We start from the raw sequence: 72,089 nt of genomic DNA on the forward strand, positions 1-72,089 counted from the left end.
ATTCACAGCGTCCGCCACATGCTGCCACTCTAACACCTTTTTGGAATGCCCACATATCCACCACACAATATATTTTTCTTGCTTCAATCTCCCCTACAAGAACTTCCATTTCACACTGGGTGATTTTTTTTTTTTTTGCATTTCTGTCAGGATTTGACGTCATTGTCGTCATGCAGTCAGTATGGATAAATATTAATTAGGAGCGCTTCACTGACTATTTATAGGCAACTATGGGCATTAAAAGAGTGGGACAAGACACTCGCTCACGTGCGCCAAATTTAGAGTTGATTGTGATTTATAGATGGAAACCGGCATGGGATGTGCGTGCGCACTGTGTTACAAATCAGAATATTTTTGTGTGCAAGCACTTTCTGTGTTTCGTCCATATGCCATCTTTTGACTTAAATCCGCCGCACAGTTTTATAAATGAGGCCCCTGGCCTCCACAATCACCTGACCTCAACCCAATTGAGATGGTTTGGGATGAATTGGACCGCAGAGTGAAGGAAAAGGAGCTAACAAGTGCTCAGCATATGTGGGAACTCCTTCAAGACTATTGTAAAAGCATTCCAGGTGAAGCTAGTTGAGAGAATGCCAAGAGTGTGCAAAGCTGTCATCAGGGCAAAGGGTGGATAGTTTGAAGAATCTCAAATACAAAATATATTTTGATTTGTTTATCACTTTTTTGGTTATTAGATGATTCCATATGTGTTATTTCATAGTTGTTATGTCTTCACTATTATTCTACAATGTAGAAAATATTACAGATAAAGAAAACCCTTCAATGAGTAGACCTGATCATTTGAACATGTATTCACATGACTTGCTTCATGAAATGTGCCAAAAACAGTAACTCCATGTGTCCAAAGACTAAGTATAGTATGATACTGAAATGTCTGTAGTTCAGAAGCGACAATGAATTTAATCAAATACATATATTTGGCATATAGACTTTTATCTCCCTCACCAACTTCAAACATCTGCTATCTGAGCAGCTAACCGATCGCTGCAGCTGTACATAGTCTAGCGGCAAATAGCCCACCCATTGTTACCTACCTCATCCCCATACTGTTTTTATTTATTTACTTTTCTGCTCTTTTGCACACCAATATCTCTACCTGTACATGACCATCTGATCATTTATCACTCCAGTGTTAATCTGAATTTTTTTATTATTTGCCTACCTCATGCCTTTTGCACACAATGTATATAGACTCCACTTTTTTTTCCTATTGTGTTATTGACTTGTTAATTGTTTACTCCATGTGTAACTCTGTGTTGTCTGCTCACACTGCTATGCTTTATCTTTGCCAGGTTGCAAATGAGAACTTGTTCTCAACTAGCCTACCTGGTTAAATAAAGGTGAATAATATATATATATATATATATATATATATATATATATATATATATATATATATATATATATATATATATATATATATATATAAGGGCTCAGAATTTTTTCATTGATGGACATAAAATATTGTAAAACCCCCAGGAAATCAGCTACAAGTGATTTTGATGTAAGAAATCTGTTTCCAAGGATTCCCACTCATAATAGAGAGACACGTGATCGTATACAAATGTGAGCACGATTTGAAATGATTATGTTTTAGTTAAACATTATATCTCTTTGGGCTTCTGAGGGTAAATATGCAATCTACACATTATTTGCAATTATGTTCCGGCCCCCCGACCATCTGCTCAAGAACAAATCGGCCCACGGCTGAATCTAGTTGATGATCGCTGTTTTAGAAGATGTACAAAGCTCTAGCCTTAATCATCACAAGATATGAGGAACATTCACAAGCCCTAGTCAAGTCCAAAAGCTGGGTGATAGTGACATACATGGATGCCGTGAGATGGAGCAGACAAGTTTGAAACAGCCATGTATGAAACAGCACTTTGGCAGGTTGATGAACATGTCACTAGCTTATTCACATACTAAAGAATGATCAAAGAATGGTCAAGTATCAAGTAAAAATGTGATCACATTGTTTATGGATGCATGCCAGTTTTTCTGTAAATTAAATGACTTTGTTTGTCAGACTAAATATAGTTGCTGAGCCTGGAGATACTGCTACTGAATGCTAAGTTTGACCAATTAAGGAATTTCTATAGATACAGCTTCATAAGCCATCTAAACCATGGAACTATTCTTTATTCTGATTTATTGGTCTTTGATTCTCCCAAAGACAAATACATTCTCAATAAAGGCTATGAAAGACTTGGTCCAGTTAACTTTAGAGGGTAATTCTGTTTTCATGATAATGTGTTCTTCCACATCAAAGACTAATGCAGTTTCCAAATGCTCAACACAATCCTCAGTTTTCAGAAAACAATGCCTTGAAGAAAAGATGCATAACATCTCAGTTTCTTAGTCACAAAGGCCTTCATACGTTGGCCCTAAGATGCAAACCAGCTTTCAAAATATTAGGCTGCGAAGTTTGGTAATAGGCTGCAAAATATTTCAAAGGCCTGCAAAATATTTAGCTCTGCAAAAATTTGGGGAGAGCATAATATTTCAGCCTGTGAAATATTTTGGCCAGCGATATAATTTGGACTGAAAAGTTTGGTAAAAAGCTGCAAAATATTTTAAAGGCCATGAAAAGACCTGGAAAAAAAATATTCATCCTCCAAACTTTTTTTTTCAAAGAACAGCTAAGTATTTTTAAGGCCTGCTAAATATTTCAAAGACCGTCAAAATATTTCAAAGGCCATCTAAATATTTCAGGCTGTAAAGTTCATTAAAGCGCTGAGAAATATTTTTGCCTTAGCAATGTTATCTAAGTCCGTAGACGTGATAACAAGTTAGCTACGACGTCAGCAGCGCTAACTACGGTAGTCAAATCGCATACCTCTGATCTGTACAGTCACCATACAAATACCATTTGGTAAAAAAAGAACATTGAGAGTGACATTAAAACCAACCTTTATTATGAGTAGCCTATTCTGTCATGGTCTCACTACTATACTAATGGCTTTGCATTATTCAAGTTCCATCAAATTTATGTGTTGTTTAATTTGACACCACTTGGTGGCACCTTCACCTAAGAATCTGCATCCCCATTGAAGCATCTCTGCATGCCAAGAGGAAAGTTGACAAACGGACAAAAGCCAAGAACCTCTTTCCAAAAATGTTCTGGTTAATGACATTTCTCTACATTTTGAGATGTTTTACGTCATACTTAGGTATTTTAATAATCAACATAGACACGAATTCATTTATAATGCACTGTCTCAAATGCAGAGAAGAGTAAACCAGCAGGAATTATTGCCCATGTCAATAAGCAAGGTATCTATGACTTTGAAGTGGAAAACTGTCAGGTTTGTCAGAGCTCTCTGTGAAATTATGCTGTGAATGGGATTCAGCTGCAAATGTCATGCATAACTATGGTCATGGTCTAATTTGCAGATACAGTGTAAAAGCCGGGCCTAATTATGATGTCAAAATATCTAGCTAGGCTAATAACAAATATCAATTTATATTTTCTTCTCTGGATACTGGAGTGAATCAATTATTTGCCCCAACCACACTTGGCACACTGCATTATGTCTTGAGAAAGTCCAGCTGTGGCATGGGGATTTTCCGACCTGTTCCCCCAGGTTGTCCCACGCAACATCTGCTTGGAAAGGTTACTATAGCTACAGACGATGCGCGAGTCTTGTCAGCTTTTTTGAAAGTTCCTCCCCCGCAGGCAGTTCAGTGAAATTCCTTCACTGTTACATTGTAAACAGAAGAAATACAGCTTTATCAAATTGTGACAAAGATACACTTTTGATGTTGTCTACGACTATCTTTACTGCCTTCACATGGTAACGTATTACTTTACTTTATCTTACTTTTTTAGGCTACTTTAGCTAGTAGGACTGTACAACTGTCTACAGTGGCGGGTAAGTTAACGTTAACTTGAGAAATATTTGACGGATCATCACCCTGACTTGATATTAACTTTATGTCGGTAACTCTCATTGCGGCGGTGCCAGCGGTTTTACCTTACACATATAAAGATGTTTTTCTTAGGGAGGAGGAACATTTTCTATTTTAGTAACGAAAGTCACTTACGTCGCTAAAAATATGACGTGATCAGGAAGTGTCGGGTACATTTTGTTTCAGGTGTTGTGAACTGAATGTTTCACATGCCTTGGCTTGATGATCTGTTAAAATAAGTCGTGTAAATAATTGAAGATGAAGGTATCTGTCTGTCTCATAGGGTGTGTTAGGCATTGTGCTGATTGATTTTCTACACGAATGATCAATTGGTCGTACTTAAGTCCACTAAAAAAGTATGTCTACATCTTTAGAAAATGCAGATCAGAACCTCATTTTTCATCCAGTCATTCGTTTTATAATATAATAATATAATAATATATGCCATTTAGCAGACGCTTTTATCCAAAGCGACTTACAGTCATGTGTACATACATTCTACGTATATAGTCTGCAACACTGCTTTGCCATTGCATTACAATATTGCAGTGCAGACCTGTTACACAATTTCACTACACTACTTTAGCATTGTATCATTTTTCCACTATCCACAATGTTAAATTGAGAGCAGCATTGGGAAGTGGCCTCAACTCGGAAGTGAGTTTCAATTGCCAGTTGTCTGACTTGGTGTACTTGAAAAACCTCTGACCAAGGAAGATACAGTACAGAATGTCACCTTTTATTTGAAGGTATTTTTTGCCATTTAGAAATGAAAGCACTTTATGTATCTAGTCCCCCCATTTGAAGGTGTCATAAGTATATGGACAAGATCACTTATAATGTATTAACCCCTTCACGTTTCTGTACTGTTTACTATCATATCAAAAATCTAATCTAATTTTATTGGTCATATACACATATTTAGCAGATGTTATTGCGGGTGTAGTGAAATGCTTGTGTTACTACTGCACTGTTGAAGTTAGGATCTAACAATTCTCAACAATACACAAATCTAAAAGTAAAATAATGGAATTAAGAAATATATAAATATTCGGAAGAACAATGTCAGTGTGGCATTGACTAAAATACAGTTGAATAGAATACAGTATATACATATGAGAGGAGTAAAGCAGTATGTAATCATTATTAAAGTGACTAGTGTTCCAGCAGCCTCTAAGGTGCATGGTTGAGTAACCGGGTGGTAGCTGGCTAGTGATGGCTAAACAGGTTAACAGTCTAATGGCCTTGAGATAGAAGCTGTTGTTCAGTCTCTCAGTCCCAGCTTTGATGCACCTTTACTGACTTTGCCATCTGGCTGACAGCAGGGTGAACATGCCGTTGCTCGGGTGGTTGATGTCCTTGATGATCTTTTTGGCCTTCCTGTGAAATCAGGTGCTGTAAGTGTCCTGGCGGGCAGGCAGTGTGCCCCTGGTGATGCGTTGGACAGACCACACCACCCTCTGGAGAGCCCTGAGGTTGCAGGCAGTGCAGTTGCCGAATCAGTCGGTGATACAGTCCGACCGAATGCTTTCAATTGTGCATCTGTAAAAGTTTGTGAGGGTCCAAGCCAAGTTTCTTCAGCCTCCTGAAGAGGCGCTGTTGAAGAGGCGTCTGTGTGGGTGGACCTTTTCAGATTGTCAGTGATGTGTGCACCAAGGAAATTGAAGCTTTCCACCTTCTCCACTGCAGTCCCATAGTCCTTCCGGTAAATTTCCAGAATTTTCCATGGGAATTTTTTCCGTTGTTGCTTAAAACTTCTTAGGGATAGGGGGCAGTATTTTCATGTCTGGATGTAATGTAATGTAATGTAAATGCAAAGTAAACTGCCTGCTACTCAGGCCCAGAAGCTAGGATATGCATATAATTGGTAGATTTAGATAGAAAACACTCTAAAGTTTCTAAAACTGTTAAAATGATGTTTGAGTATAACATAACTGATATGACAGGCGAAACCCCAAGGGAACCCCCCAAAAAAACAAATTCAGCTTACCACTATTTTCAATGGCTAGAACTTTAATCATAAATCCAAGTCTTCCCAGATTGCAGTTCCTATGGCTTCCACTAGATGTCACCAGTCTTTAGAAAGAGTTTCAGGCTGTTTTTTGGAAAAATGACCCAGAAATTGTAGTTTTTCTACATGGCTCCAGGAAAGCGCATTCTTTCTTATCTCCGTTAATGAACATACTAATCTCCCGGTCTTAAATTTGATAGTTTATTTGCATTTTAGGATACCTAAGGTTTGATAATAAACATTTTTGGACTTGTTTGGAAAAGTTTATTAGTAACGTTTGGGATTCATTTTGTATGCATTTTGATGAAGGGAAAATAGATGGATTATTGACTGAAGTGCGCTAGCTAAACTAAGTTTTTATGGATATAAAGAAGGACATTATCGAACAAAATGACCATTTGTGATGTAACTGGGACCTTTTGGAGTGCAAACAGAAGAAGATCATCAAAGGTAAGTCATTTTTTATATCAATATTTCTGACCTTCGTGTCGCACCTCACTGGTTGAAATAGGTTTGTCATGCATTTGTATGCGGGGCACTGTCCTCAGATAATCGCCTGGTTTGCTTTCGCCTTTTTGAAATCTGACACGGGGGCTGGATTAACAAGAAGATAAGCTTTATTTTGATTTATAACACTTGTATGTTTTATGAATTTTTATTATGAGTATTTCTGTTTTTGAATTTGGCGTGCTGCAATTTCACTGGATGTTGTCAAGTCAATCCTGCGGGAAGGGATCTCTAAGAAGTTAAATTCATCAAAAAACTTAGCTTATAACAGTATACCTTTTTTTGTGGGATACACATAAGGTCTCTAGGTCTTGTGGCATATTTTGGTTAAACTATCCCCAAATCAATGGAATTGCAACCCTCTGCATGCACAGAGCATTCTTCCATCACATGTACAGCTGAATCTCAAGATCTTGCACAGTAATGGGATGCTCTTGAGCCCACACTACTACACTGTCTGAGCCAAGGACTACATGCTTTCTGGTAAATTTTGATTACAATACTGGGTGGGGTGAATATATTTTATATGACATATATGATTATTTTGTTAACTAGTAAATAAACTCAGAAAAAAGATAAGTCCCCTTTTCAGGACCCTGTCTTTCAAAGATAATTCGTAAAAATCTAAATAACGTCACAGATATTCATTGTAAAGGGTTTAAACATTGTTTCCAATGCTTGTTCAATGAACCATAAACAATTAATGAGCATGCACCTGTGGAACGGTCGTTAAGACACTAACAGCTTAGGCAATTAAGGTCACAGTTATGAAAACTTAGGACACTAAAGAGCCCTTTCTACTGACTCTGAAAGACACTAAAAGAAAGATGCCCAGGCGGCCTGCTCATCTGCGTGAACGTGCTGTAAGGAGGCATGAGAACTGCAGATGTGGCCAGGGCAATAAATTGCAATGTCCATACTGTGAGAGGCCTAAGACAGCACTACAGGGAGACAGGACGGACAGCTGATCGTCCTCGCAGTGGCAGATCACGTGTAACAACCCCTGCACAGGATCGGTAGATCCGAAGGTACAGGATGGCAACAACCACTGCCCGACTTACACCAGGAGCACACAATCCCTCCATCAGTGCTCAGACTGTCTGCAATAGGCTGAGAGAGGCTGGACTGAGGGCTTGTAGGCCTATTGTAAGGCAGGTCCTCACCAAACATCACAGGCAACAACATCGCACAAACCCACCATCGCTGGACCAGACAGGACTGGCAAAAAGTGCTCTTTTCTGACGAGTCGAGGTTAGCTCTCACCAGAGGTGATGGTCGGATTCGCATTTATTGTCGAAGGAATGAGCGTTACACCGAGGCCTGTACTCTGGAGCGAGATCGATTTGGAGGTGGGGGTCCGTCATGGTCTGGGCGGTGTGTCACAGCACCATCGGACTGAGCTTGTTGTCATTGCAAGCAATCTCAACGCTGTGCGTTACAGGGAAGACATCCTCCTCCCTCATCTGGTACCCTTCCTGCAGGCTCATCCTGACATGACCCTCCAGCATGATTTCCTGCAAGACAGGAATGTCATTGTTCTGCCATGGCCAACGAAGAGGCCGGATCTCAATCCCATTGAGCACATCTGGGACCTGTTGGATCGGAGGGTTAGAGCTAGAGCCATTCCCCCCAGAAGTGTCCAGGAACTTGCAGGTGCCTTGGTGGTAGAGTGGGGTAGCATCTCACAGCAAGAACTGGCAAATCTGGTGCAGTCCATGAGGGGGAGGTGCACTGCAGTACTTATTTTTGATTTTGGCTTTGAAAGAGTTTTCTGAATGTTCTTCGCCTAGCATACACCCCTCCAACCAGACATGCTTTACCTACTAATTTGCTGGATGCAGAGTTCAGCAGAGTTCAAGTGAAGGTCAAGCAAATCAGAGAGAAAGCAGACTGTATTGCAATCATCTCTGATGAATGTTCGTGGCCAAGGAATAATTAACTACATCATCTCCACCCCTCAACCAGTATTCTGCAAGAGCAGACACAGGGGATTACACACATTGCTGATGAGCTGAAGGAAGTCATCAATGACCTTGGACCACAGAAGGTATTTGCACTGGTGACAGACAATGCTGCGAACATGAAGACAGCTTTGTCTAAAGTGGAGGAGTCCTACCCTCACATCACACCCATTGGCTGTGCTGCTCATGCATTGAATCTGCTCAAGGACATCATGGCATTGAAAACAATGGATACACTCTACAAGAGAGCCAAGGAAATGGTTAGGTATGTGAAGGGTCATCAAGTTACAGCAGCAATCTACCTCACCAAGCAAAGTGAGAAGAATAAGAGCACCACATTGAATCTGCCCAGCAACACCCGTTTGGGTGGTGTTGTCGTCATGTTTGACAGTCTCCTGGAGGGGAGGTGTCTCTCCAAGAAATGGCCACATCACAGTCTGCCGATATGGACTGCCCCATCAAGAGGATCCTCCTGGATTATGTATTTTGGGAGAGAGTGGTAAGCAGCCTGAAACTCCTGAAACCTATGGCAGTAGCCATTGCATGGATTGAGGAAGACAATGCCATCATGTCTGATGATCAGACTCTGCTTGCAAATGTAAGAGAAGAAATCTGTTCTGCCCTGCCCACTTCACTGTTGCTCCAAGCAGAGGAAAAATACATAAAAAGCCTGAAGACTTCTGCCTGAAGCCCATGGTGGACCCCAAATATACTGGCAAGAGCATCCTGTGTGGTGCAGAGATCAACAAGGCCTATGGTGTTATCACTACCAGGTCTCGCCATCTTGGCCTGGATGAGGGCAAGGTTCTTGGCAGTCTGGCGAAGTACACTTCCAAGCAAGGGCTCTGGGATGGAGATGCAATATGGCAGTCGTGCCAACATATCTCATCAGCCACTTGGTGGAAGGGACTTTGTGGATCTGAGGCTCTTTCCCCTGTTGCCTCCATCCTCCAAATCCCACCAACATCAGCCGCCTCAGAGCGCAACTGGTCCTTTTTTTGGGAACACACACACCAAGGCACGCAACAGGCTGACTAATGCAAGGGTTGAAAAATTGGTGGCCATCCAGGCAAATTTGAGGCTTTTTGAGCCTGACAACAAGCCATCCTCAACAAGGTTGGAAAGTGACAGTGAAGATGAGGCCTCAGAGTCTGATGTTCAAGAGGTGGACATTGAGGAGGTCCAGGGAGAAGACATGAGAGCCTGAGAGGAAGACAACCAAAGCTTCAGTTTCTAGACTTTTTCCAGATGTATGTTGAAAACGTTTTTGGGAGATGCGATTGATCATTGGGGATCATTCAATATTCCCTTTCTTTTGTTGTTCAGTGAAATCATCCTATGTGAAGAGTCAACTCATTTAATTAAAGTTGAATTTAATCATTTGAAATTGTCTACTTATGATAAGGTAAAAGATTTATGTTTCTGTCTCCATATTTATTTATTTTACCTTTATTTAACCAGGTAGGCTAGTTGAGAACAAGTTCTCGTTTGCAACTGCAACCTGGCCAAGATAAAGCATAGCAATTGGACATATACAACAACACAGAATTACACATGGAATAAACAAAACAGTCAATAACACAAATAAAAAAATATATACACATGGTACAAGACAAAGACGTCTGACTGCTACGCCATTTTGGATCATATGATATGGTAAATATATCCAATGCAAAAAACATCTACATTTAAATGGTATTAATATTAATTTTCATATTTCTGTTAATTCCCATATATTCCCACGGAAAGTTTCCACCTCTGAATATTCCCCAAAATGTGCAACCCTAATTGCGATTATCACGATTCTAATTGTTTTGTGATTCGTTACTGTGATTTTATTCCGATTCAATGTTCCAAACATATTACTCAACATATGTCTGCAGCAGAGGGACAGAGCCATGAGAATTTGTTTTCATCGGTCATGGATATAAGTGTTGAAATCAATTGACTCCCTTTTTAAAAAGAAGATGAACAATCTATGAAGGAAAAATACTTGAGTTTTGGTGGCAGTACAGCCAACTAGAGAAAAAAAAATATTGTGATTTTGTCAAAATTATACGATACGATATATCATCAAAAATAATATCCCGATATGTAACTGTATCGATTTTTTTGTTTGTTGCCCTCATCACTAATTATTAGGCTACATGTCATTATATTCTAATAAGATCTAGGTTATGTTATCTAGAGAAAATGAACAACATTAAAATGCAATGTATAGAAAGACAATAGTCTGACATGCTCCTTCATTCAGAGAGAGTTATTTAAAGGGATCTATTTTACCTTTGCTTCTTTCCTGTCTATCCCTCTCAGACTATGCTTCATCTACTAATTAAAGAGGCGGTTGCTAAGAGTAACAAGCAGTGACATCGCTGCTGAGAGCCTGTGATGTGCTGCAGCCTGAACCTGCATCTCTACTCTGGGTCTCTTCTCTTAACCCCCATCTAGACCTGAGTGCACCTGACCCATGTGAAGGAGTAGGGGGAGAGAGAGAGAAAGCGGAGTCACACCACATACCACATGCCATGGCAGCTTTCACCAGTACCCCGAAAGTGAATTCCGGGAGTGCTCCTCACCACGGGTTCAGGGTGGAGAGCCCAGCGGAGTGTGACTGGAAGGACTGTGACACTGGAGGCAGCGAGAGGTCTAGAGGACACCGCACCATGCTGGAGAAGACCCATGACTTCTTCCAGACCTGTGACATTGAGGACAAGGGCTTCATCACCCGCCGGGACATGCAGGTAAGATCACCTATATGGGATCACCGAGTCTGACAATCATCTCATGGGAATTTATTGAAATATTTAGGCTACACCAGACGTGCATTATGTATGTTCCAATCCCTACTGTGTAGTTCCCTAGTCATGTGTCAATGTTACTTTTATGTCATTATGTCAAGAGTACCAAATATTTTAAAGCTCCAACTTTTGATACTGATTTTTACGATGCAATAAGTTATGACCGTTTTGTTTTGAACTGTGATTCATGCTGAATATTGTTTTGCCGCGCTGAAGGTTCAAAATAATTCTGAGTGGTAGTCGGTTGGAGTTGTGATGGAGTTCTCTAGATGTATTCTAGCCAACACACCTGGTCCCGTATCTCACTATTGTTATCATTCAGGTTTTTGTAAGGGCTTCTGAATGACTGCTGTTAACAATAGAATACACTAAACAATGAGGAAATTATAGCAATCTAACAACTGCAACAAATCCTCCATAGACGTTTATGTTAGATTTGGAGACAAATATCTGGTAAGTTCATTAGGCTGCACATGGAAGACAGAGACTGTGTGTGCTCCTTAAAATTAGCTAGAACACTTCCATATCTCTGTTGTATGCTCATTAGAGATGTTTCTGAGGCCATTCATTCTAATTTAGGAGTGTATGTGAAAAGAGTGCCAGGAACCCACAACACCTACTGGCAGCAAAGAGCCAAGCGGATCCACGCTTTGTCATACATCTCCTTCAGCTGCATTATTGTGCAGATCCTGAAGCCTTTCACATTCATCCATGGCAGTATTATTTTAATGGAGCACTTGTGAGCCCACGCCGTGACAAGGGTCTCTCAATAGAATGGATGGGTCTCTTTGATCATTGCTTACGGAAATATATTGAAAATGACCTTATACCCACTCCTCATGTTCATTAGGAGTGGAAGAATTACATTTATTTTAGTACTGGAAATGCATAACTCAACATATGCAGGAGTGCACAGTACATTGCTTCTCCCACTGTGTAAATTAGTCTAATTAACATACAAGTAGGTAGTCAGTGTTAGCAACTGAAATGCAGATCTGCTGGTCTATAGCTACAGTGCATTCGGAAAGTATTCAGACCCCTTGACTTTTTCCACATTTTTGTTACGTTACAGCATTATTCTAAAATGTATTAAATAAATAAAAATCACATCAATCTATACACACAAAACCCCAAGATGACAAAGCGAAAACCGTTTTTTAGACATTTTTGCAAATGTATTCAAAATAAAAAACTGAAATACCTTATTTACATAGGTTTTCCGGCCCTTTGCTGTGAGACTCGAAATTGAGCTCAAGTGCATCCTGTTTCCATTGATCATGTTTCTACAACTTGGAATTCAATTGATTGGACATGATTTGGAAAGGCAAACACCTGTCTATATAAGGTCCCACGGTCCCAGTGCATGTCAAGCCAAAACCCAAGCCATGAGGTCAAAGGAATTGTCTGTAGAGCTCCATGACAGGATTGTGTCGAGGAACAGATCTGGGGAGGGTACCAAAACACTGTGATTTGCGTGAAGAGGAGGTGGAGATAAAGGGGCCAAAGGGCGGGCTGCATTCTGAGAATTCGTAGGCGATCTAATAAAACCCCACTTACTTCCATTCTGCTAGCACATGGGCAATCTTTGGAGAAGAAAATAGATGACCTACGCGCAAGATTAAACTACCAACGGGACATTCAAAACAAATATCTTATGCTTCACGGAGTCGTGGCTGAATGACGACACTATCAACATACAGCTGGCTGGTTATACGCTCTACCGGCAGGATAGAACAGCGGTGTCTGGTAAGACAAGGGGCGACGGGCTATGTATTTTTGTAAATAACAGCTGGTGAATGATATCTAAGGAAGTCTCGAGCTATTGCTCATCTGAGGTGAAGTGTATCATGATAAGCTGTAGAGCACACTATCTACTTTGAGTTTTCATCTGTATTTGTCATAGCTGTTTTACATACCACAACAGTCAGAGGCTGGCACTAAGACAGCATTGAATGAGCTGTATTCCACCCATAAGCAAACAAGAAAACGCTCACTCAGAGGCTGCGCTCTTGGTAGCCGGGGACTTTAATGCAGGGAAACTTAAATATGTTTTACCAAATTTCTATCAGCATGGTAAATGTGCAACCTGGACCACCTTTACTCCACACACAGAGACGCATACAAAGCGCTCCATCGCCCTCCATTTGGCAAATCTGACCCTAATTCTATCCTCCTGATTTCTGCTTACAAGCTAAAATTAAAGTGGAAAGCACCAGTGGCTAGATCAGAAAAAAAGTGGTCAGATGAAGCAGATGCTAGGCTACAAGACTGTTTTGCTAGCACAGACTGGAATATGTTATGGGATTCCTCTGATGGCATTGAGGAGTACACCACATCAGTCATTGGATTCGTGCATCGATGACGTTGTCCCCACAGTGACCGTACGTACATTCCCCAACCAGAAGCCATGGATTACAGGGAACATCCGCACTGAGAGTAGAGCTGCTGCTTTCAAGGAGCAGGTCTCTAACCCAGAAGCTTATAAGAAGTCCCGCTATGCCCTCCGACAAACCATCAAACAGGCAAAGCGTCAATACAAAACTAAGATTGAATCGCACAACACCGGCTCTGACTCTCGTTGTATGTGGCAGGGCTTGCAAACCATTAGACTACTAAGGGAAGCACAGCCGAGAGCTGCCCAGTGACACGAGCCTACCAGATGAGCTAAACTACTTCTATGCTTGCTTCGAGGCAGATGGCACTGAAACATGCTTAACAGCACCAGCTCTTCCGGAAGACTGTGTGATCACGCTCTCAGCAGCCGATGTGAGTAAGACCTTTTAAACAGGTCAAGATTCAGAAGGCCGCAGGGCCAGACGGATTACCAGGACGTGTACGGCAAGCATGCGCTAACTGGCAAGTGTCTAAACTGACATTTTCAACCTCTCCCTGTCCAAGTCTGTAATACCATAATTTATTAAGCAGACCAACATAGTCCCTGTGCCCAAGAGGACTAAGGTAACCTGCCTAAATGACTACTGACCCATAACACTCATGTCTGTAGCCATGAAGTGCTTTGAAAGGCTGGTCATGGTTCACATCAACACCATTATACCAGAAACCCTAGACCCAATCTATTGCACTCCACACTGCCCTTTTCCACCTGGAGAAAAGGAACACCTATGTGAGAATGCTATTCATTGACTACAGTTCAGCGTTCAACACCATAGTGTCCTCAAAGCTCATCAATAAGCTAAGGACCCTGGGACTAAACACCTCCCTCTGCAACTGGATCCTGAACTTCCTGACGGGCCACCCCCAGGTGGTAAGGGTAGGTAACAACACATCCACCACTCTGATCCTCAACACAGGGGCTCCTCAGGGGTGCGTGCTCAGCCCCATCCTGTACTCCCTGTTTACTCATGACTGCACGGCCAGGCACGACTCCAACACCATTAACCTCTCTGAGATATGTGGGACGGTAGCGTCCACATCGCCAACAGCCAGTGAAAGTGCAGTGCGCTAAATTCAAAACAACAAAAATCTCATAATTAAAATTCCTCAAGCATACAAGTATTTTACACCATTTTAAAGATAAGATTCTCATTAATCCAACCACAGTGTCTGATTTCAAAAAGGCTTTACAGCGAAAGCACCACAAACGATTATGTTAGGTCACCACCAACTCAAAGAAAATCACAGCAATTTTTCCAGCCAAAGAGAGGAGTCAAAAAGCACAAATAGAGAAAATTAATCATTAATCTTTGATCTTCATCAGGTGACAATCATAGGACTTCATGTTACACAATACATGTATGTTTTCTTCGATAAAATGCATATTTATATAAAAAAATCTAATTTTACATTGGCGCGTTACGTTCAGTAGTTCTAAAACATGCAGTGATTTTGCAGAGAGCGACATCAATTTACAGAAATACTCATCATAAATGGTGATGAAAATACAAGTGTTGTACATGGACTTAGAGATATACTTCTCCTTAATGCAACCGCTGTGTCAGATTTTTAAAAAAAATTACAGAAAAAGCAAACCATGCAATAATCTGCGTACAGCGTTCAGACAACAAAGCAGCCAAAAAGATATCCGCCATATTGTGTAGTCAACATTAGTCAGAAATAGCATTATAAATATTCACTTACCTTTGATCTTCATCAGAATCCACTCCCAAGAATCCCAGTTCCACAATAAATGTTTGATTTGTTTGATAAAGTTAATTTATGTCCAAATAGCCTCTTTTGTTAGGGCGTTTGGTAAACAAATCCAAACAGGTCCTGCCGAACATCGGATGAAAAGTTAAAAAAGTTCCGTTACAGCCCGTAGAAACTTGTCAAACTAAGTATAGAATCATTATTTAGGATTTTTTTTAATCATAAATGTTCAATAATGTTCCAACCGGAGAATTCCTATGTCTGTAGAAAAGCAATGTAATGAGAGTGAACTCTCTCTCGTGACTGTGCGTCAGAGCCTGTGGCACTCTGCCAGACACCTGGCTCAATCCCCTCTCATTCAGCCCCCCTTCACAGTAAAATCCTGAAACAACGTTCTAAAGTATGTTGACATCTAGTGGAAGCCTTAGGAAGTGCAATATGACCCCATTTACACTGTATATTGGAATGGCAAAGAGTTGAAAAACTACAAACCTCAGATTTCCCACTTCCTGGTTGGATTTTTCTCAGGTTTTAGCCTGCCATATGAGTTCTGTTATACTCACAGACACCATTCAAACAGTTTTAGAAACTTCAGAGTGTTTTCTATCCAATACTACTAATACTATGTATATATTAGCATCTGGGACAGAGTAGCAGGCAGTTTACTCTGGGCACCTTATTCATCCATGCTACTCAATACTGCCCCCCTGTCACCAAGAAGTTAAGTTTGCCGATGACACAACAGTGGTAGGCCTGATCACCATCAACGAGGAGACAGCCTATATGGAGGAGGTCAGAGACCTGGCCATATGGTGCCAGGACAACAACCTCTCCCTCAAGGTGATCAAGACAAAAGTGATGATTGTGGACTACAGGAAAAAGAGGACCGAGCATGCCCCCATTCTCATCGACAGGGCTGCATTGGAGCAGGTTGAGAGCTTCAAGTTCCTTGGTGTCCACATCACCAAAAAACTAACTTGGTCCATGCACACCAAGACAGTTGTGAAGAGGGCACGACAAAACCTATTCCCCCTCAGGATACTGAAAATATTTGGCATGGGTCCTCAGATCCTCAAAAGGTTCTAAAGCTGCGCCATCGAGAGCATCCTAACTGGTTGCATAACTGCCTGGTATGGCAACTGCTCGGCCTCCGACCGCAAGGCACTACAGCAGGTAGTGCGTACGGCCCAGTACATCACTGGGGCCAAGCTTCCTGCCATCCAGGACCTTTATACCAGGCGGTGTCTGAGGAAGGCACTCTGACACCATCAGAGGAAGGCACTTGTCAAAGACTCCAGCCACAACAGTCATAGACTGTTCTCTCTGCTACCGCACGGTAAGCGGTACCGAAGCGCCAAGTCTAGGTCCAAGAGGCTTCTAAACAGCTTCTACCCCCAAGCCATAAGACTTCTGAACACCTAATCAAATGGCTACTCAGACTATTTGCATTGCCAACCCCCCCCCCTCCCCCCACCGCTGCTACTCTCTGTTATCATCTATGCATAGTCACTTTAATAACTCTACCTACAGTGCCTTGCGAAAGTATTCGGCCCCCTTGAACTTTGCGACCTTTTGCCACATTTCAGGCTTCAAACATAAAGATATAAAATTTTATTTTTTTGTGAAGAATCAACAACAAGTGGGACACAATCATGAAGTGGAACGACATTTATTGGATATTTCAAACTTTTTTAACAAATCAAAAACTGAATAATTGGGCGTGCAAAATTATTCAGCCCCTTTACTTTCAGTGCAGCAAACTCTCTCCAGAAGTTCAGTGAGGATCTCTGAATGATCCAATGTTGACCTAAATGACTAATGATGATAAATACAATCCACCTGTGTTTAATTAAAAAACTGCATTGTTGGTTAGGGCTCGTAAGTAAGCATTTCATTTTAAGGTCTACACCTGTTGTATTCAGCACATGTGGTTTGATTTGACTATTCAGGTTGGGGGAATGATAAATGGAGCAAAGTACAGACAGATCCTTGATGAAAACCTGTTCCAGAGTGCTCAGGCATGACCCTAAGCACACAGCCAAGACAACGTAGGAGTGGCTTCGGGATAAGTCTCTGAATGTCCTTGAGTGGTCCAGCCAGAGCCTGGACTTGAACCCGATCAAACATCTCTGGAAAGACCTGAAAATAGCTGTGCAGCGACGCTCCCCATCCAATCTGGCAGAGCTTGAGTTGATCTGCAAAGAAGAATGGGAGAAACTTCCAAAACCGGTGTGCCAAGCTTGTAGCGTCATACCCAAGAAGACTCAAGGCTTTCCTAAATGTAAATGTAAATGTCTAAAGGGGACTCAACAACGTACCGAGTAAAGGGTCTGAATGCTTATGTAAATGTGATATTGATGGGATTTTAAAAAAAAATTGCACAAATATCATAAACCTGTTTTTGCTTTGTCATCATGGGGTATTGTGTGTAGATTGACAAGGGACAAAAACTACGTAATAAACTACGTAACAAAATGTGGGAAAAGTCAAGGGGTCTGAATACTTTCCGAATCTACATACAACCAGAGCAGGTGGTACAGGAAAGTCATTTTGATTTAGTCAGGTATTTACTATGCTTGATAAGGCAACCCTTGTTTATCCACAAGGGTTAAGAATCTGGTTAAGTGGCACAAGAACCCTTTTTATATGTTTTATTTACTTTAATAACGTATTCTAGCAATTGACAGCATTGCCATAGATGTGCACATGTAGCATTTTGTGCTGATGCACATACTGTACAGCCTGTACAATGTTTTTCACACCATGACCTAAAGGTTGGCAGTGGTGTGTCTCAGGCTGTGAACTCTGTTTGCTGACATAAGGGATGTGTTCAGTCCAGATAACATAATGTACAAACAGTGGACAGCAGAGTTCCTACTATGAATTTCACAAGTGGTTTGTTTCAGTGTAAACATTGACATGCACAGCTCACAGAGGTGTGGCAGCATTTGGCTTTTCAAGATCATTGTGGTCTTTACTGTTTATTTTCAGGGTTTCAGTAGGTTTTAAGTCTCTTGTTTGCTTGTCTATATTCCAAACAGTTTTTACACTCTGTTTGGCCTTGGTGTGTAAATGGTGGTTTGGGCTATGTATTAACACAGATTAAGGTTTATGTTGTTGACTTTTTTTGCTGTTTTTGTTGACTGGGCATATGTTAATTTCTCAAATGTTTGGGTTCAATCGGAATAAAGATGTCACAGGTTCATTAATATAAACATTTTACAAAACAAATAGAGTAGTTATTCACAATTCCTTCATCATGAACCCATTACATCCATTAGATCAGTTGCGTGAGCGCAAATAATACACTACCCTACTCCTTATGAACATGAAGTCCTTACAAAGACTCGTCCTGTACTTGGATACAAATATCTTCTGATGCTAATCATAGTGTTGAGTGTTTTCCCAGGGGCTTATGCCTGGCTGGCAGCTGTTGTACCATGTACTGTATTGTTCATGTAAATACTCCAGAATCCTTCAGGTCCCCAGTCGTGTCAATGTCACCTGACAGTGTGTCCTACTCCACAGAGGCTCCATGGAGAGTTGCCCCTCGGTGCCGAGGAGCTGGAGAATGTCTTTGACACCCTGGACTCTGACGGCAATGGATACCTCACCCTGGAGGAATTCTCCTTGGGCTTTAGTAGGTTGACTATGTTCCCTTCTCACTTTCTACTGTGCTGTGATTGTTCAGTTTTGATGTCAATCTTAGTGTCTTCTATTTCCACATAATAACATCAACAGTGCTAGTGCACCGTGCAGGCGGAGTATGGTAGCTCAGCGTAGGTGCAGGTAGAGGGAAAGAGTGGAGAGTGAGAGTAAAGGATATTATGAATAATCTCCTGGACTCTTGTTTCTCTAGGTGAGTTCCTGTTTGGCCGGAGGATCTCTGCAACAGAGGGGATGGCCAGCCCCATTGCCAAGGAACCCACTCAGGGCCCTCCAGACTCCCTGTACCAGACCCAGTGGGAGGAACGGTTGGTGGGCAGTGAGGACGAGGAGGAGAAGCACTTCTGCATGCTAATGGAGAGCTTGGGAGCCAGCAACGTCTTTGAGGAGTGAGTGTTTTTGTCTTATGCAATCCACCCCTCAACAATGCCCTCAAATGACCTATTTGTCTATTCCATTAGATTGGTCAGCTGTGCAAAACAAAAAGCACTGTAAGTTGCCACTCCTTAGTAGTGCGAGCCACTACTTGCTGTTTCAATCTACTTGCTTCGATATTTCTCTGGAAATTCTGAGCTTAACAACCAAGCATAGAACATAGATTAAATCCTGAAGTATACTGTCTTCTTCCTCAGAAACATCAGTCATAGGAAAAGTTCATGAAAATTGATTTGGCTTGCTTAACCTTCGACAAATCATTACAGTCGACGACATTCATGTCTATTCCAGACATTGGTGACTGGGTGCTGGTACAATGATTTTGGCTTTTTTAAACTCCAGGCATTGGGAGGGAAAAGATAAAGCCAGGCCTCGTATAACGCATGACTAGACTCACCTTTAGCAAACAAGTACAGCTCAATAAAGTTAAACAGTAGGAGTGGAGGATGTACATTTGATAAGGACTTACTATTGACTGTGTAAACCTGGGTTAGAACCAGAGAGGAATGCTGACAATTTACATCAGATCGGTTTGTGCACCAACCTCTGGTGTCTTCCTGAAGTTGACATGGCGTAGGAGTCTACTGTAAGGAGTCTTCCATGGCGGAGGATGGTTATTTTGTCTTTCCACACATTCACTTGCCTTTTACAATACAATGTTCAATAGCAGTCGTTATCTGAACACTGACGTGAATACCTGGGCACAGACAAAGATGGCTTCAAACCGTCAAAATAGTTGTTTTCTTCTAACCGGAAAGGGGATTTTCAAGGCCAAGATCATCTTGCCCAAATGTACATTTTAAACAAATATGTAAGCATGGTTGCAGGCAGCCCACAGCCACCCACTGCCTGCCTGTCCACAGCCACCCACTGCCTGTCCACAGCCTGCCTGCCTACATTGTCCTAATTGTTCACATTGACCTTGTCTTAAAAGAAAATCTATTCATGGCTCTATTTCTATGTCCATGTCTCCATACAATTCTACTTCAAGTATAATTCAATTTCTTTCCTCCATGAAGAACCTCAGTACAGTTCTTCTACAGAAATCTAACTGCAGTATACAGACTGTATTCCAGGTCTTGTCATTCAGGCTAATCTTTGTTCTGACCCGCTTCCCATCAGCCCTGGTGAGGTGCGTAGTCTTTGGGCCCAGCTGAGGAGGGACGAGCCGCACCTCCTGTCCAACTTTGAGGGGTTCCTGGCCAGAGTAATTTTACAGATCACAGGGGCCAACCAGGAGAGGATGGAGATGGAGAGCGCCCTTAAAAGGTTAGAAGCCTACTACTTCATTCATCAGATATTGGTGCACATGTAGGATTTAGGCCATTAGCAGCCCACTGTTGCCTGGTCCCAGATCTGTTTGGGCTGTCTTGCCAACTCCTATGGTCATTGGCAAGGCAGCACCAACAGACCTGGGACCAGGCTAGCTCTAAATGTTCCTTTACAGAAAACCTCATTGCCTGAGTAATGAGGGGCGAAGTAGCCTACTGCATGTACTTGCTATGTGTGCCAGTTAGACTTTTATGTCATGGTCATCCCCAGGTATGTATCTGGTTTTCCCTGGTTCTTTTTCATTCTATTACTAAAAGCATAACTTTTTCTTTCAGATTTGTAGTCCTTAGTTAAGCCAGCTAAATTCTACACATTGAGTGTTAGTCCTGCCTTGGGAAGGTAGAAGTGTTAAAGTTTTACAGTGTGGGTGAAACAAACATTTACTTCAAGAGACACATTTACTCAACCTTCCAGTTCCAAAGTCATGTTAAGTGTTTGTGAATGTTCTCCCTAAACACCAACTTTCTTCAATTCGGGCAATATGTATGGCAATTTTACACAAGGAATACTACTCCACAATCTCTACCTACAGTACTTGTTTATTTTGTCACTTTTCAACAGAGCACAGCTTTTGTACCACCGTGGTGCATTATCACACAGTTTCACATAGTTGAAAAGCATCCAGTTCGGTGGGCTGTTCCTGACAGAAATGAATGCAAATGTTTCATAAGAGAGAGAAAGTGTGGCTCACACTTTGCAGCTGTTTCAAATGTATTGTCAATGTCTTTCTTGCTGTATTCTGAGCTGTAGACACGCAGGGATGTTTAATTAAAGCTGACCAGAGTAGTCTGGAATGTTTCAGTAATTACAGTTATCCCTATTATCTTCAGATATGAACTGCATGTAATGCTAGACTGATAATAAGTGTTATTTTTTCATGGTACTCCCTTGAAAATATATTTGTTGCTGTGCCTGTTTGGAATGCATCACACTAGGTTACAAATACCTACTGTATGATTGAAATGGCAGACTGGAAGCTCATGTAAGATCTCAAGTACGGAATTTATGTGCTGCCTATGCATGTGATTCTATGCCTATGTATGTGATTCTATGCCTATGTATGTGATTCTATGCCTATGTATGTGATTCTATGCCTATGTATGTGATTCTATGCCTATGTATGTGATTCTATGCCTATGTATGTGATTCTATGCCTATGCATGTGATTCTATGCCTATGTATGTGATTCTATGCCTATGTATGTGATTCTATGCCTATGTATGTGATTCTATGCCTATGTATGTGATTCTATGCCTATGTATGTGATTCTATGCCTATGTATGTGATTCTATGCCTATGTATGTGATTCTATGCCTATGTATGTGATTCTATGCCTATGCATGTGATTCTATGCCTATGCATGTGATTCTGTGCCTATGCATGTGATTCTGTGCCTATGCATGTGATTCTGTGCCTATGCATGTGATTCTGTGCCTATGCATGTGATTCTGTGCCTATGCATGTGATTCACCAAACTAACGGAATATGCTGTATTAGCATTAACAAGATGAAAATATTTCTAAATCCGAACAGGAAATCAGCAACACATGACGATGAGATCCATCGCTTATATGAAGAAATGGAACAGCAAATGAAAAAGGAAAAGGACAGGATCTTACTGCAGGTAAAGAGATCTCCCACTGAATACAACACACACTGAGATCTCTCTCACACACTCTTTCTCTCAAGCTCTGTCTCACACTCTTTCTCATACACTCACTCTCTCTCTCTTTCTTTCTCTCTCTCTCTCTTTCTCTCTCTCTTTCTTTCTCACACACACTCTTTCTATCACACTGACTCTCACTCTGTTTCACACTGACTCTCACTCTCCACTGCAGGACTCTGAGCACTTCTTGTCTAAGAGTCAGGATCTGGAGCATCAGCTGTCCAGTAAGGAAAGGGAGCTGGATCAGATCTTCCAGAAACAAAGGAGGGTGAGTCGGGACACCAATGATGAGAAATTGATCATCACTGGCATCACTGTAAAGGATATAATTCTACTGTACAGAACATATCATTATTATTTATTAAATCACATTTTCCTGAAAGTGTGTTGAACAATGTGAAATATCAACTCTGATTGATCTGGAATGAATTGTGACCAGCCTTATTAGTTGACTTGAAGCTCTAAGAGCTGTCCCTGAGTATCTGCAGCTTACTCTCAAATGGAAATTAAATGATGATAATACGCAACAATAACACTATCAAAAACAGAACTACACGGAAGCTTTTAAAATTAATTAATCAAATAGAAAGGAGTCTTACCAGTGCATCTTAATTTGCTTTATAAAAGGAAACAAGGCCTTAATTTGTACTGTGCCCAGGTCACCTTCACTCAGATCTCCCTGGCACCATCCACATTCGTCTCTGCCAACCAGAAATTGAATGGCAGAACATTGACTGGATTGGGAATGTCCGTTGTAGATATTCTATTTCTACGGTGCCAACACGTCTCTGTAGAGCAGGCATACAGGCGCTATGCTGGCTAGCCTAATCAGTGTCGCTAGATAAAACATCTCTTATGTTGTTGTGTTGGATCCGTTGTGACACTTATATATTTAGAACAGTGATAGTAGTGTTTGAGGCTGCATTCAGACAATAGCCTTATCTGCGTGTCCTCACACAACCCCTGGCTTCAATGGGATGCGTGTCAGACCAGACCAGTATGTGTTTAGAAGATATCATTTGTTTCATCCTTTGATTCATCAATGCTTGGTGTATCATAGCAATCACACATTGATCATACTCTACCAATCATAGACCCCAGACCATGATTGTTACTGCATAGTAGCATCTGGGATATGGTGACCCCAGATCAACTGGCCTTGCCATTCTTCAACACAGATATCAATGAAATGAAAGTGCAGGTTATTGTAGTGCGTCTGCTTTAGGCTGTAGTGTTGTTTTGTGTGTTGTCACCTCTGCTTGTCTCCTCTGTGACCGTGTCCCCTACCCAGTGGGAGTATCAGTGCCGGGAGCTGCACAGCGAGCAACACGTGACCAAGGTGGAGAACGTGGCACTGAAGCAGACCAATGAGGAGCTGGCCCAGGAGCTGGAGCACACCAGTCAGGAGCTGAGCCTGGCCCAGGAGCAGCTGGTCCTCCTGCAGGAGCAGTCCTCACACCTGAACCAGGAGAGGGAGATGTAAGTATCTGGATGGCTGGCTGTGTCTTTGATCCGGTTTGGGTGCTTGTTTCTCCTTGTGAGTCCACTTCTTAGACCAGTGGTTCCCAACTCCGCTCCTTGAGTACCCCAAAAGCCCCATACAACCATACCTGAATCAACTCATTGAGGGCCTGCTAATTTGTTGAATCAGGTGTGCTTGTCCAGGGCTACATTAAAAATGTGTACTGTTTGGGGTACTCAAGGACCGGAGTTGGGAACATCTGTCATAGGCGCTACTTGCGTTCAGTAGCGTCTATAAATCAAATCAAATCAAATCAAATCAAATTTATTTATATAGCCCTTCGTACGTCAGCTGATATCTCAAAGTGCTGTACAGAAACCCAGCCTAAAACCCCAAACAGCAAACAATGCAGGTGTAAAAGCACGGTGGCTAGGAAAAACTCCCTAGAAAGGCCAAAACCTAGGAAGAAACCTAGAGAGGAACCGGGCTATGTGGGGTGGCCAGTCCTCTTCTGGCTGTGCCGGGTTTGACCAAGATGTTCAAATGTTCATAAATGACCAGCATGGTCAAATAATAATAAGGCAGAACAGTTGAAACTGGAGCAGCAGCACAGTCAGGTGGACTGGGGACAGCAAGGAGCCATCATGTCAGGTAGTCCTGGGGCACGGTCCTAGGGCTCAGGTCCTCCGAGAGAGAGAAAGAAAGAGAGAATTAGAGAGAGCATATGTGGGGTGGCCAGTCCTCTTCCGGCTGTGCCGGGTGGAGATTATAACAGAACGTGGCCAAGATGTTCAAATGTTCATAAATGACCAGCATGGTTGAATAATAGTAAGGCAGAACAGTTGAAACTGGAGCAGGAGCATGGCCAGGTGGACTGGGGACAGCAAGGAGTCCTCATGTCAGGTAGTCCTGGGACATGGTCCTAGGGCCCAGGCCAGTTGAAACTGGAGCAGCAGCATGGCCAGGTGGACTGGGGACAGCAAGGAGTCATCATGTCAGGTAGTCCTGGGGCATGGTTCTAGGGCTCAGGTCCTCCGAGAGAGAGAAAGAAAGAGAGAAGGAGAGAATTAGAGAACGCACACTTAGATTTACACAGGACACCGAATAGGACAGGAGAAGTACTCCAGATAAACAAACTGACCCTAGCCCCCCGACACATAAACTACTGCAGCATAAATACTGGAGGCTGAGACAGGAGGGGTCAGGAGACACTGTGGCCCCATCCGAGGACACCCCCGGACAGGGCCAAACAGGAAGGATATAACCCCACCCACTCTGCCAAAGCACAGCCCCCACATAATCACATGATTATGAAGGCATAAATGTATAAAAGCCACTGTACCTAAATTTATGTTGATGTAGTTCTGTCTGTGTGATGTACTTGTCTGTTAATGTTCTGTATTATATCATGTTTTATGTTCTGTTTGGACCCCAGGAAGAGTCGCAGCTGCTAGCTAATGGGGATCCTAATGAAATACTGATATTATAACATGAATATGTGTATTTGTTGTCCAGGGAGAACGCAAGTAAATGTACCGGGTCACAGAGGGATTGCAGAGGGAGCGAGCGAGCCTGCTGAAACAACTTGACCTGCTGAGGTAAAAGTGGAGATGGAACAGACAAACACACGCACACACGCGCACACACACACACGCGCACACACACACACACACACACACACACACACACACACACACACACACACACACACACACACACACACACACACACACACACACACACACACACACACACACACACACACACACACACACACACACACACACACACACACACACACACACACACACACACACACACTAGGAGAGAGGCAGTGGGTTACTGTATATCAGTTCAGAGCCACTACTCTCCAAATCAAGGAGCAATGATCATACTGTACAATACTGAAGGTTATGTTATATTCACTACAAACCAAGGCCATCAATCCAACAGACCGCATTGACCTCAGGCAAACTCCTCAAGCTGCTTTATACTAAATCATGAGGCACGAGGTGTGTGGTACATGGCCAATATACCACAGCTAAGAGCTGTTCTTAACCACGACGCAATGCGGAGTGCCTGGAAACAGCCCTTTGCAGTGGGAAATTAGTCATACAAATGTAATTAGAACAGTAAAACTAAATGTTTTGCCATACCTGTGGTATACAGTCTCGTATACCATGGCTTTCAGCCAATCAGCATTCAGTGCTCCAACCATCCAGTTTCTAAGTGCTTAGAAAGTATGTATTTCTGTTGCAATGAACCCCTTCCTTGTTATATTATCTTCAGGGAAATGAACAAGCACTTACGAGATGAGCGAGACATGTGCTCTTATCAAGTAAGTATACACATGTGCAATGTATTTATTAATCATTCTCTTTTTGTGAAATCCCCTTCTATATATCTACAGTATCTGTCTGTCCCTATCAAGTTTGATAGATACTAACCTAAAAACATGATTCCTTGAAAAGCATGGAATCTAGAAAACATTTTCAATCAAATTGCAGATGAATTTGTTTTTGTTTTGTTGTTTTGCAGAAACTGAGGAATACTGTTAAAAATCCTGCTTGCAACCTGAGACCTGGATCAAATACTCTGAATCACTTTGACACAAAGGCCTTTAGGTATACTATTTGCTTAGAGAGGCTTTTAATACAACTTGAATGGATAGTGCCTGGTGCTGTTATGGAAGCCTTAATTGATACAAACGTTCAATTCACCTACAATACACTCTTGTTCAGTATGAATATGACTAGTTATTAATAGTGAATGATTCATATTTTCTAAGTAGGTGGCATTGCAAAAAGCCAAATAAAGCACATGAAACAGATTTCACGTTGGACAGAAAGCTGCTCAATAGGGCTGCAGTTTAAGTTCTGTGTAGAACGTGTCTGTACAGTATTTACATTGTTCTTAATATATGCAAATGCCTGCAAGTCCATTCACATTCTACGTCCATACCATTGTACTCCAAAAAAAGCATTTGAGCCAATTTCCCCATCAATTTCCATCTCATCCCTGTCTCTCCAGTGAGGATGAGGAGGTAGTGCTCCCCCAATCTAAGAGGAAGAGTCCAGGTGGAGTGAATGGCTACAGCCTGGAGGACGTGGTGGATTCCAGACCCCTCCACAGACCCCTCCAGAGGATCATCTCCATAGAGGAGGACCACCTACCCCAGCTCCTACAGGATAACTACCAGACTCAGCTCTGGGAGTGGCATGAGGAGGCCGAGGAGGAAGAGCACATAGAGCTACAGATGACCTCTATAAATCCTCCCAGTTCTCCTCCAACAATGGAGCAGCAGCAGCCAGTTGACACCAGAGAGACAGAGATGCCTACATCCCCCAGGGGCCAGCCTGTCGGAAAGGAGACTATGGGGAATGTAAGCATGTAGGACCAGGGCTCAGATAGAGACACAACATCAGTGTTGGTATGAAATTATGTGGAGAGACATTGTGGTCTGTCTACTGAATAGACTAGAAGGATTCAGTTGGCTTGGCATAATTATCCTCCATTTGAAGTGAAAGAGATTGTTCAGCATTTTCACATTATGTTCCCTCCAGGGTTGTTTGTAGGTCACCAGGTTTTTGTTTGTTCTCCTGACCCCGTAAAGAGAGGTGTGGGGGAGGAGTGTAGGTGGATGTACAGCACAGTGTGTTCACAAAGCTCTGTTTTTCCAACAGACCAGACCTGAGATAGGAACAAAACAGTCACAGGTGTTGGGTTTCTCACTTTGAGTGAGTTGACCCCGCAGTGAACCTCACAAACAGGATTAGCTACTTGTATTAGTGTTTGTTGAAAGTGTTTCCATGATTTACTGTCGATTTTAGGAAATTACTATGTATTTTGTGCAACTTTGTTTTACTATAACAGAATAATATAATAGGATAATAGTTGTGGAGTTTCTTGGAATTAGGGGGCTAATTATGCAGTGTTCATAATATGTTCAAATATGCTGCTCAATGCTCAAATATTTGTTGCCATGTCGTCGTTTGTAGTGTACTCTCTCCCAGTATATATCGAATTGGATACTTGCCATCTAAATTATCCTGGTAATTACTTGAGGAAAAGTAGACTTGACTACATAGTGAGTTAGTGAGTTGGATGAAACTTATAATATGAAGTCTTAACACACACCTCCCTCTTTCACTCTGTGTTGTGTTTCCAGGAGGAGGGTGCAGCGTTGGCCCCAGACCGCCTGTTTAAGATCGTCCTGGTGGGCAACTCCAGTGTGGGGAAGACCTCTCTCCTCAGGCGGTTCTGTGATGACTGCTTTTACCCAGGCACCTCTGCCACCGTCGGTGAGTGGCCTTTCCAGGCTTACTTTTCTACAGCAGAGCAGGGTTGTGTTCATTAGGCACCAACGGAACAAAACCAACTGAAACAGAACTACCTGGAATTGTTGTAGAAGAATAATTTGATTACATGTTGAAAAATGTTTCGCTACGGTGTGCCCTAATGAACACGACTCAGAGCAGAGCCCAGTCCTGTGGCTGGTTGACCTCACCCTCCCTCTCACACTGGCTTTACTCACTAAGCACTTTAAGATGCTGATTGTTTAACACTGTGGAAAGCTGATTATGTTGTGTTGATCTTGCACTTATAGGCCACAGCCTAATAAGCAGAGAAACCATATTGTGGTGCTGTATATTGACTGACTTGACTCACACTGACCATGACTTGGATTCTTCCGATTGACCTTTCTGTTGTACTGTAGGTTAATGTTGCACACCCAAAACAAGTTTGTACTGTGTGTGACTGAGAGCATACTCAATTATGTCATGACTCACCATACCATTTTTATATTGGTTTAATTCAATGAAGTTTTTTCACTCATACAGTGCTGTGCAATCCCATCGTAAGTCAGTGCACCATTCTGTATACATGAATCAAGCACACTGTAAGTGTATTGGGAATCTTGTAGTTTTAAACCAGTAGAGCTGGGCAGACCAAACAGTGTAAGTTGTAGTTTTAAACCAGTAGAGCTGGGCAGACCAAACAGTGTAAGTTGTAGTTTTAAACCAGCAGAGCTGGGCAGACCAAACAGTGAAAGTTGTAGTTTTAAACCAGTAGAGCTGGGCAGACCAAACAGTGTAAGTTGTAGTTTTAAACCAGTAGAGCTGGGCAGACCAAACAGTGTAAGTTGTAGTTTTAAACCAGTAGAGCTGGGCAGACCAAACAGTGTAAGTTGTAGTTTTAAACCAGTAGAGCTGGGCAGACCAAACAGTGTAAGTTGTTGTTTTAAACCAGTAGAGCTGGGCAGACCAAACAGTGTAAGTTGTAGTTTTAAACCAGTAGAGCTGGGCAGACCAAACAGTGTAAGTTGTAGTTTTAAACCAGTAGAGCTGGGCAGACCAAACAGTGTAAGTTGTAGTTTTAAACCAGTAGAGCTGGGCAGACCAAACAGTGCCACATGAAACAGCTTGTGAAGACACGTGTTCCTCTCCTGTCGTTCTGCAGCCTGGTACAAACAGCTCCACATTTCTTAATATCCTCTCTATTTAGGCCCTGCTTCGAAGCATTTGATTCTCAAAATAGTCATACGATATTTTTGTTGTTGTTGAGAAAGTCAGATGGATTTTGAATTGTGTGGTCCCTTTAGAACAATATACAATATCCGATCAACTCCTGTTGACGCAATCGTGACGCAAGCATTGACAAAAAAACATGTTGTTCCTCCGTTTCTATTTGAGCACTGGGGACTGATGTAGTCGATTTGGAATCATCAATGGATAAGTAACATTTCAGACATTTCCATATAAAGTTCCACATGTTATCCTTTGAAGTTCCTTGTTTTATCCAGATTTAGCCCGGAAATCAATTGTTGCTTCCTTTCATCATTTTTGTATCTTATTACGTGCCAATCATTTCTTGTTTGCTTTTGAAAATGAATATGGATACAAAATTACAGGGACAAAATATTATTGTAAGGCAAAAGATAGTAAATGACTAAGTGACTTAAATCAGATGAATGCTATCTTGTCCGTCCTGCATCATCAACAGGCATAGACTACAGTGTGAAGACGATACGGGTGGACAACAGCCAGGTGGCGCTGCAGATGTGGGATACAGCAGGACAGGAGAGGTGGGAACTCTACTGGGTGGATTTACACATGTTCAACCTTTTGCCTCAGCAGCTTTTATTTTGCTACAAGCAGTTAGGCTGTATGGCGCACTACTGCTACTATGGTTAAATGTCAGTATTTTAATAATGAGACAAAAGTTTTAAAAGGTCAAATGACATGTAATGTTGTGCATGAGGATAAAATACAAATGGGGGAATTCTCGGTCTTACAATTACTCCCTTCTCCACCACTTCAGGAGAGGACTATCAGAATGGTCCTGCAATAGATAGCAGTCATTTTACAGGCTCCTGAACAATTCTACTATTTAGTGTTTTTTTTTGCGCTTGATCGTAACTTTTTTTGTACATAATGTTTCTGCCATCGTTTCCTATGATCGAAAAGGGCTTCTGGACACCAGAACAGCGATCAATAACCTTGATTTGCATGAAGATTTCTACTTCAACAAGTCATAGGCACTGGACATACTGCTCATCCCGGACCAGACCATAATCCCAGAGAAAAGAGAGGCTGGCATGCGGGCACCCTGACAAAACTACATTGGCGAGTACATAAACCGCCTCTACACTCAATAGAGAACAAACTGGACGAGCTCTGTTCAAGACTATCCTATCAACGGGACCTGAAGAACTGTCATATCTTATGTTTCTCAGAGTTGTGGCTGAACAAGGTCATGGATAATATACATTGAGTGTACTAAACATTAGGAACACCCCCTTTTGCCCTCAGAACAGCCTCAATTCGTTGGGGCATGGACTCTACAAGGTGTCGAAAGCGTTCCACATGGATGCTGCCCATGTTGACTCCAATGCTTCACCACAGTTGGCTGGATGTCATTCTTGATACACACAGGAAACTGTAAAGGGTGAAAAACCCAGTAGCGTTGCAATTCTTGACACACTCAAACCGGTGTGCCTGGCACCTACTACCATACCCAGTTCAAAGGCACTTAAATGTTTTGTCTTGCCTTTTCATCCTCTGAATGAAACACCTACACAATCCATGTCGCAAAGCTTAAAAATCCTACCCTTTAACTACACTAATTGAAGTGGATTTAAACGGTGACATCAATAAGGGATCGTAGCTTTCACCTGGTCAGTCATGGAAAGAGAAGGTGTTCCTAATGTTTTGTACACCCAGTGTACATCTGGCTGGTTTTTGCATGCATCTGCAGGACAGAACAGCAGCATCAGGTAATCTCAAAAGGGGAGGTGTCTCTTTGTTAACAACAGCTGGTGTGCCATCTCGAGGTTCTGCTCGCCTAAGTTAGAATAAGTTAGACCATACTATTTACCAAGATAGTTTTCATCTATATTTTTCATAGCAGTCTTTTTAGAATCACAAACCGATGCTGGCACTAAGACTGCACTCAATGAGCTGTATAGGGGCCATAAGCAAACAGAAAAATGCTCATCCAGAACCGGCGCTCCTAGTGGCCTGTGATTTTAATGCAGGTAAGCTGAAATCCGTCCAACCTAATTTCTACCAGCATGTCACCTGTGCAACGAGAGGTGAAAAAAAACTATAGATCATCTTTACTCCACACACAGAAACGCATATAAATCTCTCCCTCACCATAACTCTATCCTCCTGATTTCATGCTTACAAGCAAAAACTCAAATGAAGTACCAGTGACGTGCTCAATACAGAAGTGGTCCAATGAAGCAGATGCAGGACTGAGGACTGCAGGACTAAGACACAGGACTGTTTCGCTAACACAGAGTGGAATATGTTCCACCATTCATCCAACGGCATTGAGGATTGTACCACATCAGTCACCGGCTTCATTAATATGTGCATTAACGACATTGACGAACCATCAAACAGGCAAACCATCAATACAGGACTAAGATCAAATCTTGCTACATCAGCGCTGACGCTCGTCGGATGTGTCAGGGCTGGCAAACTATTATGGATTACAAAGGGAAACCCAGCTACGAGCAGCCCAGTGACGCAAGCCTACCAGATGAGCTGAATGTCTTCTATGCCCACTTCGAGGCAAGCAACACTGATCCATGCATGAGAGCACCAGCCATTCCAGATGACTGTGTGATCACACTCTCCGTAGCCAATGTGAGTAAGACCTTTAAACAGGTTAACATTCACTAACAGATGGATTACTCAGAGTATGCTCTGAGCAGCTGGCAAGTGTGTTCACTGACACTCACTGACACTTTCAACCTCTCCCTGAACCAGTCTGTAATACCTACATGTTTCAAGCAGACCACCATAGTCTCTGTGCCCCAGAACGCCAAAGTAATCTGTCTAAATGACTTATGCACCGTGGCACTCACATCTGTAGCCATGAAATGATGTGAAAGGCTGGTCATGGCTCACATCAACACCATCATCTTGGCACCCTGGACCCACTCCAATTCGCATACCACCTTAACAAATCCTCTGATGACGAAATCTCAATTACACTCCACACTGCCCTATCCCATCTGGACAAGTTGAATACCTATGTAAGAATGCATTCCATTGAATACAGCTCAGCCTTCAACACCATAGTACCCTCCAAGCTCATCATGAAGCTCAGGGCCCTGGTTCTGAACTCTGCCCTGTGCACTATGTTCTGGACTTCCTGACAGACCAACCCTAGGTGGTGAGGTTAGGCAACAACACATCCGCCATGCAGACCCTCAACACGTGCTTATTCCCCTCCTGTACTCCCTGTTCACCCACAACTGTGTGGCCGCGCACAACTCCAACACCATCATTAAGTTTGCAGACGACACAACGGTGGTAGGCCTGATCACCAATGAGGAAAAGACAGCCTATAGGGAGGAGTTCAGAGACTTGGCAGTGTGGTGCCATGACAACAACCTGTCCCTCAACTTCAGCAAGACAAAGGAGCTAATCGTGGACTACAGGAAATGGAGGGCCCGAGCACACCCGCATTCAAATCGATGGGGCTGTAGTGGAGTGGGTTAAAATCTTCATGTTCCTTGGTGTCCATTAAGGATCTCTTATGGTCCACACACACCAACAGTCGTGAAGAGGGCACAACAATGCCTCTTGGCATGGGCCCTCAGCTGCACCATTGAGAGCATCTTGATTGGCTGCATCACTGCTTGGAATGGCAATTGCTTGACATCTGACCACAAGGCATTACAGAGGGTAGTGCATACTGACCAGTACATCACTGGGCTGAGCTCCCTGCCTAACGATCAATTAGCCTTTTAAAATGATCAACTTGGATTAACTAACGCAACGTGCCATTGGAACACAGGAGTGATGGTTGCTGATAATGGGCCTCTTTACCCCTATGTAGATATTCCATGAAAAAAATCAGATGTTTTCAGCTACAATAGTCATTTACAGGGCCTCCCGGGTGGCGCAGTGGTTAAGGGCGCTGTACTGCAGCGCCAGCTGTGCCATCAGAGTCCCTGGGTTCGCAGGCTCTGTCGTAACCGGCCACGACCGGGAGGTCCGTGGGGCAACGCACAATTGGCCTAGCGTCGCCCGGGTTAGGGAGGGCTTGGTCGGTAGGGGTGACCTTGTCTCATCGCGCACCAGCGACTCCTGTGGCGGGCTGGGCGCAGTGTGCGCTAGCCAAGGTGGCCCGGTGCACTGTGTTTCCTCTGGCGCATTGGTGCGGCTGGCTTCCGGGTTGGATGCGCACTGTGTTAAGAAGCAGTGCGGCTTGGTTGGGTTGTGTATCGGAGGACGCATGACTTTCAACCTTCGTCTCTCCCGAGCCCGTATGGGAGTTGTAGCAATGAGACAAGATAGGAGCTACTATACAACAATTGGATACCACGAAATTGGGGAGAAAAAGGGGTAAAATTTAAAAATAAAAATAAATGTTCTAATTAAAAAAAACAATAGTCATTTACAACATTAACAATGTCTACACTGTATTTCTGATCAATTCAATGTTATTTTAATGGACAAAAAATGTGCTTTTCTTTCAAAAACAAGTACATTTCTAAGTGACCCCCCCCAAACTTTTGAACGGTAGTTTACATATCTACCTAAATTACCTCGTACCGTTGCACATCGACTCGATATTGGTACTGGGGCGTCAGATAACCTAGCGGTTAAGAACATTGGGCCAGTAACCGAAAGGTCGCTTGTTCGAATCTGTCTGTGTCCTTATTGCTCCTGTAAGTCACTCTGGATAAGAGTGTCTGCTAAATGACTACAATACCCTTGTACCTCGTGCAAATAGCTAAGTTATCGTTACTCTTTGTGTATTTACTTTTATTTCTCTATTTTCTTTCTGTCTGCATTGTTGGGAAGGGCCCGTTAGTAAGAATTTCACTCTTAGTCTACACCTGTTGTTTAAGAAGCATATGACGAATACTATTTGATTTGATTTCAGGTATCGCAGCATCACCAAGCAGTTCTTCCGCAAGGCTGACGGTGTGGTAGTCATATATGACATTACTGCTGAGCAGAGTTTTACCGCGGTGAGGCAGTGGCTGACCAGTGTACAGGTAGGAAGTGCCCAAACACTTTACTGCTCACCTCTGACATACAGTGGCAAGAAAAAGTATGTGAACCCTTTGGAATTACCTGGATTTCTGCATAAATTGGTCATCAAATATGATCAGATCTTCATCTAAGTCACAACAATAGACGAACATAGTGTGCTTAAACAAATAACACACAAATTGTATTTTTCTTGTCTGTATTGAATACAGCATTTAAACAGTGTAGGTGTCACGACTTCCGCCGAAGTCGGCTCCTCTCCTTGTTCGGGCGGCGTTCAGCGTTCAGCGTTCAGCGTTCAGCGTTCAGCGTTCGACGTCCCCGTCTTTCTAGCCATCGCCGCTCCATTCTTCAATTATCTATTGGTTTTGTCTTGTTCCATTCACACCTGGTTTGCATTTCCCAATCACACTACATGTATTTATTCATCTGTTCCACCTCATGTCTTTGTGTGTAATTATTTTGTGTTATGTTTTGTACGCACTAGGCTAAGCGTTTGTTCTTTTCCGTGTGTTTTCGCAAAGCTTATTTTGTATTGCTATACATTTATGTTGCGCAACATTTGTGTGCGCTATACACTTTGCCTTGTTGGCTGGAGGCAGCTGCGTCCATCTGTATATCTCTACTGCCGTAATAAAGTGTACTTCTAGCACAATTCTCTGCTCTCCTGCATCTGACTTCACCACAAGTACGCACACGCCTGACAGAAAGTTGGAAAAAGTATGTGAACCCCTAGGCTAATGACTTCTCCAAAAGATAATTGGAGTCAGGAGTCAGCTAACCTGGAGTCCAATCAATGAGACGAGATTGGAGATGTTGGTTAGAGCTGCCTTGCCCTATAAAAAACACTCAAAACATTTGAGTTTGCTATTCACAAGAACCATTGCCTGATGTGAACCATGCTTCGAACAAAAGATCTCACAAGACCTAAGATGAACAATTGTTGACTTGCATATAGCTGGAAAGGGTTACAAAAGTATCTCTAAAAGCCTTGATGTTCATCAGTCCACAGTAAGACAAATTGTCTATCAACGGAGAAAGTTCAGCACTGTTGCTACTCTCCCTAGGAGTGGCCGTCCTGCAAAGATGACTCCAAGTACACAGCGCAGAATGTTCAATGAGGTTAATAAGAATCCTAGAGTGTCAGCTAAAGACTTACAGAAATCTCTGGAACATGCTAACATCTCTGTTGACGAGGCTACGATACGTAAAACACTAAACAAGAATGGTGTTCATGGGAGGACACCACGGAAGAAGACACTGTTGTCCAAAACATTGCTGCACGCCTGAAGTTTGCAAAAGTGCACCTGTATGTTCCACAGCGCTACCGACAAAATATTATGTGGACAGATTAAACTAAAGTTGGGTTGTTTGGAAGGAACACAACACTATGTGTGGAGGAAAAAAGGCACAGCACAACAACATCAAAACCCCATCCCAACTGTAAATTATGGTGGAGGGAGCATCAAGATTTGGGGCTGCCTCGACGGAAAAATGAATTCCGAAGTTTATCAAGACATTTTGCAGGAGAATGTTAGGCTATCTGTCCACCAATTGAAGCTCAACAGAAATTGGTTCTGCAACAGGACAACGACCCAAACCACACAAATAAATCAACAACAGAATGGCTTCAACAGAAGAAAATACTTATTCTGTAGTGGCTCAGTCAGAGTCCTGACCTCAATCCTCCTGCTCAATAGCACATTCACTGTATGCCTACATAACATTGACATACAATACCAGATCAAATGCGCCACTTATTGTAGTCCATCTGTAGAGGCACGATACATGTTACCATTCAATATCGTTACGCATTTGGTGACACAGTTCAGAGTACATCATGTCCACTATACTGATAAAGCCAGCTTTGTCATGTACTACCTGAGAGAGAGAGAGAGAGATCTAGCCCTAATGTAATGCCTCTGTGTCCATCATCTGTCTCTCTTCACAGGAGGGGGCTGGCGAGGACATTCCCATCATGCTGCTGGGGAACAAAATTGACAAGGGGAGTGAGCGGAAGGTTCAGACGAGAATGGGTGAAAAATTAGCCAAGGTCTGTCTATCAGCCATTCCCTGGGCGTTGTTAATGGTCCAGTCTTCAACCCATAGGTTTCACAGTGCCCACAGATCTTCTCACTGAATAAGTAAAAGCAAAAAATGTAGGCTTTTTAACAAGATGTATGTGGTCTTATTAATATGGCCCAGGATTTATTTTCTACTTCCTACATTCTTCTTTCATCTATGTTTTCTTTTTCCTTTCTTTGGGTATGTAGTTTCTATGGTGATAGATAATTGCTAAGTGCCTCAGATCAGTCAAGAGCTGCTCTTCTTTTTCATTTTGCTCCTATGGCCATTAGTCCAAACGGTGTTCACCTTAATGCTACTAAAGAGGCCTGGGTAGGAGATGGCTGTGTGGGGTAGGAGATGGCTGTGTGGAAGAGGAGACTGATAGACCTACTACAGCCGCTTCCAATCACAGCGCTATTCTGTACATCCCATTGACTTCATGTTTGTCATCTGGTAAAGACTTATCAAATCTCCTTTTGCAGGACTGCCAGTTGATTTTCTACGAGTGCAGTGCTTGCTCTGGACACAACGTGGTAGACTCAATGGTAAATTTGGCAAGGTGAGTTGAGTAAAGACTTTTAACAGGACATAATTCCTACTTATTCCACATTACTATTGTCTTAACACTATTTGTCATTTTAATTTAGGCCATTAATTAACAAGGCTTTATATGACAGGAAAACAAACGTAATACTGTCAGGCCAAAAATGTAATAACTGTCTGCTTGGATGACTCACATTAAGCCAAATGTGTCACGGCAAGATTAAGAAAACAATGACCAATCTTATCATTCCTAAATACACACTTTAGACACATAGTACATGAATTTATCCTAGAACTTCAATAATAGGATCAGAATCTTATATTGTGTGCAATTTCTTCTCTAGTCAAGTCACTGTAATAGAGGTTGAGTTCTCACTCTCAATAATAAACAATTAACCTACAGTATATGTGTGACTGGCGCATTTCTGAGTGAAATCTCTTCTACTGTGTCTTAGAATTCTGAAAGAACAGGAGGACAGAGAGAAAGAGAAGACGATCCATCTGGTAAACAGCCCTTCACAGAATAAGAGGTCCTGCTGCTAGCAACTTAGCAACTTGGCTATTAGTTACTGTCTTCACAACACCATAGTGTACTCACGTGTACCTGTTCAGATGTTCTGTACATTTTAACCTCCGGTCCTTAGGAACTCAAGGATCTATAGCACAATGCAGTTGAAGTCGGAAGTTTACATACATCGTAGCCAAATACATTTAAACTCCGTTTTTCACAATCCCTGACATTTAATCCTAGTACAAATTCCCTGTCTTAGGTCAGTTAGGATCACCACTTTATTTTAAGAATGTGAAATGTCAGAATAATAGCAGATTGAATGATTTATTTCAGCTTTTATTTCTTTCATCACATTCCAAATGGGTCAGAAGTTTACATGCACTCAATTAGTGTTTGGTAGCATTGCCTTTACATTTTTTAACTTGGGTCAAACGTTTTGGGTAGCCTTCCACAAGCTTCCCACAATAAGTTGGGTGAATTTTGGCCCATTCCTCCTGACAGAGTTGGTGTAACTGAGTCAGGTTTGTAGGCCTCCTTGCTCGCACACACTTTTTCAGTTCTGCCCACAAAATTTCTATGGGATTGAGGTCAGGGCTTTGGTATGGCCACTCCAATACCTTGACTTTGTTGTGCTTAAGCCACTTTTCCACAACTTTGGAAGTATGCTTGGGGTCATTGTCCATTTGGAAGACCCATTTGTGACCAAGCTTTAACTTCCTGACTGATGTCTTGAGATGTTGCCTCAATATTTCCACATAATATTCCTGACACATGATACCATCTATTTTGTGAAGTGAACCAGTCCCTCCTGCAGCAAAGCACCCCCACAACATGATGCTGCCACCCCCGTGCTTCATGGTTGAGATGGTGTTCTTCGGCTTGCAAGCCTCTCCCTTTTTCCTCCAAACATAACGATGGCCAAACAATTATAGTTTTGTTTCATCAGACCAGAGGACATTTCTCCAAAAAGTATGATCTTTGTCCCCATGTGCAGTTACAAATCGTAGTCTGGCTTTTTTATGGCGGTTTTGGAGCAGTGGCTTCTTCCTTGCAGAGCAGCCTTTCAGGTTATGTCGATATAGGACTCGTTTTACTGTGGTTATAGATACTTTTATACCTGTTTCCTCCAGCATCTTCACAAGGTCCTTTGCTGTTGTTCTGGGATTGATTTGCACTTTTCCCACCAAAGTACATTCATCTCTAGGAGACAGAACGTGTCTCCTTTCTGATGGGTATGACGGCTGCGTGGTCCCATGGTGTTTATACTGGCGTACTATTGTTTGTACAGATGAGCGTGGTACCTTCAGGCATTTGGAAATTGTGGAAGTCTAAAATTTATTTTGAGGACTTGGCTAATTTATTTTGATTTTCACATGATGTCAAGCAGAGGCACTGAGTTTGAAGGTTGGCCTTGAAATACATCCACAGGTACACCTCCAATTGACTCCAATAGTGTCAATTAGCCTATCAGAAGCTTCTAAAGCCATGACATCATATTCTGGAATTATCCAAGTTGTTTAATGGCAGTCAACGTAGTGTATTTAAACTTTTGACCCACTGGAATATTGATACAGTGAATTATAAGTGAAATAATCTGTAAACAGTTGTTGGAAAAATGTCTTGTGTCATGCACAAAGTAGATGTCTTAACCGACTTGCCAAAACGATAGTTTGTCAACAAGAAATTTGTGGAGTGGTTGAAAAACTAGTTTTAACGACTCCAACCAAAGTCTATGTAAACTTCCTACTTCAATTGTACCTCTTTTGATCTGTCTCTCTCTCTCTTAACTCTCCCTCTCTCTCTACACATGCAGTGTGTACACCCTTTTTCATGAGTCTGTGGCTTTTAAAACAGCTCTCTTTCAGATGTTATCTTAGCACTTCACACCACGAAAGAGCCAGACTATGGGCTGACACTACCATTGGTGAATAGAATGAAGTAAAAAAAGACAGTATTGTACTATTAAAATATCATATAGATGTATGTTCCTAATAATTACAATGTATTTCCAAACAGCTAAGCCAAAACCAACAGTTATATCCTGTATAAAAATGAAACCGTTAAAGTTAACCTTTGTTTATAGCTGGGTTAGGTTTTGGACTATTTGTGAAATGGGGATTTTGTTCAGAACCAATTGAACATTTCCAACAGTAAAGAAGAGTTAATATTATTTGTCAGATTGATTCTATTTATCTCAGATCAATTTGGTTACTAGATTAGCCTCTCAAACGTAATAAGATTTACTGTTGTATGTGGGGATGATTGTCCAGAAGTCAACTATGTGTATAGAAATGCCTTTGCAATGACAGTGGACGGTAGTAGGGCTCTGCCATACTGTACCTCTATCAAAGCGTTTGCATGCAAACTGTCACCACTATTTGGCTTTATGTAATTTTAATGTAATGTAAAGTGTTATTTTTATGAAGGAGTTGTCTATTGAACTGCAGTTGTCTGCTCAATCTTGCCAAGTGATATGCCTTTTCCATAACCAGATCTCTTAGTGGACGTGCCAAAACATTTCTCAGAATTCTATAAAAGTTGATATAGCACCAAGTATTCTAGAACAAATTCTTGTGCTCCAGCTGGGAATTTGTTGTAAATATAACATATTGTAATGTACACCATTACTGCACTCGTACAGTATAGTAATTTAGCTTCCAATCGATACATATGAGACAATGGAGGTGTCATTAGTACGTGTATATTCTGGGATGTTGAGGAACACTGACAAATCGTCCTTTGGGGTCCTCCGGTGTAGAGTATCTCGTGTATTTGACAGTGTGCTATGGCCACTCTAAACTAACCAACCCAGTTGCATTTGTGCCACGTTACTGTGCCTGTGTTCTTGCACAATAATGTGAAAATGTAAATATGAACAATGTTATGGCTTCTCTGAATAATAAATGGATATTGTATATTTCAGGGATCTTGTGTGAACTTGAATTACAGATGCCACCTAGTGGACAATGTTAGTCTTTAGCTTAACTTTTATTTAACTCTTACACGACAGTTGGTCAAATGAACAATACAATGCTTGAATAGCACTATTTTTAACTCTATAGAAAATGGAATAGACATACAAAAATCAACATAGCACAATTTCAGTAGCTGACTTGAATGAAATAGTGGTAACCACATTTTAGTACTTAGGCAGGTTACCAGGTGTAAATAATTAAATGAATACCATGAGTGGTAAACAGGAATAACACCTATCAAGTGTTATATCTGCTGAAGGGTAAACTTTAAAGTTAGTTAGCTTAAATCACTGTCTTGCTATTGCACACAATCTACTTAGTGGATACTATTTTCTTCATAGTATTCTGCTTTTTAATGATATTTCACACGCTGTGCTATACATACACACATTGATACTGGATCAAAAGCAAAAAAGGTAAGAAAGACATACTATCTGCTCACAAGAGACAGCTCTGTCAACATGAAACTACCGGTCCCTGCCCTTCTAGATCAAAACGTACAATCTGTTCCGTAAAGAGTGCATGAGCCAAATGTCACTCACTCATTACTAGCCACTAGTCTATTCATACATGGCATGTCACACTGCGTCTTCTGAACAGTCATAAGTGTTGTGCTGATGAGCTTCATTGAGAGGCATGGAAGAGCGAGGGGACTGGAAGTGAGTCTGTATCTTGGCTGCAGATAGAACGTCTTCGGTGGGGAAGGATGGTGTAACAGTACTACACAACTGTGAGGGGAGGTCACACAGTTGGACTGGAGGATATCTCCAGTTGTTGCCTTGGCGATGACCTTAAGAGTTAGTAAGAGCACAGGTGAAGGGAAGGAGCTGCCGCCTGAGAGTCCAACTCCAACGCTGAGCAGAGGCTGGAATGAACTGTCTGCTACTGATCTAAGGACAGGACTAACTGCTGACAGTTGCTAGGCCAGGCGCTGAGGACAGGCCAGTCACTGACCCGAGATCAGCAGAGCCAGAGAAAGTATGGTAACTACAATGCCCTCAAGTTGAGAGAAGTTCAGTGAGCAGCAGCTACCGAAGTGAGGCCCCACCCACTGAATGCTTCGGCACATTCGCCACTTCTTGGTATGGCTTCAGTGTGTACACAGAATTTAAGAGACAATGGTTATTATTGAAGATCAGTGTCTGCCCAGTGGGGTAGGCCTTGTAATCAGGAGCTTTTGCAGGCATCTAGACAAGAGCCGCAGACAATGCTGATTACAACGCCGACATCACAGGTCTAACAGAAACCACAGACCACACTTTGGAGTGCAAGCTGCGCAAATGTATGAGCGCTCATACGGTTATATTGCACACTCCCAAAAAGCTACATTACATGACCTGATTGCAAACACACACTCATTTACATCGTTATACATACATTATGCAGCACTGAATTTCTCTTTGCCGATACATTTAATTACTGCACTACCAGATATGGTGAAGATTATTTGCAAACATGCTAAATTGGGTAATTTAAAAGTGTATTTGAAGATAGAAGATACTGGCCTAGGATGTAGAATATTAAAAAGTATCATTATATGCAAACATATGTAAAGTACAGTAACTGCAGTAATTGATCATAATGGGCTCCAAACACTGAGGCTCACAGAAAATATTTTCCCCAAAAAGGGGGTTGGGGTTAAGACATTTTAAAAAGTGCTAACTAATCCTGTGGCCTGATTATTTTGGAAGAACAATTAACAAAATCATGATAACATACAATATAGATAAATAATAAATAACATTCATTATGACTATTATGACAAGGTGTTACATTCAAAGTTGTCCTCTGAACAGTTGGCCTAACAGTTAAGACTTGCCTAGCTAAATAAAAAGGTTCAATTTAAAAAATGCAAATGAAAAAAGTGCCGGTGAGAGGTGTTGATGTGCATGTTGATATTGCTTGGAGTGCCACCCCTGTACTCTTCTCTCATCGTCACCTGATTCCTCTGGCCCATCCCACTATTTCTCTCCATCTATCCTCTCTCATCCTTCCTTCATCTATTCTCTCTCATCCTTCCTTCATCTATTCTCTCTCATCCCTCTATCTCCTCGTTGATTCCTGCCTCCCTCCATCCCAACCTCTCGCATTCTTCCATCCCACTCTCTCATCTCCCTCCACCCCATTCTCTCTCCTCAGTGTCTGTTGTTAAGGGGGGTGCCTCTGCCTCCCTCTGTGGGGCTGCAGGCAGCACTGCACACCGGCTCTCCCTGTTGGACACCTAGCTAACGCATCTTGTAGTCGTGGGAGATGGCTGCCTCACATAACTGTCCTTTGAAATCCAACTCAAAGGTAAAATCCAAGTCCCGCTGCAAGACAGAGAGACAGAGAGACAGAGAGAGACAGACCAAGAGAGAATTCACCAGGGGGGAAGAGAGAAATCAGTGAGTGTTAAATCAAACGTTTCTTATTTCAGGCCTGTCACCTGAACATGGGCTTGACAGAGTTCTCACACAGGCAATTTCTACAGATGAGGAAAGAGGGTGGATTCCAGGACTGTGTATCATCTCCTGTTTGGTCTGGGAATGATCAGTGTTTTCTCTTCTTTGACCTTTATCGCAAACATGATTAAAACAAGCTGTCTATTGTGGAGAAGTAGCAGTGGAATGGAGTTTCTTTCTAGCTATATAATGTTAGAAAAAAATGCTTTATCTGCCTGAAATGACTTTATTAGACTTTGTGACTTTATTTTGATAGACAAGTACATATATTATATATATGACCTGTACCGATCCCTGTGGGGTAGACAAGTACATCTATTCTATATATGATCTGTACATATCCCTGTGGGGTAGACAAGTACATCTATTCTATATATGACCTGTACCTATCCCTGTGGGGTAGACAAGTACATCTATTCTATATATGACCTGTACCTATCCCTGTGGGGTAGACAAGTACATCTATTCTATATATGACCTGTACCGATCCCTGTGGGGTAGACAAGTATATATATTCTATATATGACCTGTACCTATCCCTGTGGGGTAGACAAGTACATCTATTCTATATATGACCTGTACCGATCCCTGTGGGGTAGACAAGTATATATATTATATATATGACCTGTACCTATCCCTGTGGGGTAGACAAGTACATCTATTCTATATAGGACCTGTACCGATCCCTGTGGGGTAGACAAGTACAGATATTATATATATGACCTGTACCTATCCCTGTGGGGTAGACAAGTACAGATATTATATATATATGACCTGTACCTATCCCTGTGGGGTAGACAAGTATATATATTATATATATGACCTGTACCTATCCCTGTGGGGTAGACAAGTACATCTATTCTATATATGACCTGTACCGATCCCTGTGGGGTAGACAAGTACATCTATTCTATATATGACCTGTACCGATCCCTGTGGGGTAGACAAGTACATCTATTCTATATATGACCTGTACCGATCCCTGTGGGGTAGACAAGTACATCTATTCTATATATGACCTGTACCAATCCCTGTGGGGTAGACAAGTACAGATATGATATATATGACCTGTACCTATCCCTGTGGGGTAGACAAGTACAGATATGATATATATGACCTGTACCTATCCCTGTGGGGTAGACAAGTACAGATATTATATATATGACCTGTACCTATCCCTGTGGGGTAGACAAGTACATCTATTATATATATGACCTGTACCTATCCCTGTGGGGTAGACAAGTACAGATATTATATATATGACCTGTACCTATCCCTGTGGGGCCTGGCTCTCTAGCGATCATGCAGTAGGTAGGGGCTGGGCCTGTAAAAAACATTTTTGGGGACCAGAACAAACCTGGTACCTAGATGGGGGGGTTCCCGGACACAGATTTAGCCTAGTCCTGGACTACAAAGCACTTTCAATGGAGATTCTAGACTGTGTCCCAGAAATTACCCTTATAAGCTTAACTTCTAAATTGATGACTTTTTACTGGTCATAGATTCCAGATACTCACTATGTTCCTGTCGTTGGGCTTCATGTTGATGCTGCCAATGATCTCTTCCCCTCTCCTCACAGTCAGGTAGTCCTCCAGGTAGAACACTGTCTGTTTCCAGTGTGTGTACGGAGCATCAGGGGCTGTAGGAAGACAGACAGGCAGTTAAGGCCAAATCCTAACTTTAGGTCAGTGTGCTTAAAAGGTTCAATGTAACCATTTTTATCTTAATATCAAATCATTTCTGCGTAATTGTTTTCAATTACAATGGTCAAAAATAAATAAATAGCTTATTTGCAAAAAGCCATTTTTCAAGCAATAATTTTGCTAGAACTGTCTGGGAGTGGTCTGAGACAAGGACCTAATGGGAGGGATATGTACCCCGAAAACAAGCTATTATTGGCAGAGAGGTTTAAAGTTATTTGTTATTGGTCTATTAACTTATACCTGGTGATGTAGCCAGGCAGGGCAAAACTCCACCCATGCTAAACGTGCTGAAATTCCAGGTGCTATTTTCAAACAGCTCTTACACTAAAAGGGAATTTCATAATTTTCACAATTTCACAGTATTATTCCAACCTCATAGTGTGGAAATATACAGTATATAAAACAAAGGAAAATCGTGTTTTTGACTGCACTGCCCCTTATACTCGCATTTTCACGTAAATTATGCATAATTGTCAACTGAAGAGTTAATTTTAGAATTCGGCCCTTGGAGTGGACATGACCCCCAGACCATTTACCCTTAAAACCAAAACAATCATGAGCCAAATTTTTGACCCCTATATGAACTGTAACTCAGTAAACTCTTTGGAATTGAGATTCATTATTTGTACATTTCCCAGTTAATAGAATGAATGCACTTAGTGTCAAAAATGGACTGCAGGATTTGTTTAAATGCATTTCAACTTGTATTGCTGAATTTCCAGGACAGCTAGGCTCTCTGAGCAGGGACATGATACGTCTGAGAACCTGAGGGAATTGAACCCTGATCACTAATCATCATGCTATTTAGAAACACCACAGATGTGGAATGCTAAAATGCTGGTTGAGGATATAAATATCATTGGTGTAATGAAAAATAAGAGGAACTGACTGGGCTGACCTCCCCACCGACATTCGTCTTTATCCATCTTTATCCTCCCATTACCTCGCCACACATCATGCATTCCGCTACCTGAATTGTGTGTGTATATGTGTGTGGCAGCTTATCTCCAGCTGCACACTGATGATGGCCGTCATCATCCACCCAAACAAAAGTATGCGCTCCCTTGTGAATGCTCTGTTAAACGACTGCTGGACCAAGCCAAAGGTCAATACACCTTTAATCAAATTTCAGCCGGCTGTCCCTGGGTAACTTTGCACCTTTCAAAATGTATGCCATTTGAGGGCTCATGGAAAAAACAGAGTTTCTGATCAGCATGGTTGCTGCATAAACACACACACAGAGTATGAAAGCTGTGTGGGAACAAACAGAATAGGTAAATCTATAGTTGTGAAGAGGTTATGACAACAGATTTTCCTCCTCAGGAGACTCTTCTCCTCCCCAGATACTCAAAAGGTCCTGTCACGACTTCTGCCGAAGTCGTTGCCTCTCCTTGTTCGGGCGGTGCTCGGCATTCGACGTCACCGGTCTTCTAGCCATCATTGATCCATTTTTCATTTTCCATTGGTTTTATCTTGTCTTCCCACACACCCGTTTTCAATCCCATTCATTACCTGTGTATTTAACCCTCTGTTTCCCCTCATGTCTTTGTCAGAGATTGTTTGTCAGTGTAGTGTTGTATAGGTGCGCGACGGGTCCTCGTACCCATATTTTGTTTATGTTCTTTTCCTGTTTAGTGTTATGGAGCATGTTACTAGGACATTAGTAAAAGACTCCATTTGACTCTCCTGCACCTGACTTCTGACACCTATACACATATGCCTGACAGAATCTCTGACCATACAATATGTAGTCAGCAGGAGAGGACACTATGCTCATGGAGCTGGAGGAACGCATTCAGGAACAAGCGAGGGAGCTTGACTGTATAAGTTCCGTCATGGATCGCATTGTCCAGAATATGGATCGCTGGGAGAGACAGGGAGTTTCTCCAGCGCCACCACCACCACCGGAATCTCCCTTGAATGTTTTGTCCTCTTCGGAATCGAAGATCCATTTATCCCTACCCACGGGATACAATGGAGATACTGCCGGATGCCAGGGTTTCCTCCTGAACTTATATCTAGCCATGGCCTCCCCAGTACCATCTGACCGTGAGAAGAGTTACGCCTTCATCTCAGGCCTCACTGGGAAAGCCCTGGAATGGGCCAGCGCTGTGTGTAGAAGGGAGGATGCGGCGTTGGACCATTTTGAGGAGTTCACCCGCCAATGCCGGATAGTATTCGATCACCCACCTGAAGGCAAAGCAGCGGGTGAGCTCCTCTATCATCTGAGGCAGGAGACGAGGAGTGCACAGGATTTTGCTTTGGATAGGACCTTGGCTGCCGGCGCTGGATGGAGCGACAGGGCCCTGATCGACCATTACCGTTGTAGTCTACGCGAGGACGTCCGTCGGGAGCTGGCCTGTAGAGACACCACCCTCACCTTCGACCAGCTGGTGGACATGTCCATCAAGCTGGACAACATGCTGGCTACTCGTGGACGTCTAGATCGGGGTCTGGTTGTTCCATCCTCCCGCACACTCTCTCCCGAACCTATGAAATTGGGAGGGATGGTGCGCAGGGAGACCGGAGGGGGTTCTCGCTCGAGCACCATTCATGGTCGCAGAGGGCACACTGCTGGTCGGTGCCGGGTTGGTTCCTCTGGGAATAGAGAAGGCAGGCAGGGCATTCTGGCGTCACCCCAGGTGAGTAGGCACCATTCTCATCCAGAGCCCTCTGCTGCACTAATGTTTGTCTCTGTCTTTTTTCCTGACTTTTCAATGCATTCCCAGTATAAGGCGCTAGTAGATTCAGGTGCGGCTGGGAATTTCATTAATAAAAGTCTAGCTCATAGTTTGGGGGATCCCTATTGTTCCTGTGGATATGCCTTTCCCTATTCATGCCTTAGATAGTCGAACATTAGGGTCAGGTAACCGCACCTTTGTGTATGATAATGCAGGAGGGTCACAAGGAGAAGATTAGTCTTTTCCTTATTGATTCTCCTGCGTATTCTGTGGTGCTAGGCCTACCCTGGTTAGCTTGCCATAACCCCACTGTTTCTTGGCCACAGAGGGCTCTCACGGGGTGGTCGCAAGAATGCTCAGGTAGGTGTTTAGGGGTTTCCATTGGTGCTACTACGGTGGAAAGTCCAGACCAGGTCTCCACCGTGCGCATTCCCCCCGAATATGCAGATTTGGCTCTCGCCTTCTGTAAAAAGAAGGAGACTCAATTACCACCTCATCGACGGGGGGATTGTGCGATAGATCTCCTGGTAGACGCTGCATATCCCAAGAATCACGGGTATCCCCTGTCGCAAGCGGAGACTGAGGCTATGGAGACATATGTCTCTGAATCCCTGCATCAGGGGTTCATTCGGCCATCCATTTCACCAGTCTCTTCGAGTTTCTTTTTTGTGGAAAAAAAGGATGGCGGTTTACGCCCGTGCATTGATTATCGAGGTCTTAATAAAATCACAGTGAAATATAGTTACCCGCTACCTCTGATCAATACGATTATTGAGTTAATGCACGGGGCACTGTTTTTCACAAAATTGGATCTCAGGAGTGTGTACAATCTGGTGCGTATTCGGAAGGATGATGAGTGGAAGACGGCATTTAGCACCACCTCAGGTCATTATGAATATCTTGTCATGCCATATGGGTTGATGAATGCTCCATCAGTTTTCCAATCATTTGTAGATGAGATCTTCAGGGACCTGCACGGGCAGGGTGTAGTGGTGTATATCGATGATATTGTGATATACTCCGCTACACGCGCCGAGCATGTGTCCCTGGTGCGCAGGGTGCTTGGTCGCCTGTTGGAGCATGATCTATATGTCAAGGCTGAGAAATGCTTGTTCTTCCAACAATCCATCTCCTTCCTAGGGCATCGGATTTCCACTTCAGGAGTGGAGATGGAGAGCGACCGCATTACAGCCGTGCGTAATTGGCCGACTCCAACCACGGTAAAGGAGTTGCAGCGTTTTTTGGGGTTTGCCAATTACTACCGGAGTTTTATCCGGGGTTTTAGTCAGGTGGCAGCTCCCATTACCTCACTGCTAAAGGGGGGCGTGCGCTTGCAGTGGTCGGCTGAGGCGAACAGGGCTTTTGAGCACCTGAAGACTCTGTTTACCTCGGTGCCTGTGCTGGCTCATCCGGATCCCTCTTTGCCATTCATAGTGGAGGTGGACGCATCTGAAGCTGGGATAGGAGCAGTGCTCTCTCAGCGTTCGGGTACGCCACTGAAGCTTTGCCCCTGTGCTTTCTTTTCGAAGAAGCTCAGCCCGGCGGAGCGAAACTATGATGTGGGAAACCGAGAGCTGTTAGCGGTCTTAGAAGCCTTGAAGGCATCGGCTTGAGGGGGCTAAACACCCTTTTCTCATCTGGACTGACCACCGCAATCTGGAGTACATCTGGCAGGCGAAGAGATTGAATCCTCGCCAGGCAAGGTGGGCCATGTTTTTCACTTGTTTTGTGTTTACCCTTTCTTACAGACCAAGCTCCCAGAACATTAAGGCAGACGCATTGTCTCGGCTGTATGACACAGAGGAGCGATCCATGGATCCCACTCCCATACTCCCAGCTTCGTGTCTCGTGGCCCCTGTAGTGTGGGAGCTGGACGCGGACATTGAGCGGGCATCACGTGCAGAGCCCTCTCCCCCTGAGTGTCCAGCTGGTCGTCTGTACGTTCCGTCTGCTCTCCGCGACCGATTGATCTATTGGGCTCACACGTCACCCTCCTCTGGTCATCCTGGGATAGGTCAGACGATGCGCTGTCTTGAAGGGAGGTACTGGTGGCCCACTTTAGCTAAGGACGTGAGGATTTATGTTTCTTCCTGCTCGGTGTGCGCCCAGTGCAAGGCTCCTAGACACCTGCCCAGAGGTAAGCTACAACCTCTACCCGTTCCTCAACGGCCGTGGTCGCACATGTCGGTGTATTTTTTGATCTTCCACCTTCACAGGGTTACACCACGATCCTGGTCGTTGTGGATCGGTTTTCAAAGTCCTGTCGTCTCCTCCCTTTGCCCGGTCTCCCTACTGCCTTACAAACTGCAGAGGCCCTATTTACACACGTTTTCCGGCACTATGGGGTGCCTGAGGATATAGTGTCTGATCGGGGTCCCCAGTTCACATCAAGGGTCTGGAAGGCGTTCATGGAGTGTCTGGGGATCTCGGTTAGTCTTACCTCAGGTTTTCACCCCGAGAGTAATGGGCAGGTGGAGAGAGTTAACCAGGATGTGGGTAGGTTTCTGCGGTCTTATTGCCAGGATCGGCCGGGGGAGTGGGCGAAGTTCATGCCCTGGGCAGAGATGGCTCAGAACTCACTACGTCACTCCTCCACTAACCTTACTCCTTTTCAATGTGTATTAGGGTATCAGCCGGTTCTGGCTCCTTGGCATCAGAGCCAGACCAAGGCCCCTGCGGTGGACAATTGGTTTCGGCACGCTGAGGAAACCTGGGAGGCAGCCCACGTCCACCTTCAGCGTGCCATAAGGCGCCAGAAAATTGGTGCAGACCATCGCCACAGTGAGGCCCCAGTGTTCGCACCAGGGGACAGGGTCTAGCTCTCGACCCGAAACCTGCCCCTCCGCCTGCTCTGCCGGAAGCTGGGTCCGTGGTTCGTGGGGCCGTTTAAAGTCCTGAGGAGAGTGAACGAGGTATGTTATAGGTTACAACTGCCCACTAATTACCGTATTAACCCCTCGTTCCATGCGTCTCTCCTCAGGCCGATGGTGGCTGGCCCGCTCCAGGAGGCTGAAGTGCGTGATGTTCCTCTAGACATCGAGGGGGTTCTGGCGTACTCTTGTTCGATCCATTTTGGATTCGAGACGTCGGGCGAGGGGCCTTCAGTACCTTGTGGACTGGGAGGGGTACGGGCCGGAGGAGAGATGCTGGGTTCCGGTGGGAGGACGTGTTAGATCCTTCCATGTTATCAGAATTCCACCGTCTCCATCCGGATCGCCCTGCACCTCGCCCTCCGGGTCGTCCCCGTATTTAACCCTCTGTTTCCCCTCATGTCTTTGTGAGATTGTTTATTGTCAGTGTAGTGTTTGTTGTATAGGTGCGCGACGGGTCTTCGTACCCATATTTTGTTTATGTTCTTTTCCTGTTTAGTGTTATGGAGCATGTTACTAGGACATTATTAAAAGACTCCATTTTACACTCCGTTTGACTCTCCTGCGCCTGACTTCCCTGCCACCTATACACATATGCCTGACAGGTCCCCAGATTGTAGTGCGTACGGCCCAGTAAATCACTGGGGAAAAGCTTCCTGACATCCAGGACCTATACACTAGGCGGTGTCAGAGGAAGGCCCCAAAAATTGTCAAAGACTACAGCCACCCAAGTCATAGACTGTTCTCTCTGCTGTTGCATAGCAAGTGGTACCAGAGCACAAAGTCTAGGACCAAAAGGCTCCTTAACAGCTTCTACCCCCAAACCAAAAGACTGCTGAACAACTAATCAAATTGCCACCCAGACTATTTACTTTGACCCCCTCCACCCTTTGTTTTTACACTGCTGCTACTCGCTGTTTATCTATGCATAGTCACTTTACAAATGACCTCGACGAACCTGTACCCCCAACATTGACTTGGTACCGGTACCCCCTGTATATAGCCTTGTTATTGTAATCTTAAATATTTTGTAACACATGCATACATGTTTTTTTTAACTTTAGTTTATTTCGTAAATATTTTCTTAACTCCATTTCTTGAACTGCATTGTTGGTTAAGGGTTTGTAAGTAAGTATTTAACGGTAATGTTGTATTCGGCGCATGTGACATAAAATTTGATTTGTTTTGCTAATTCAATGGGTGAGTTGTTATTTTCCAGCAGCAGATAACTTGAACTTTTTCTACCTCAACTCAGCATGTCTGAGTGTCTATGTGTGCTCCATACACTATATAACTGTCCTCCAGGAGAACATAGGCCTCTGTGTGCATTTAGATGCGTATCAGGGGTGCAGCGAGGGTAGCAAGATTTAGCGTTGGCTAAGGTGATTTTGTCTGATGGACTGGCTCAAATCAATACAAAGAGGTGGAAGAGCTGTATGATTGGAGGTCAAAATGAATTCATGGTCCACTTTGCAGAGTGACAACACATGGTCATCTTGCCACTGCCTCTGCAAAATGTACGCCACAGAAAGTCACAGTGCAAAGTCTCTTATGTGCGTCACAAATTCAAATGAAGGCAAACGAATGAAGATATTATGCGGTATCACATCACAAAATGTATAACATCACACCACCACTAGAGGTCGCTCACTGACTGAGCCAAATTAACTCAGCTCATCGCTCTACGTTCTGTGGACATGCAAATCAACTGGGGCCTCAAAGGTCTTCTAATTTTAGACTTGATACAATACATGACCAAAAGAATGTGGACACCTGCTCGTCAAACATCTCATTCCAAAATCACGGGCATTAATAGGGAGTTGGTCCCCCCTTTACTGCTATAACAGCCTCCACTCTTCTGGGAAGGCTTTCCACTAGATGTTGGAACATTGTGATTTCATTCAGCCACAAGCGCATTAGTGAGGTCCGGCACTGATGTTGGGCGATTAGGCTTGGCTCGCAGTTGGCATTCCAATTCATCCCAAAGGTGTTTGATGGGGTTGAGGTCAGGGTTCTGTGCAGGCCAGTCAAGTTCTTCCACATCGATCTCAACAAACTATTTCTGTATGGACCTCGCTTTATGCACGGGGGCATTGTCATGCTGAAACAGGAAAGGGCCTTCCCCAAACTGTTGCCAAAAAGTTGGAAGCTCAGAATAATCTAGAATGTCATTGTATGCTGTAGCATTAAGATTCCCCTTCACTGGAACTAAGGGGCCTAGCCCGAACCACCATAAAGGTCTAGATAGAGAGTTACAACACATTTTTACGCTTGAAGGGTTGTAAAACTCCCTGCGCTGGCTGGCTATACAAGAGTAATACAATCAAACACACACAAGCACTCTTTTACACAGGCGATGCATCGATATTACCAAACCATTATTCCTCCTCTACCAAACTTTACAGTTGGCACTATGCATTGGGGCAGGTAGCGTTCTCCTGGCATCCGGCAAACCCAGATTAGTTCATTGGACTGCCAGATGGTGAAGAGTGACTCATCACTCCAGAGAACAAGTTTCCGCTGCTCCAAAGTCAAATAGCGGCGAGCTTTACATCCCTCCAGCCGACGCTTGGCATTGCCCATGGTGATCTTAGGCCTGTTGTGCGGCTGCTTGGCCATGGTAACCCATTTCATGAAGCTTCGAACAAACAGTGCTTGTGCTGACGTTGCTTCCAGTGCTGACGTTGCTTTGGAGCACTGTGAACTTTAACACTTAGCAGTCCTGTTCTGTGAGCTTGTGTGGCCACCACTTCGCAGCTAAGCCATTGTTGCTCCTAGATGCTTCCACTTCACAATAATTGACTATGGCAGCTTTAGCAGAGCCAAAATTTAATGAACCAACTTGTTGGAAAGGTGGCATCTAATGACGGTGCCACATTGAAAAAGACAGATCTTCAGTAAGGCCATTCTACTGCCAATGTTTGTTTATGGAGATTGCGTCGCTGTGTGCTCAATTGTATACCTCTGTCAGCAACAGGTGTGGCTGAAATAGCCGAATCCACTCATTTTAAGGGGTGTCCACTTGCTGATACACTATATATATATATATATATATAAATATATAAATATATAAATATATATATAAAAGTGTTTGCTGTTGTAGTCTAGGCCTTTCTGGCTTATCAAAGAGCTCATTAGAGGGGGTTCTTTGTCTTGGGATGGAACCCATAGGGAGGATGGATGGTGGGCAGGGAGCATGAACTCTAGCTAACCAGTCAGGGAGCAGCTGGACTCTAGCTAACCAGTCAGGGAGCAGCTGGACTCTAGCTAACCAGTCAGGGAGCAGCTGGACTCTAGCTAACCAGTCAGGGAGCAGCTGGACTCTAGCTAACCAGTCAGGGAGCAGCTGGACTCTAGCTAACCAGTCAGGGAGCAGCTGGACTCTAGCTAACCAGTCAGGGAGCAGCTGGACTCTAGCTAACCAGTCAGGGAGCAGCTGGACTCTAGCTAACCAGTCAGGGAGCAGCTGGACTCTAGCTAACCAGTCAGGGAGCAGCTGGACTCTAGCTAACCAGTCAGGGAGCAGCTGGACTCTAGCTAACCAGTCAGGGAGCAGCTGGACTCTAGCTAACCAGTCAGGGAGCAGCTGGACTCTAGCTAACCAGTCAGGGAGCAGCTGGACTCTAGCTAACCAGTCAGGGAGCAGCTGGACTCTAGCTAACCAGTCAGGGAGCAGCTGGACTCTCCTAGCCTGTAATCTGCCAATTAAAAGGATAAAATCCTAGGGCTGCAGACGTTCTGATAACGACACTGTGAACTGAAGAGCTGCTAGTACTACGGTACAAAGAGTGCTAATGAGCCTTCCACACCGAGCCTTCCTTTATTGCTCATACTTTATCATCCAGTTTGTCGTCGTCCCCCAACAATTGCCTGTTGCCAACCCCTGACCTACACATTCCTCTTATTAATCACATGTCAATCTTACATCTACAATTAGGCTACACCTGTGTGAATATCAATAACAGAGAAAGAGAGGCAAAGAACAGGAAGAGAGAGAGTTGAAAATGTACCGGTGGAGAAGCCAGTCTTCTTGTGACACTTTGTGAACTCGATGTTAAAGTAGGTGACAAGGGCGTGGATGTAGTCGTTCCTCTGGATCTGAAGGCAGAAGGCTGAGGTGAAGGACAAGTCCTCAGTCTTCACTGTATAGATGTCCACCTCCTGTTGAAGAGGGACAACAACCACACTTCCCTGTTACATCTACAGCTAGCAGTGTTAATGCTAATCACATACATACTCCATAGTGATTGGGGTTCTATTCACACCATTCACTGCCAGCACAGTGGTTTCTCCATTGTGTATGTACATGTAGGCCTAACTCTTCCTCTGTTTCCTTACAAGTCTTGTATGGAGCAGGTCCACGTGCATTTCTTATATGAGTCATATGATCTATGTGGCGGTGCCCCTGGGCATTGTGTCCTGTATTATCCCTGAGCCTCTTGTTCTGTCAGTCAGAGCTGAAGCCTCTGCTCTCTGCTCCAACCTCTCCCTTTGGGTTCAAGGGCCACAGAGCTGAAACCAAACCCCACTAACCCCACCTCACCCCAGAGGGACCAGCCCAGAAACCCCCACTAAAGGTGGATGAATGAGGAGAAGATGGGGTCATTTGGCTGGAGAACCAAGGCAATAACTATTGTTAGGCTTGTATTGTGCTCACATGCTGCTCCTTTATAGACCTCCTACAGTATGATTGATATCCCATATTTTAAAAGAGTATCTGCCTCGTGATTCTGCAGTGGGAGAGGAGAGCATATGGTTGTGAAACACAGCTTTCTGCTCCGGTGAGGCCCACATTTCATCTTTCACTCAAATGTCAGCACACCAGCAGTTCCCAAAACACATTAGCGTTTGATTACAGAGAAAAGTAAGCAGACAGATGGTTTAGAGCTCAGATAATGTGTTGTTATGCAGTCCCCTATAATGTATTCACCGCGGGGGGCAACTGGCTCTGTTTCCAAAGTGACACATTTGCAGTGGAAAAATACCATTTTTATGTATCGGGCAATCAGCAGTTAAAACAGCATAATTCAAGTCAACGTCCCCAGCTATCTTTCTCAAACAACTCCCAGTTTTTGTAAGAGTAACAACTGTTTACTTTGGTTATGCGCCACAAACTCCTTAAAGCCATATTTCATATTGCAGGACGACAATTCCTCTTCGGCGCCCTCTCACTCACAGTAAAGGAAACATTTAACACGAGGAACTTTTTTGATCCCTTTAACATCCTAAGCTCCTTTGCGCACTGTCTGTGTACAATATTAATTAAAGGACTCATCCTATAATCCATTCAGAGACATGCAACACCTTGTCAGTGGCTTGTCACTTTCTGGGTTGACAGGTTTAATCTTGCCAGGCGTGAGTGCAAACAAGGTGCCAGTATAAAAATCTTGAAGATAAAGTCTTTAAGATTATTTCCCTGCTTGTTATTTTTACAGACAAAAGGCTTTAGGTGAAAGAAACAACATAAACACATGCACGTAGAAATGGCAATGCAATCAATAATCTGTGAACAATGCAATCAATAATCTAGGTGAACAATGCAATCAATAATCTAGTGTGAACAATGCAATCAATAATCTAGCAATGAACAATGCAATCAATAATCTAGGTGAACAATGCAATCAATAATCTAGGTGAACAATGCAATCAATAATCTAGGTGAACAATGCAATCAATAATCTAGGTGAACAATGCAATCAATAATCTAGGTGAACAATGCAATCAATAATCTAGGTGAACAATGCAATCAATAATCTAGGTGAACAATGCAATCAATAATCTAGGTGAACAATGCGATCAATAATCTGAACAATGGTGAACAATGCAATCAATCTAGGTGAACAATGCAATCAATAATCTAGGTAAACAAGTGAACAACAATAATCTAGGTGAACAAATCAATTTGAACAATGCAATCTCAATAAGGTAAACAAGACAATCAGACAATCAGCAGTCTAGACATGGGAATTAACATGCATGGCACTATCTGTAGCCAGTAGTGAAGGACACAGAAAGGATGGCCAGAAGGCTGGAATTGGAGGATCACAATTTGTAAGTCGCTCTGGATAAGAACGTCTGCTAAATGACTTAAATGTAATGTAAATGTAGGGTGAAATATTGTCCATTTACAGCTGAAGACATACGCCACTAGATTGTGATATGTATGTAGATGATTTACAGTCTCTTTACTGTAACATATGGTCTCTTTCCTGATTCTGAATTAGGTTAAACATTTTTAAAAGTCTTGATTCCTACAGTGTGTTTTCAACAATGCTACAATGTTACGTTGAGGCACGTGGATGAGAAGTACACACCTCAGCAGTCCAAAACCTGAAGCTTAGCAGCTATGTTCACCATTCGAATGAACAGATCAAGATATCGTCTGGTGGCCTGTTATACTAATAACAGTAAGACCGGGTTATGTAAATCCTACACTACATTAGCCTAGAGTTTTTTGTTTACTTTATTATTTCAACTATTTAAAAAAACAAGCACACACAACTTGAAAGCCATAGGTGCACTTGAGTAAAATCATGGAGGATAACACAAAGGGATTGTGGTCCTCTTGAGACACGGATGAACACAGTATGGCAGTGAGATAATAAAACAGAAAAACAAAGAAGAACATCTATCTCATCATTGCAGTTACATCGTAGGGTACAATGAAACGGGCACAGAAGACAAACTCTTTAAAAGGGTGTCGTTTTCATGGGCAGAGACAATGCTGACGCAATGCTTTGTGATTCAACAGTGGGCTTTCGAACTGCTGGTTTTCCACAAAAGCAAATTAACTACACACACATACAGTCACTCAACAGAGACATGCAATAGTTCTACACACATCCAGACACACGTGAAATGAAGACAAAGCGGACCTTGATCAGGAAAGAGTTGGTGACCATCTGTTTGGGGTCAACTATGTCCACCAGGGGCTCCTTCATGGCCACGTTACGGATGCAGGTCATGTCAAAGCCATACACGTTCTCCCACCCTGTGGATGCACAGCGCATTATGGAACACCTTTGTGGAAGAAGGGCAATTAAATAAATCAGTCTTAGAGAGGGAGGAATACATAGTGTGTATCCAAAATGGCACCATACTCCCTATGTAGATGACCAAGGCACAAGATACCTGGTTAAAAGTAGTGGACTAAATAGGGAATTGGGGGCCACTTCAGACGCAGTGTCGGCTAACCATCACTGTAGTGCAGTGCACCGCAGTAAACAGAGAGATTGCCTAATCTCTCCTCAGGCTAACTCATCATGTGTTAAGCATGACTACAGTACTTAAGATGGTGTTTAAGATAAAACTGGAGGCCTCTTACACTTCAATGTTGTGATGCGAAAATCCTGGCGAAATGCATAGCACATAGAATAAAAAAGGTTTTACCAGATATTGTTCATCCTGATCAGACAGGTTTTTAACAAGGACGATATATTGGAGATAATATACGACAATTACTTGAAACAATTGAACACTATGAAACGTCAAAGATACCAGGCCTGGTCTTCATAGCAGATTTTGAAAAGGTGTTTGATAAAGTACAACTAGAATTTATATATAAATGCCTGGACTACTTTAATTTCAGTGAATATCTTATACAATAAGTAAATGATATGTACAGCAATGCCAGGTGTAAAATAGTAAATAACGGTTACTTCTCAGAAAGTATTGAGCTCTTAAGAGGAGCAAAACAAGACTGTCTTGTCTCCATATCTATTTATGGCCATTGAAATGCTAGTTATTAAAATTAGATCCAACAAGAACATCAAGGGGTTAGAAATCCAGGGGATAAAAACAAAAATGTCAATGTATTGCAATGAATAAAGTATTTTATTGAGTCCACAATCTGGATCCCTACACAGTCTCAATGAAGATCTTGGATCACTTTTCTAGCCTCTCTCGATTAAAACCGAATTATGAAAAGTGTACCATATTACGTATTGTAGTTTACCAATAAAATTGGTGGATGGTGAAGTAGACCTACTTGGTATTCATATCTCAGATAAGATGCTGCAACCATGGAGAGGTATGTACAGTGCATTCGGAAAGTATTCTGACCCCTTTTTGGACTTCTAAAATTGATTAAATACAGTTTCCCCCTCAATCTACACACAATACCCCATAATGACAAAGCACAGTTTTTTTTGCAAATGTATTAAATATAAAAAACTGAAATATAACATTTCCGTAAGTATTCAGACCCTTTACTTAGTGCATAGTCGAAGTACCTTTAGCAGTGATGACAGCCCCTAGTGTTCTTGGGTACGACGCTACAAGCTTGGCACACCTGTATTTGGGGAGTTTCTCCCATTATTCTCTGCAGGTCCTCTCGAGCTCTGTCAGGTTGGATGGGGAGCGTCGCTGCACAGCTATTTTCAGGTCTCTCAAGGGGTATTCAATCGGGTTCAAGTCCGGGCTCTGGCTGGGCCACTCAAGAACATTCAGAGACTTGTCCCGAAGCCACACCAGCCGTGTCTTAGCTGTGTGCTTAGGGGCTTTGTCCTGTTGGAAGGGGAACCTTTGCCCCAGTCTGGTCTTGAGCGCTCTGGAGCAGGTCTTCATCGAGGATCTCTGTACTTTGCTCCTTTCACCTTTCCCTCGATCCCGACTAGTTTTTGCCACTTAAAAACATACCCACAGCGTGATGCTGCCACCACCATACTTCACCGTAGGGATGGCGCCAGGTTTCCTCCAGACGTGACGTTTGGCATTCAGGCCAAAGAGTTCAATCTTGGTTTCATCAGACCAGAGAATCTTGTTCCTCATGGTCCTTATGTGCCTTTTGGCAAATTCTAAGCGGGCAGTCAGCCTTTTACTGAGGAGTGGCTTCCGTCTGGCCACTCTACCATAAAGGCCTGATTGGTGGAGTGCTGCAGAGATGGTTGTCCTTCTGGAAGGTTCTCCCATCTCCACAGAGGAACTCTAGAGCTCTGTCAGAGTGACTATCGGGTTCTTGGTCACCTTCCTGGCCAAATCCCTTCTCCCCCTGTTTGCCCAGTTTGGCTGGGCAGCCAGCCCTAGCAAGAGTCTTGGCGGTTCCAAACATCTTCCATTTAAGAATGATGGAGGCCACTATGTTCTTGGGGACCTTCAATGCTGCAGAAATGTTTTGGTACCCTTCCCCAGATCGGTGCCTCGAGAATCCTGTCTCAGAGCTCTACGGACAATTCCTTTGACCTCATGGCTTGGTATTTGCTCTAACATGCTCTGTCAACTGTGGAACCTTATATAGATGGGTGTGTGCCTTTCCAAATCATGTGCAATCAATTGAATTTACCATAGGTGGACTCCAATCAAGTTGTAGAAACATCTCAAGGATGGTCAATGGAAACAGGATGAACCTGAGCTCAATAGCGAGTCTCAGAGGGTCTGAATACTTATGTATATGTGATATTTGAGTTTTTTATATTTAATACATAAACCTGTTTTGCTTTGTCATTATGGGGTACTGTGTGTAGATTGAGGGAAAATAACTATTTAATCCATTTTAGAATAAGGCTGTAACGTAACAAAACGTGGGAAAAGTCACCAGGTCAGAATACTTTCCAAATGCACTGTACATGTCTATTTATGAAGAAAATAAATCACATTGATTAACTCTTTGGTCCTATCACAGTTAACTTACTGATGGTGTTGCCTACTCCAGACGACTCATTTTTAGCCAAAAGTATTTAACTTTATTTGGAATGCTAAGCCAGACAAAATTAAATGTGCCTATTTATATAATGAATATGAGTTTGGGAGGCTAAAATGGTTAAATATTAAAGAATTAAATATATCACTAAAAGCTTCACTCATACATAGGTTATACTAAAACCTGAACTGGTTCTCCAGTAAATTATTAAGGCAAAAGTTGGAACAAAGAATGAGCTTTTATACGCATTACCACTTCTCATTTCCAACAAATTGAAAATTAAACATTGTTAAAAGTATCACCCTTTCTTAAACAAGCCATACAAAGCTGGTTACAATTTCAATTTTATCCTCCAGAAAAAAAGAAACAAATATTACAACAATTATGGTTAAACTCAAATATAGTGATTGATTTAAAAAAAACTAAGGTGTTTAAATTCTATTATATTTATTAATGATACTATGAATAGAAACGGTGCAGCTATCAAAAATAAATGAGAATGTCTGCTCAATCCAAATTTACAACCAACTGATTGCATCATTATCGCAAAAAGGAGAACTTGTTTGTCTGCCATATATTAAAGATACGAATTGGCATGAATAGACAAATATACCAGTTTCATTTGAGGATTTTATTATTATTATTATTCTTATCATTACAGCTGCGCCATACAGGTTGCAAAATAAATGGGCAGAGATGTTCGATGTACCGATTCCATGGCATATGAACTGATACAAAAAAACAATACTTGATTCAACACTTCAAACAACCTCAGCTCGGTATATTTTGAGGGTGGTTTAGGGTGATAGGTGGGATGGGCTAAGAGTTGCTGAGGGGTGAGATGAAGAGCTTATGTTTGGTCATGTATTATTGTATGTGATTGCTGTATATAAAAGTACCATGTATGTCAAATGTGTAAATCAACTGTATATATAAAGTGTGATATGTAAAATGTATGTATATGTAGCATAACAGATGTAAAAACAAAATAAGATATTTGTGTAATCCGAAGAGGGGGCGTGGGTTAATAAAAAATAAATAATTATAATATATATTTTTTAAGATAGTGTGTAAACATCTTTATGTGTCCCTTTGAAGTGTCCCTCTGAAGTATTCCTGGGTATTATTCTACAACATGCAAGAACACAGATTGAAACAGGGAGTGACTGATTTTATCCAATAAGAAATGCTCATTTCGTTTTTCCATTTCAAAATGCTTTGCTATGATATGCCATAATGAATACTACCCTGTTCTCATGATGGCAGAACATTATTTTAGCACACTAAGTGATCAGGCATGTCATCCTTTCCCAAAAGACATCTGTCTGTTGGAACCAGACTGGGCCAAATATGGACACTGTCCCCCACTCGTCCTCTACCTCCTATCTCTGCTTTCACTAAAACCTCTCACTGCACAAGGCTGAGAAAGCGGAACAGCACTGGCTGGACTTCTCAGTGCTCGCTCAGTCATGTGGTCTGGGTTTCTGTAAGCCTAAGGAACTCGCTGTCTCAAAGTATTGTGTTGGTTTGGAATTCCCTATTGGTGGTGTACGTATGTGTGTGTAGGTATGTGGAATGGGTGTGTGGTGGTATGATGCATTGTTCTGCTTCGTGTCCTCTGTTTGACTGTCATGGCTCTGGTCTCTGTGCTGAGATGAACAATTCCACCAATTCCACCAGGAGAGCTTTGTGTGGGCTAGCACTGAGATGGAGGCTTGTTGACTTGAATATTGTATCGATCATCACTTATGCCTTTGAAAAGTTCAAATGTATGACCAACACTAATGTGTGTGTGTGCCTGCCGTGTGTGTGTGTGCCTGCGTACAGTATATTGTGTATGTTTAAGTGTGTCTCTTTGGTGCTGCTGTGGTTGTTCTACATTCACGGGTTGCTTAGCAAAGCAGAAATATAAGCCAGGTAAGACCCACCACGGGAATAGAGAGCGAGTCAGGGGCAGAGGGACTTATGTGAGGGCCCAGGGCCAAGTAAACATACACCAACAAACACACTCACAGTGTATTTTGAAGTCCTTGTACTGCCTGTCCTCGATGGCCACCACATACAGTGCAGCACGGTCGGGAAACATCAGACCGCCGGGTTTCTGTTTAAAATTTGGGGAGAAAAAAAGTACCTGCAATCAATCCTGCATAGAGGGACATCTCATTTCTCAGCTGTGCTGCATGTGAGAAGAAGCAGACACCAGGCCAGGTTATGTTTTTAATCCCTGGGTAAGTCAGTGAGGTTAGAGCACTTGTCATGCTGCTAGCATGTCTGGTCAGTGCATGTGAACACACACACACGCACACACACACCTACCAGCCACTTGTCCCTTGCAAAGATGACGGTATTGAGCATAGACTCGTAGAAGAGACAGTAGCCCATCCACTCTGAGATGATGATGTCAACCTTCTCTACTGGCAGCTCCACTTCCTCCACCTTGCCCCTGAAGATGGTGATAACTGCAAAACATACCATTACACACCATTAACATGGAGCAAATCACATTAGGTACAGTGGGGCAAAATGTATTTAGTCAGCCACCAATTGTGAAAATACATATTTTCCACCATAATTTGCAAATAAATTCATTAAAAATCCTACAATGTGATTGTCTGGATTTTTTTTTCTCATTTTGTCTGTCATAGTTGAAGTGTACCTATGATGAAAATTACAGGCCTCTTATCTTTTTAAGTGGGAGAACTTGCACAATTGGTGGCTGACTAAATACTTTTTTGCCCCACTGTATATTATTCATAGCCGTCTATTTACCACTACAAAATGATTCTGGCACTAAAACCGCACTGAACGAGCTAGATAAGGCCATAAGCAAACAAGAAAATGCTCACCTAGAAGCTGCGCTCCTAGTGGATGGGGACTTTAATGCAGGCAAACCTAAATCAGTTTTACCTCATGTGCAACCAGAGATAAATAAAACTCTAGACCACCTTTACTCCACACAGTGACAAAGCTCTCCCTCGCCCTCCATTTGGTATATCTGATCATAATTAGATCCTCCTGATTCCTGCTTATAAACAAAAACTAAAGCAGGAAGTACCAGTGACTTGCTCAATATGGAAGTGGTCCGATGAATCAAATGCTAAGCTACAGGACTGTTTTGCTAGCACAGACTGGAATGCGTTCAGGGATTCATCCAATGGCATTGAGGAGTACACCACCTCAGTCACCGGCTTCATCAATAAGTGCATCGACGACGTTGTCCCCACAGTGACTGTACTTACATATCCCAAACAGAAGCCATTGATTACGGGAAACATCCGCACTGAGCTAAAGGGTAGACTGCCGCTATCAAGGAGCAGGACACTAATCCGGACGCTTTTAAGAAATCCCGCTATGCCCTCAGACGAACCATCAAACAGGCAAAGTGTCAATACAGGACTAAGATTGAATCCTACTACACCGGCTATTAGGGACTACAAAGAGAGACCCAGCAGCGAGGTGCACAGTGACTCGAGCTTACACATTTCTTTAGTAAAATACTGCTGTCGTCTTCAAGGCAGAGGACATGTTTGTGTAGACCATGTATCTGATGCTGTCTGGACCAAAAGATTATTGCATGTCATACTATTTTTTTGGCCAGACAGCATCAGATACACAGGCTACATATAGTAAGACAGAGGGGGCCGTTTCGCTCGCTCGGATGCTTTCTCCAGTGAGATGTTTCAGCCACTTGTGAATTGAAGGATAAGTTGGCGGTGGTGCACAGTGCACTGTTATTTTGGATAAATGTTCAAAGGTAACCTACTTTTTGAACTGATTTGTTTGACAAATCACTAAATCCACCCCCTGAAAAAGGCCCTGTGCCTTGTGACTCCCCCTTACAGAGTCAAACCAGTGTTGCTCCAAATGTATCGCACCAGTTGACAAACAACAAAATCTCCATCTGGCTATCTTCACGTTTACCTGAGATCATCTGTAGAGTAAGTGCGCTTACAAATGACACAAAGACAAATATGTTAGCTCTGATCATACCAATGAGTTTCAGGCTCTGCTGAAGGCGTCTTATGCTGAAACGCAAGCCTGTCTGTTTGGTCCCATGAATAAAAACAAAGATCCTTTCGAGTCACCTGTTGAAGTGTCCTAGGCTAAGGAAAACGTTTTTGGATAATCAAGTTCCTCACTTGAGCGACTGATTCCCCTTCTGTTCAACCTAGGCTGAAGTGCTTTTGGGTAACGCAATAATGACAAGGAGTACAGTGTAATTTGGAGGCGAAAGAAACGCACACCTATTTAGGCGAGGTGCTGGCTAGCGGTGTAGAACACTTCAAAACTTAAGGGGGGGGGGGGGGGGGGTGAGGGGGATTACTTAATACCTAGGATAGGATAAGTAATCCCTCTCACCCCCCCGCCCCCTTAAGTTTTAGATGCACTATTGTAAAGTGACTGTTCCACTGGATGTCATAAGGTGAATGCACCAATTTGTAAGTCGCTCTGGATAAGAGCGTCTGCTAAATGACTTAAATGTAATGTAATGTAAATGTAAAATGTAAAGGAGAGCCGCACACTCTAAGAGCTCAGATGCAATAATTTAATAACCAACATTCGCACAGATGATTGAAGACAGCTTGCAATAATATTACATTATTGCATCTGAGCTCCTAGAGTGTGCGGCTCTCCTTTCTTTTTCAAGGAATAGAGTGCATCATGGAAAATTAGGTGACCTTGCCTACAGCACACAGACGACATTTCTATTCACTTTACACATGTTGTTTCTGACATTCAGATCAAATCAGATTTACACTTTAATGATGACTGAATAGTGGGCTCAAAGTACTGTTGTAGCCACAAAAACGTATCGCTTGAAATTAAAGTTGAACAAATTTAAAGTCCTTTTCCAGTCAGTATGCGCTTTGTCTACACATACAGTGCATTCGGAAAGTATTCAGACTCCTCACATTTTGTTACATTACAGCCTTATTCTAATATGGATTAAATCGGGGGAGGTTTCAAACTATAGCCCATAATGGCAAAGCAGAAACAGGTTTTTATAATTATAAAATAGGTTAATATATGAATATTATATGAATATAAAAAACTGAAATATGGCATTTACATAAGTAATCAGAACCTTAACCCTGTTGAAGCATCTTTGGCAGCGATTACAGCTTTGAGTCTTGGGTATTTTTTATTTTACCTTTATTTAACTAGGCAAGTCAGTTAAGAACTAATTCTTATTTTCAATGACGGCCTAGGAACAGTGGGTTAACTGCCTGTTCAGGGGCAGAACGACAGATTTTTACCTTGTCAGCTTGGGGATTTTTGAACTTGCAACCTTTCGGTTACTAGTCCAACGCTCTAACCACTAGGCTACCCTGCCCAGGTCTTCTCCCATTGTTCTTTGCAGATCCTCTCAAGCTCTGTCAGGTTGGATGGGGAGCGTCGCTGCACAGCTATTTTCAGGTCTCTCCAGAGATGTTTGATCAGGTTCAAGTCCAGGCTCTTGCTGGGCCATTCAAGGACATTCAGAGACCGTCCCGAAGCCACTCCTTTTATTTTACCTTTATTTAACTAGGCAAGTCAGTTAAGAACAAATTCTTATTTTCAATGACGGCCTAGGAACAGTGGGTTAACTGCCTGTTCAGGGGCAGAACAGGTTTTTTACCTTGTCAGCTCATGGATTTGAACTTGCAACCTTCTGGTTACTAGTCCAACGCTCCAAACACTAGGCTACCCTGCCGCCGCGTTCTAGTGGCTGTTCAGAGTTGTCCTGTTGGAAGGTGATTCTTTGCCCCAGTCTGAGGTCCTGACAGGTTTTCATTGCTCCGTTCACGTCACGGTTCCCTCAATCCTGACTAGTCCCTGCCGCTGAAAAACATCCCGACACCATGATGCTGCCACCACCATGCTTCACCGTAGGGATGATGCCAGGTTTCCTCCAGACATCTCACTTGGCATTCAGGCCAAAGAGTTCAATCTTGGTTTCATCAGACCAGAGAATCTTGTTTCTCATGGTCTGAGAGTCCTTTAGGTGCCTTTTGGCAAATCCCACGTATGCTGTGCCTTTACTGAGGAGTGGCTTCCATCTAGCCACTCAACAATAAATGCCTGAGTGGTCGAGTGCTGCAGAGATGGTTGTCCTTCTGGAAAGTTCTCCAACTCTGGAGCTCTGTAAGAGTGTTTGGCCAGGCGGCCAGCTTTAGGAAGAGGCTTGGTGGTTCCAAACTTCTTCCATTTAAGAATGAAGGAGGCCACTGTGTTCTTGTTGCATACATTTTTTGTACCCTTCCCCAGATATGTGCCTCAACAAAATCCTGTCTCAGAGCTCTACGGACAATTCCTTCGACCTCAAGGCTTGGTTTTTGCTCTGACATGCACCATCAACTGTGGGACCTTATATAGACGGGTGTGTACCTTTCCAAATCATGTTCAATCAATTGAATTTACCACAGGAGGACTACAATCAAGTTGTAGAAACATCTCAAAGATGATCAATGGAAACAGGATGCAACGGAGCTCAATTTCGAGTCTCATAGCAAAAGGTCTGAATACTTTTGTAAATAAGATTTCTGTTATTTTTATAAATAATAACTGTTTTAGTTTGTCATTATGGGGTGTTGTGTGTAGACTGACGAGGACAATCTTTAATTTAATCAATTTTAGAATATTGCTGTAACATAATAAAATGTGGAAAATGCCAAGGGTCTGAATACTTTCCAAATGCACTGTATGTTTTCTAAGTGGTGGCTATCCCTATACAGAGCCACACAGCCAGTCCATAATGTTCTCATATAAATCAGCTCACCTGGAGGCTAAAGAAAATAAGTGGATTCTCACTCCGGCTGAGACGAGTTGGCGACAATCACGTTTCTTCTCCTACCTGGAGTTATTGAATACAGTTTCTCAGAGAACAGAAGTCTTTGTCATCATGAAAATGAACGCTCCCAGGCTTGGTACCAGTTACCACTCTGTCATTGGCTTTCCAAAAGCTTCGCCAAACACACTGGAAGTTGCAAATGAGCTGGTCCACACAATTACTCCATCCATATTTAACAGGCAGGGCTTTGGAAAGATTGATTTTGCTGATGCTACTTTTTGTCTATGCTATTATTTTGTTAGAGCTTAAATCGCAACTTGGCTGTTAGCTGAGTAAACATTTTGCATGAATATGTGATTACTCCCCTATTAAATATCACTGTACAAATTGTGAAATTGATCCCCAAGAAGTAAACTCACTTGTTTTCTACAGAGAAGTGAGAATATAGTTACTTTCGCATTATGTTTTTAATTAGCCATATTTCCTCTCACACAGATGGACAACTTCCCACGATCTTGGTGAATCCTCCCCTTTTAGACAATGACAGTCACGGTCACATCTTTGTTGTACTGCATCTCTGAGGAGAAAAGTAAATAGGCACAGTGAATAAGACCTTCAGCTCTTACCACTGTCCAGGTGGTTAGACTTGATGATTTTCTCAGAGTATTCCGATATACTGGAACATTCAATCTGGGGAAAAAACAAAACAAACATCACTTCAAACATTTTGACAACGATATCACTGATCAAGGAAAACTAATTAACTGAAAAAATACTTAATGGCACTATTGTGCATCAGATGTGTGGATGACAAAGCAAATCAACAATGGTGGAATATGCTGCTCTCTAACTCCATCCAACAGATGAGTTCTGAGAAAGTAGTTGGCACTGGAAGTCCAGTCCAGAAACTGTTTGTGATGTTAAATAGACAGCTACGAAAACTAAAGATGAAAAGTCCCTTGGTAAAAAAATATGGTCTTCAACTTATAACGGGGTATTCTAACAAAGGTCAGCAAAAACTTGAGCGTTCCTTCATATTATTGATCGCACACCAGCTGTTGTTAAATAGACACCCATCCTCCCTTCGTCTTACCACAGTCTGCAGTCCAGTCTTGATGATCGATAGCAAAAACAGGCGAGATGTACAGTTGAAGTCGGAAGAACACATAGGTTGGAGTCATTGACCTCTTGAAACTCTGGGGGCAGTATTTCATTTTTGGATGAAAAACGTTCCCGTTTTAAACAAGATATTTTGTCACGAAAAGATGCGCGACTATGCATATAATTGACAGCTTTGGAAAGAAAACACTGATGTTTCCAAAACTGCAAATATATTGTCTGTGAGTGCCACAGAACTAATGCTACAGGCGAAACCAAGATGAAACTTCAAACAGGAAGTGAGACAGATTTGTGAGGCGCTGTGTTCCAATGTCTCCTTATATGGCTGTGAATGCGCCAGGAACGAGCCTACACTTTCTGTCGTTTCCCCAAGGTGTCTGCAGCATTGTGACGTATTTGTAGGCATATCATTGGAAGATTGACCATAGACTACATTTACCAGGTGTCCGCCTGGTGTCCTCCGTCGAAATTTGTGCGTAATCTCCAGCTGCATGTATTTTTCCATGTGATTCAGAGAAACCAAACTTCCACGAATGATATATCATCGAATAGATATGTGAAAAACACCTTGAGGATTGATTCTGAACAACGTTTACCATGTTTTGTCGATATTATGGAGTTAATTTGGAAAAAAGTTTAGCGTTTTGTGACTAAATTTTCGGGGGTTTTTCTTAGCCAAACGTGATGAACAAAACAGAGCGATTTCTCCTACACAAATAATAGTTTTGGAAAAACTGAACATTTGCTATCTAACTGAGAGTCTCCTCATTGAAAACATCCGAAGTTCTTCAAAGGTAAATGATTTTATTTGAATGCTTTTCTTGTTTTTGTGAAAATGTTGCCTGCTGAATGCTAGGCTTAATGCTATGCTAGCTATCAATACTCTTACACAAATGCTTGTTTTGCTATGGTTGAAAAGCTTATTTTGAAAATCTGAGATGACAGTGTTGTTAACAAAAGGCTAAGCTTGAGAGCCAATATATTTATTTCATTTCATTTGCGATTTTCATGAATAGTTAACGTTGCATTATGGTAATGAACTTGAGGCTATAACACAAATCATTTTCCCAACAATTGTTTACAGACAGATTATTTCACTGTATCACAAGGCCTACCTTCAAACTCAGTGCCTCTTTGCTTGACATCATGTGAAAATCAAAAGAAATCAGCCAACACCTCAGAAAAAAATTGTAGACCACAAGTCTGGCTCATCCTTGGGAGCGATTTCCAAATGCCTGAAGGTACCACGTTCATCTGTACAAACAATAGTACGCATGTATAAACACCATGGGATAACAGCCATCATACCACTCAGGAAGGAGACGCATTCTGTCTCCTAGAGATGAACGTACTGGTGCGAAAAGTGCAAATCAATCCCAGAACAGCAGCAAAAGACCTTGTGAAGATACTAGAGGAAACAGGTACAAAAGGATCTATATCCACAGCAAAAAGAGTCCTATATCGACATAACCTGAAAGGCCGCTCAGCAAGGGAGAAGCCACTGCTCCAAAACCGCCATAAAAAAAGCCAGACTACGGTTTGCAACTGCACATGGGGACAAAGATCGTACCTTTTGGAGAAACGTCCTCTGTGTCAGGACCCGGTTACGAACCCGGGTCTCCGGAGTGAGAAACAGTCACTTAACCAACTGAGCCACGAATAGTCGGCAGAACCCAGAAGATGAGGCAGACACAGCAGTACTTGAGACGGTGTATTTAATGAAGTAAAAAGTAAAGTTCTTCAGGAAAACATGTAACTCCACAACCTCAAAAGGAATTCCACAAGAACAAAGGTAATCCTACAAGACAAAAAGGTAAATCCACAAGGTGGAAGGTATAGCACAAAAAGCCTCAAAAGATACTCAAAAAAACAAACAAGAACAAAAAAAATAATTCCACAAGAGAGTCCACCGGGATCAACAAGAGTTCACAGAGTACTAGGGCTGGGTGCTAACATACAAACACAGAGAACAGAACTGAGGAAAACAAAGGGTTTAAATACAATCAGGGGAAACGAGGCACAGGTGCAAATAATAATGGGGATCAAGGGGAAACAAAAGGTCAAAAGGCACAATGGGGGCATCTAGTGACCAAAAACCGGAACAACCCTGGCCAAATCCTGACACTCTGGTCTGATGAAACAAAAATATAACTGTTTGGCCATAATGACCAGCGTTATGTTTGGAGGAAAAAGCGGGAGGCTTGCAAGCCAAAGAACACCATTTCAACCGAGAAGCACAGGGGTGGAAAAATCATGTTGTGGAGTGTTTTGCTGCAGAAGGGACTGGTGCACTTCACAAAATAGATGGCATTATGAGGCAGGAAAATTATGTGGATATATTGAAGCAACATCTCATGACATCAGTCAGGAAGTTAAAGCTTGGTCACAAATGGGTCTTCCAAATGGTCAATGACCCCAAGCATACTTCCAATGTTGTGGAAAAATGGCTTAAGGACAACAAAGTCAAGGTACTGGAGTGGCCATCACAAAGCCCTGACCTCAATCCTATAGAAATGTTGTGGGCAGAACTGAAAAAGCGTGTGCGAGCAAGGAGGCCTACAAACCTGACTCAGTTACACACACTAACCCTTTGACACGTTGCTGCTACTGTCTATTATATATCCTGTTGCCTAGTGACTTTACCCCTACCTATATGTACACTGAACAACATGTAAAGTGTTGGTCCCATGTTTCATGAGCTGAAATAAAAGATCCCAGAAATGTTCCATCAGCACAAAAAGCTTATTTCTCTCACATGTTGTGCACAAATTTGTTTACATCCCTGTTAGTGAGCATTTCTCCTTTGCCAAGATAATCCATCCACCTGACAGGTGTGGTATGTCAAGAAGCTGATTAAACAGCATGATCATTACACAGGTGCACCTTGTGCTGAGGACAAAAGGCCACTCTAAAATATGCAGTTTTGTCACACAACACAATGCAACAGATGTTTCAAGTTGAGGGAGCGTGCAATTGGCATGCTGACTGCAGAAATAACCACCAGAGCTAGTGTCAGAAAATGTAATGTTCATTTCTCTACCATAACCCGCCTGTTGGCATGTTGTTGAGTGGTTTGCTGATGTCAACATTGCAAGCAGAGTGCCACATGGTGGCGGTGGGGGGGGTTATGGAATGGACAGGCATAAGCTACGGACAACGAACACAATTGCATATTAATCAATGGCAATTTGAACGCACAGAGATACCGTGACAAGATCCTGGAGGCTTTTCGTGCCATTCATCTGCCACCATCACCTCATGTCACAAGGATTGGTACACAATTCCTGGAAGCTGAAAATGTCCCGGTGCATACTCTCCAAACATGTCACCCGTTGATCATGTTTGGGATGCTCTGGATCAATGTGTTTGGCAACGTGTTCCAGTTCCAGCCAATATCCAGCAACTTCGCACAGCCATTGAAGAGGACTAGGACAAGAACGCACTGTATGTGACCAACAGATGCATATATGTATTCCCAGTCATGTGAAATCCATAGATTAGGGCCTAATTAATTTCCTTACAAATGAACTGTAACTCAGTAAAATATTTGAAATTGTTGCATGATGCGTTTAGTTTTGTTGAGTATACATCATTACCTCAATTACCTAGTACCATTGCACATCGACATAACAAGTACTTCCTGTATATAGCCATGTTATTTTTAGTCATTATTATTCGTTATTCACTGTAGTCGTTATTCCTTGTGTCACTATTACAATTTAATTTTGTATCTTTACCTTTAACTCTGCATTGTTGGAAAAGTATCCATAAGCAAGCATTTCACTGGTAGTCTACGCCTGTTGTTTACAAAGCATGACAAATAACATTTGATTTGAAGTCTTCTTCAGTAGAGTTGTAGAAACAAATAATATAACAGTCTGTCCTTTCCGGTGCTCAGCTGTCAGAGCTGTGTTCTTCAGGTAATGTACAATTTCATTTAACCAGGCAAGTCAGTTAAGAACAAATTCTTATTTACAATGATGGCCTACACCGGCCAAACCTAGACGACACTGGGCCAACTGTGCACTGCCCTATAGGACTCCCAATCACAGTCGGTTGTGATACAGCCTGAATTCGAACCAGGGTGTCTGTAGTGACACATCTAGCACTGAGATGCAGTGCCTTAGACTGCTGCGCCACTCGGGAACCCAAGTTCAGCAGGACCTGAAGAACCTCTCGCCATTGTCTCTCTCTCTCCCTTTCACACAGACACAGAGCAGCGAGTTAGGCATCTCAATAAAATGTCATATTTTCACACTTTGCTCTCTGCCTGTATAAAAAAGGATCTCTCCCCCTGTCAGTGGTACTCTGCCTCCCTGTCTGGCTTTCACCATGGCCATAGTCTGGCCCATAGTCTGGAACCCCACCAGGA

General features: G+C 42.7%; 2 protein-coding genes across 5 annotated transcripts in view; one reads left to right on the plus strand and one right to left on the minus strand.

Annotated features, from left to right (window-relative positions):
* The first annotated feature begins 3,672 nt into the window (after positions 1 to 3,672).
* LOC124040533 (EF-hand calcium-binding domain-containing protein 4B-like) lies at positions 3,673 to 37,796 on the plus strand. The gene is made up of 18 exons (XM_046357712.1): positions 3,673 to 3,818; positions 10,861 to 11,153; positions 18,846 to 18,957; positions 19,177 to 19,372; positions 20,541 to 20,687; positions 22,284 to 22,374; positions 22,589 to 22,684; positions 23,708 to 23,895; positions 25,411 to 25,476; positions 26,168 to 26,216; positions 26,417 to 26,502; positions 26,909 to 27,260; positions 28,047 to 28,179; positions 29,882 to 29,963; positions 34,289 to 34,403; positions 36,350 to 36,451; positions 36,948 to 37,024; positions 37,464 to 37,796. Exons 2-18 carry the CDS (start codon positions 10,938 to 10,940, stop codon positions 37,549 to 37,551), a joined length of 2,196 nt encoding a protein of 731 aa, XP_046213668.1. The 5' UTR covers positions 3,673 to 3,818; positions 10,861 to 10,937; the 3' UTR covers positions 37,552 to 37,796.
* A 2,690-nt stretch (positions 37,797 to 40,486) lies between these two features.
* The window catches only part of LOC124034627 (protein arginine N-methyltransferase 8-B), a 42,081-nt gene continuing 10,478 nt past the window's right edge, over positions 40,487 to 72,089 (minus strand). For all 4 annotated transcript variants that reach the window (XM_046348061.1, XM_046348052.1, XM_046348071.1 and 1 more), the window contains 7 exons: positions 67,225 to 67,288; positions 62,143 to 62,285; positions 61,840 to 61,927; positions 57,065 to 57,180; positions 54,200 to 54,350; positions 44,453 to 44,574; positions 40,487 to 42,803 (listed from right to left, as the gene is read on the minus strand). In XM_046348061.1, coding sequence (XP_046204017.1) covers positions 42,720 to 42,803; positions 44,453 to 44,574; positions 54,200 to 54,350; positions 57,065 to 57,180; positions 61,840 to 61,927; positions 62,143 to 62,285; positions 67,225 to 67,288 — 768 coding nt within the window. In that variant the 3' untranslated portion in view covers positions 40,487 to 42,719. The remainder of the gene's footprint in view (positions 42,804 to 44,452; positions 44,575 to 54,199; positions 54,351 to 57,064; positions 57,181 to 61,839; positions 61,928 to 62,142; positions 62,286 to 67,224; positions 67,289 to 72,089) is intronic.

This window comes from Oncorhynchus gorbuscha, linkage group LG01, assembly GCF_021184085.1.
Source record: "Oncorhynchus gorbuscha isolate QuinsamMale2020 ecotype Even-year linkage group LG01, OgorEven_v1.0, whole genome shotgun sequence".
NCBI classification, from domain to species: Eukaryota; Metazoa; Chordata; class Actinopteri; order Salmoniformes; family Salmonidae; genus Oncorhynchus; species Oncorhynchus gorbuscha.

Coding starts and splice junctions, on each gene's coding strand:
- LOC124040533 (XM_046357712.1), top strand. CDS start 10,938: ATGGCAGCTTTCACCAGTACCCCGAAAGTGAATTCCGGGAGTGCTCCT. Junction 22,375..22,588: donor AGGACAGGATCTTACTGCAG/GTAAAGAGATCT, acceptor TCTCCACTGCAG/GACTCTGAGCACTTCTTGTC. Junction 26,217..26,416: donor GAGACATGTGCTCTTATCAA/GTAAGTATACAC, acceptor GTTGTTTTGCAG/AAACTGAGGAATACTGTTAA.